Below are 72,089 nucleotides of genomic sequence, written 5' to 3' on the forward strand. Positions count from 1 at the left end.
ATATTCGCCAAGTTTTTAAATGCAATCTATATGCCGAAACCGAATATACGAATGCAATGGAGACAGCCCAAATTTGAAATGTTCTTTGTGAATTTTTTCAAGCATATTTCCAATTCATTCATTTCGCTCGGCTTTGCGTCACATATGTAGCATTTACAAGGAGATGTTTCACTTAAAGCACTACAGACTTTTCCGTCAACCATTGTTAATTGGAAACGATTATAGGTTTGTTATAGGTTTGGAAAGTACTTTACATGTATATGACTCCAGCGCAGTAATTTTGTCTCTGCAGTATTTATCTTCCTCTCATGTTAATTGGATTGTTTCTTTTTGGAATTGGTACCTTATTGGTCTGCAGTAACGTGTTGATGACGGTAGAGGATTTTTCCAAAATTCTTTGAGTTTCTTGGGATTATTATTTCGAGTAATTACAAGCAGTGGTACATACGACAAACACAAACAATCTGAATCATTAATGTTACTATTAACAAAACTACGGATAAGCAAATATTGATGTGAGTCATATTGTATCAAGAAAGAGTTACTTTTAAAAGACTTAATCAACATTAAATTCTGCAAGCGTTGTTTGAGATGAATTGAGCGTAATATAGAAGCAATAGACTCGTCGGTTTTTGATAGCTCAGCAATTTTACGTCGCTTCTTTAAAATCTGCTTTGGGTCGTCCACTGTCAGAATTTTTTGATGTTGATTGGGCGCAACTTATCAAAATTTATTCCTTGCCATTCAATCAAACAGATTGATATTGGAGAAATGTGATTTTTACCAATTTATTACCTTTAGAGCCAGGCGAACACATACATACACCACTTAATTAAACTTAAACTTAAACTTAAAACTTTAGCTAAACATAAAAAAGACGTTCAAAATATAGACAAAAACATTTATTATTTTAAAATTATATAACAAGAACAGTTTAACAAGTATATAACAGTTTAAAAAATATATAATATAATATCTTAAATTTTAAAAATTACATTCAACTTCAAAATTCATTACAAATATTTTAAAATTTGGATAGATAAACTTCAAAGTTCGGTTTTGTTGTGAAATATTCGGGATGCGAGCAAGCTGCGCTGTGTAAATGAACACCTGCTCACAACTTCCACTCTGTTTCTAGAAAGAACCGTTAGATTTCCAGAAAAAACTAGTTTGCCATGAAGAAGCTTGGACATTTTATTTATTTTTTTTTTTCAAATCTTAAACCTAATTACTCTATCTAACTGTCATATGACTGATATTGTGCTATAGGGGGCCCGAAAGTTATTGCTGGCTGTGCAGGTCGTTGCTTTGTAGACGGGATCGGCTAGGAACCATGCTTCTTGCGAGGCGATTGGAGTGCATAGAGAGTTTTTCATTGTAGGACGCTTTTTGTTTGTCTATTTCATCTTTTACGGTAAGAATGCCTAGGTCCCTGTGGATGTTTAGATTTCGAATATACCATGGTGCCCCAGTGATAATTCGGAGGGTTTTTGACTGGACGCGCTGTATAATGTCTATGTTCGTTCTGCTGGCGTTCCCCCATAGTTGGGAGCCATATATCCAGATGGGCTTGAGGGTAGAGTTGTAGAGCAAGACCTCGTATTCCAGACGCTGGGGTGAACGGGCGTTAAGAATCCAGTGGAGGCTGTTGGCTTTCAGTTTTAGGTGTTCTTTTTTGCATTGGATGTGTCTTCTCCAGGTTAGTCGTCTGTCAAGGTGGACGCCGAGGTACGTTACATGGTTAACTTGGGGAATCTGCGTGTTATTCAATGATACTGAAGGGCAAGTTTGCCTGTTGAGGGTAAATGTTATGTGTTTACATTTTTGTTCATTTATTTTAATCCGCCAATAAGATAGCCACCTCTCTACTACGAGGAGGTGATTTGCTAGCTGTGTGGTGGCTCTGCCTGGGCACCCCGAGCGACTTAAAATTGCGGTGTCGTTAGCGAACGTAGATGTTGTTAGCTGCTCATTCGTGGGAATATCCGATGTGTATAGGAGGAACAGAGTAGGCCCTATCGCGCTTCCTTGCTTTCCTTGCTTTGATAATGTAGTCGCCGGATGTTGCTGTGTTGCACCTTACTGCGAAGGTTCTGTTGAATAAATACGACTCAAGAAGCTTATGAGTGTATCCAGGCAAGTGTGTTTTAATTTTGTGCATGAGACCATCTAGCCATACTCGATCAAAGGCTTGACATACGTCGAGGAATATTGCGCTGCAGTATTCCCGATGCTCAAAGTCTGTGCGAATTTCTAATGTTATTCTGTTAACTTGTTCAATTGTTCCATGGTTTTGACGGAAGCCAAATTGATGAGCAGGGATAACATTGTGTGCTTCTAGATATGGTATTATGAGGGTTAGAAGACAATTTTCGAACAACTTAGGCAAACACGATAATAGACTGATTGGTCTGTAGGTTGTCGAAATTGTTCGGTCTTTTTCGGGCTTCGGTATCATAATGACAATAGATTTTTTCCATTTTTTTGGATAGTAGCCGAGTGTCATGATCCCACTGAAGAGCTTACAAATAACATCAACGGCAGAGTTTGGAAGTTCGGTTATCATTTTTGGGGTTATTTGGTCACCGCCAGGGGCCTTTTTCTGTTTCAGTTTCCCAATGACTTTCGCGATCTCCTTCGGCTGAAACAATGGTGGCAAGGAAATAGATTCAGATTCGATTTGTGGTAGTACAAATGAACCAGTGGCAGGGTTCGGCTGGAGGACGTTTCTGAGATGTAAAGCAAAAGTTTCGGCTCTATCCGCGTCGCTGCGTACCCAGCTGCCAGATGAATTTCTTATCGGCGTGACTGTTTCGATAGGGGAACTCAGATTTGGATGAGCCCTCTACAGAGGAAGTTTTGTACTGGTTGGCGAAAGTCTTTTTAATATACCGCAGTTGTGCCTTTTCTGTTTCTTGCTTTAGAGCTCGATTTAGTAAGCGAGTGGCTTTATTAAGACGTTGTTTTGATGACGGCAATCTGTTTGCTTGCTAGGCACGTCGCAGGCTTCCCTTTTCTAGGACTAGCCGTTCATTTTGCAGATTAGTTTTAAGGTGGTTGGTTTCCATCTCCCTGCTTGTGGTATTGCGATAGTGGCTGCCTTCACGAATACTTCATCAAGAGCATCGGTAGAGCCGTCGATGTCAGCTGCGAGGTTAAATTGAGGGTTTAATTTGATGTGTGAGCTTACAAACTTTTTGTATTTTAACCAGTTGATTCTGTGCGACGTCAACCTGTGGGGGTCATCTGTAATTTTTGTGCCTTGAAGGAGAGTTATTTGCACTGGAGAATGGTCTGACGACAGGTCCGAAAGTGCTCTGGCGCTTATTAAATTGCGTGGAATGTTTTTTGTCACCGCAAAGTCTATTAGGGTGGGACTTTTCTGGGGTCTGTTGGCCAGTATGTGGGGCTGCCAGGGGAAACGTAGTCTAATTTGTTGTTCGGTTTAATAATTGCATTGTATAATTGCCTTCCTTTGGGAGTCACAAGGCGTGATCCCCATTATAGTCCATTTGGCATTATAGTCCCCTGCGGCCATGGGTTATAGAAGTCCATGAATTGTCCTTTAGAAATTGTAAAGCGAGGTGGGCAGTAGACAGCGGCTATGATGAGGTGTCCGATGCCTGACTTCACTTGAATAGACGTGGCTTGCAAATAATTAGTTGCAAAACTTCTGTGAAAGTGGTGCCTGAAGCGTTCCCTGATTAGGATGGCGGATCCGCCGCGGGCCTTACCATCTGGATGATCTGTGCGTTAGAGAGTGTATCCTCTTGCTTGGAAGTTGTATTTGTTTGTGAGGTGCGTCTCTGCCAGTAGCATAATATCGATATCATTATCATTCAGAATCTGTGTTACTTCATGGTTGTGACGTGAAACGCCATTGGCGTTCCTCATCGTTATTCGTAGATTTGCCATATGTTATTTTGACTGCTTAGATACAAGTAGCTGTCGCATCATGTTTTGGTTATGAACCAGTGTTTGCATGGTTCTCCGTGTCGGAGAAAACTTCTGGCGTCGTACGCGGGTAATTGTACACATTTAGGGTTTTCTGATGACGCTTAGCTGTCACTTTACGCATTCGGTCCTTTATCTCCTTGTAGATTGGGCAGCCCCTGTAGTTTGCCGTGTGGTTACCTTGGCAGTCGACGCATTTCTTCTTTTTGGGGTCTTCTTTGTTGGAAGTTCATTTTATAAACGAATTATTTACTTTTCTTACATTTTCATATCATTTTCATAACAATTTTATACCCGTTACTCGTAGAGTAAATGGGTATACTAGATTCGTTGAAAAGTATGTAACAGATAGAAGGAATCGTTTCCGACCCTATAAAGTATATATATTCTTGATCAGGATCAATAGCGAAGTCGATTGAGCCATGTCCATCTGTCCGTCCGTCCGTCCGTCCGTATGAACGCTGAGATCTCAGGAACTATATCAGATACAAAGTTGTGACTAAGCATGAAGATTCTTGAGGTCCCGGGACAGCGCCAGTTTATTTCAGCATCCTCCCAAGCCCACTCTAACGCCGACAAATCGCGAAAAACTAAAATCGCTAAAATCTCGGGAACTATTATTGCTAGAACTTTGAAATTCAGTATGTATAAAATTTGGATACCAGCGCATCTTTTAGTGGCACTATTATATGGCCACACCCATACCCACACCCATACGCCCACCAAGCTCAAAAGACGGTTATTGCATTTTCAAGAAAACCTGATATCTCGGTAATTATAAGTGATGGAAAGTTCGGATTAAACATGTACATTTTTATGATTCCCCAAATGCGAATTGTTTTTTTTTTCCATCTATCCACGCCCACCCTAACGCCAACAAAACCCGAAAAAACTAAAAATGCAAAAATCTCGGGAACTAAAAGAGCTAGAAAGTTTTGCTTAGGAATACGTATTTTAGGGATGCCACTGCAACTTTCCACTAGTTTTTATTCGGCCACGCCCACTCTAACGCCTACAAACCGCGGAACACAGTGGCGCCTAAAATAATATTTTGAATGCCTTCGTTTGACATTGTATAACTTATTTCTGTTTATATCTATCGATTTACCAAAGATTTTTCAAATCGGAACATTATTTCGCTACTTATGAAGAAATTTAGGTTATAAGGCCTCACATGGGCAGTTACTCGATATGCTTTCTCCGACAATAGGTAGCGCTTGGGTAATTTCCACTAGCAAAATGAATATTTTCAAATTGTGTAAAACAGTAACGGGTATCTTATAGTCGCGGCACTCGACTATAGCGTTTCCTTTTGTTTTATTTTGAAATATGGGCGCAACCACTGTGTAATGGCACTTTCCTGGAAGACATATATTTGAAGACGTATATTTGGATTTTTAAATCTCTTATTTTTGTAAACTTTACCTTTTCTTTTTTAATTAGAACTTTTCATACAGTAATTGTTTAAAAATCCCTTATTAAAATTATTCATAATATGCTTTTAGCTATTAGCTTTTCATATGATTGGGATATTGCTCTGGCTGTAGGTCATGTTTATTTTTATGAAAGTACGTACATATACATATATGACTACAAGATTATTGGTTGATACAATGTTAAATTTTGATACTACCATTAAATCAGATAATACTAAGGATTGTTTCTCATAACTGGTAATTTCATCTGAACTAAAAAATGTTATGCTAAAACGTTAACTCAGCAAATAAAATTGTGTTTAATAAATTATGCAAATTGAGAGTATTATTTATGTTATGTGGCCTCTTTGTTTAAAACAGATATTTTATTACAATAAATAATTTAAAATTTTTCATAAACTTATTATTATTGACGATCAAATAGTTTCATTTATTTGTTATTTTTATTTGGTCTTATGTTCTTGCTAACCATTTCTAAATAGTTCATATTTCATTAATTCACCTTTTGTGCCTTATCGGTATTAATACGGCCAAGTATAATTTGGTAAAATTTAATTGTAATAAAATGTTTCATTCTAAATCTATTTTAGTTTATTTGATGACTGTCTGACTTTCGGTTTTTATTATATCTTAATACAAACTTCAATTTGTTTTGTAAAATCGTTATGCATAAGATTCGTATGTTGTTAAAAGTATTATATTATCGAATATGTTACAGTTATTCAAATCTCACATGGTAGTGACGTCACTATCAGTTACTCAACAAGCTTTCTCCGACAATAGGTGGAGCTTTGGGAATTGCTTATATTTTATAGTCGCGGCTCTCGACTATATCATTGCCTCTTTGTGTCAGGTTGCACTGGCATCTTTTAAATTCGTATTTTTAAGCACAACTTTCTAGCTCTTATAGTTCTCGAGATTTTCACATTTTTAGTTTTTGGATTTTGTGTGCGTTAGAGTGGGCGTGGCTTGATCGGAAAAATAAATTCGCATAAGGAGCATCATAAAAACCCACATGCTTAATCCGCACTTACTACCACTTATAGTTACCGATAAGATGAATAATCTAAAGATTATACGTACTAAATTTCAACTTTCTATCTCTAAAAGTTTCTGAGATTTCAGCGAATTTAGTTTTCTTGTGATTTCTGGGCACTATAGTGGGCGTGGCTGGATGCTGAAATATGCTTGCGCTGCGTATGGACCTCAAGAATCTTCATGGTTAATTTCAACTTTGTATCTCTTATAGTTCCTTAGATCTCATCGTTCATATGGACAGACGGACAGACATACGGACATTGTTCAATCGTCTTCGCTATTCATCCTAATCAAGAATATATATACTTTATAGGGTCGGAAACGTTTCCTTCTACCTGTTACATACTTTTGAACGAATCTAGTATACCCTTTTACTCTACGAGTAACGGGTATAATAAGAATGCAAAGGTAAATGTTTCTATTAATCTGTGGCTAAAATACTGCTCACAATAAGCCCGATAATAATAAGAAGGATCGAATAAACGTTCCACAATTGCAGAGAAAACGGGCGAAAGTAACGATTGCTCTTCAAGGCTCAGGCTCAAGTAGTGACAGATCAATCTTTTATTCTAGCCCTCATCGACCAGAAACCCAGTGCAGATGTGTTTTTCTCAGCGCTCCTAGAGTGTGTTGGTAAGCGTAATATAATATATATTATATAACATCTAAACCACATAAAAAAAAACATAAGGAAAACTGAACAAATGCCAGCAACCAAGCCAATAATTAGTGCACCCAGTAAACAAACTCCTCAAAGCAGCGAGAGACAACAACAGCAACAAGACGAGCGCCGACTCTCTTTTGCTCGAAACAACGCGTACTTTTCGTATGTCTCTCCGGAACCAACAAGTAGTGCAATGGCCTTGACCGCGACCGAAGAAGTCCGCTCTCTGTCGCCCCGACTCCTAACCCCATGCAGCATTGCCGTTACTCAGTCTTGGAGCTCACAATGCCCTTCCCCCCTCTCCCCGATCGATGCACTGACGGCAGTTTGGGCAATCTCTTCTACGGTGACATCGGTAACTACCGTTTCTGCAAATACAACAACAACTGCGTCTACGATGTCGTCGGCTCTCCAGCCAATTCTCTTATCGCAAGCTGAACCAACAACAACCACAGCTACTGCTATTACTTCAGTTACAAAGGCAACAAAAACTACGTCAACTAACCAAAAGCAAAACAAAACTCAGCAAGCGGTTTCGGCCATACATACCGGACTTGATCGGTACATTCATATCAAGCGTAAGCTTAGCTCGCAGAATAACGCCGTATGTAACAAGTCAAAAATAAACCGTGTCCAAACTGACAATACCCGGGAATTCCAACAGCAATAGATTTGTGCTCCTAGCAGAAAATGAACCAGAACGGGCTCAGGAGAGCCAACCGAAACCTAAGCCCCCACCAATTTACATTAGGGAGAAAATTACAAACGCCCTTGTAAACAAAATTGTTGCGCTGACTGGGGACGGAAACTTTCATGTTGTTCCGGTCACAAAAGGGGATATCCATGAAACCAAGCTTCAGACTAAATCTGAAGAACAGTTCCGAGCTGTTTCCAAGTACCTGGAGGAAGCTAGGAAAAGCAACTACACGTACCAACTTAAAAGCAGCAAGGGCTTGACAGTGGTAATAAAAGGAATAGAGCCCGACGTAACCGCCAAGGAAGTTATCGATGCTCTCAAGGAAAAAGGGTTCACTGCAAAAAACGTTTGTAATATCGTGAACAGAAAAAAAGAGCCGCAACCACTCTTCAGGGTCGACCTCGAGCCAGACAGCAAAGTCCTGAAGATAAATAAAGTGCATCCCATTTATAATCTGCAATACTTATTGCACCGAAGAATTACCGTGGAAGAGCAACATAAAAGAAACGGCCCAGTGCAATGCACAAATTGTCAGGAGTATAGACACACCAGGGCTTACTGTTAGCTTTGAACAGTCTGTGTAGCTTGTGGAGACTTCCACAACTCGGCCAACTGCCCTGCCAGCAAAGAAGACCCCAAAAAGAAAAAATGCGTCAACTGCCAAGGTAGCCACACGGCAAACTACAGAGGCTGCCCGATCTACAAGGAGATAAAGGACCGAATGTGTAAAGTGACAGCAACGCGTCATCAGAATACCCTAAATGTGTACAATTACCCGCGTACGACGCCGGAAGTATTTTCCGACACGGCTGCAAGATCCTCACTGGGTTAGCTACTTGTAGCTAAACAATCCAAATAACAGATGGCAAATCTACGAATGTGGAACGCCAATGGCGTTTCACGGCACAACCATGAAGTAACACAGTTTCTGAATGATAATTATATCGACATTATGCTACTGGCACAAACAAATACAACTTCCAATTAAGAGGATACAATCTCTAACGCACAGATCATCCAGATGGTAAGGCCCACGGCGGAGCCGACATCCTAATCAGGGAACGCATCAGGCACTACTTTCACCGAAGTTTTGCAACTAATTATTTGCAAGCCACGTCTATTCAAGTGAAGTCAGGCATCGGACACCTCATCATAGCCGCTGTCTACTGCCCACCTCGCTTTACAATTTCTAAAGGATAATTCATGGACTTCTATAACCTGCTACTATAATGCCAAACACACGCACTAGGGATCACGCCTTGTGACTCCCAAAGGAAGGCAATTATACAATGCAATTATAAAACCGAACAACAAATTAGACTACGTTTCCCCTGGCAGCCCCACTATACTGGCCAACAGACCCCAGAAAAGTCCCACCCTAATAGACTTTGCGGTGACGAAAAACATTCCACGCAATTTAATAAGCGCCAGAGCACTTTCGGACCTGTCGTCAGACCATTCTCCAGTGCAAATAACTCTCCTTCAAAGCACAAAAATTACAGATGACCCCCACAGGTTGACGTCGCACAGAACCAACTGGTTAAAATACAAAAAGTTTGTAAGCTCACACATCAAATTAAACCATCAATTTAACCTCGCAGAGGACATCGACAGCTCTACCGATGCTCTTGATGAAGTATTCGTGAAGGCAGCCACTATCGCAACACCACAAGGCAGGGAGATGGAAACCAACCACCTTAAAACTAATCTGCAAATTGAACGGCTATTCCTAGAAAAGGGGAGCCTGCGACGTGCCTGGCAAACAAACAGATCGCCGTCATCAAAACAACGTCTTAATAAAGCCACTCGCTTACTAAATCGAGCTTTAAAGCAAGAAGAAGAAAAGGCACAACTGCGGTATATTAAAAAAACTTTCGCCAACCAGTACAAAACTTCCTCTGTAGAGGGCTCATCCAAATCTGAGCTCCCCTATCGAAACAGTCACGCCGATAAGAAATTCATCTGGCAGCTGGGTACGCAGCGAAGTGGATAGAGCCAAAACTTTTGCTTTACATCTCAGAAACGTCTTCAAGCCGAACCCTGCCACTGGTTCATTTGTACTACCACAAATCGAATTTGAATCTATTTCCTTGCCACCATTGTTTCAGCCGAAGGAGATCGCGAAAGTCATTGGGGAACTGAAACAGAAAAAGGCCCCTGGCGGTGACCAAATAACTCCAAAAATGATAACCGAACTTCCAAACTCTGCCGTTGAGGTTATTTGTAAGCTCTTCAATGGGATCATGACACTCGGCTACTATCCAAAAAAATGGAAAAAATCTATTGTCTCATAATGACTGAAGCCCGGAAAAGACCATACAATTTCGACATCCTACAGACCAATCGAACTATTATCGTGTTTGTCTAAGTTGTTTGAAAAATGTTTTCTAACCGGCAGATTACCATATCTAGAAGCACACAATGGCTTCCGTCAAAGCCATGGAACAATTGAACAAGTACACAGAATAACATCAGAAATCCGCACAGCCTTTGAGCATCGGGAATACTGCAGCGCAATATTCCTCGACGTATGTCAAGCCTTTGATCGAGTATGGCTAGATGGTCTTATGCTCAAAATTAAAACACACTTGCCTGGATACACTCATAAGCTTCTTAAGTCGTATCTATACAACAGAACCTTCGCAGTAAGGTGCAACAAAACAACATCCGGTGACTACATTATCAAAGCTGGAGTCCCGCAAGGAAGCGCGATGGGGCCTACTTTGTTCCTCCTATACACATCGGATATTCCCACGAATGAGCAGCTAACAACATCTACGTTCGCTGACGACACCGCAATTCTAAGTCGCTCGGGGTGCCCAGGCCGAGCCACCACACAGCTAGCGAATCACCTCCTTGTAGTAGAGTCACATAACGTTTACTCTCAACAGGTAAACATGCCCTCCTCTATCATTGAATATTACGCAGATTCCCCAAGCTAACGATGTAACGTATCTCGGCGTCCACCTTGACAGACGACTAACCTGGAGAAGACACATCTAAAACTGAAATCCCACAGCCTCCACTGGATTCTAAACGCCCGTTCACCCCTGCGTCTGGAGTACATGGTCTTGCTCTAAAACTCTACCCTCAAGCCCATCTGGACATATGGCTCCCAGCTATGGGGGAACGCCAGCAGAACGAACATAGACATTTTATATCCAATCAAAAACCATCCGAATTATCACTGGGGCACCATGGTATATTCGCAATCTAAACATCCACAGGGACCTAGGCATTCTTACCGTAAAAGATGAAATAGACAAACAAAAAGCGTCCTACAATGAAAAACTCTCTATGCACCCCAATCGCCTGGCAAGAAGCCAGACCTGCAAAGCCAGTATTTCGGGCCTTTCGGGTATCTCGGTGACTATACAAGATAGAAAGTTCGCATTAAACATGTAGGTTTTTATGAAGCTCCAAATGTGAATTGTTTTTTTAGGTTATAGGGCCTCACATGGGTAGTGACATCACTATCAGTTACTCGACATGCTTTCTCCGACAATAGGTGTCGCTTGGGTAATTTCCACTAGCAAAATGAATATTTTAAAATTTTGTAAAACAGAAAGGGGTATCTTATAGTCGCGGCACTCGAAAATAGCGTTTCCTCTTGTTATTTTTGGTTTTCCGAGTTTTGTGGGCGCTAAGGTGGGCGTGTCTAGATGGGAAAAAAATAATTTACCTTTGGGGCCTCCTACACGCTTAGTCCGAACTTTCTATCACTTATAGTTAGCGAGATATCAGATTTTCTAGAAAATGCGAAAACCGTCTTTTGAGCTTAGTGAGGGTATGGATGGGTGTGGCCGGATAATAGTTCCACTATAAGATGCGCTAGCATCTAAAGATTATACATACTGGATTTCAACTTTGTAGCTCTAATAGTTCCTGAGAGCGATTTTAGTTTCAGCGATTTTTGTATTTCGCGATTTGTGGGCGTTAGAGTGGGCTTGGCAGGATGCTGTCCCAAACTTGCGCTGCGTAGGGACCTGCTCCTGATCAAGAATATATATACTTTAAAGGGTCGGATACGCTTCCTTCTACCTGTTACATACTTTTCAACGAATCTAATATTCCTTTTTGCTCCACGAGTACCGGGTATAATAACATTCAAAAACGTTTTATAAGAAATCAAAATATGCAAGTTAATATATGTTGTATTACTTAACAGTTTTATTTATTTGGTTCGTTATCTAACGCGTCAATTTAAGTGATAATTATAAAGTGACAATTGTTACCTTTTCAGGCACTGACTTGCGCGTATTCAGCCCACTGATCAAGTTCTGAAGTGTTCGTACAGCTAAAGTACAGATTTTTTTAGATCATTCAAGTAAGTACAGATTTTTTTAGATCATTCAGGGAAGTTTTATTTGAGGTCTATCCCTAATTACAAGGGAGAAAAAATAAATTTCATGTTAATACCTTCACAAAATACTATAAACAAATTTCATAATTAAACCTAACAAAACACAAAACAAGTTAACAGTTAAAAAAGAATCTTAAAGCACACAATTTAACACATAAGGGACAATTTTAAATTTCATTGGTGCATCTGTATGATTGCGACTTGTGCTACATTCGAAGGTCCAGTGGATGTATTTCTTTTAAATGAACAGCAAATGCGCCAGATCCCTTCTGATCAGAACGGCACCACCACCGTATGGCTTTCTTATGATGGCTATCCTTTTCGTAGGACGCTGGATGTGTCCGGTCAACTGCCACAAGTTGTGGTGGGGGTCTACTGGATTTCCTGTCGTAGGTAGTCGGAGAACAGACGATCGAGTTTGGAAAGCCAATTGTCGGAGAAAGCATGTTGAGTAACTGATTGTGACGTCATTGCCCATGTGAGGCCTTATAACTTAAATTTCTTCATAAACAGCAAAATAATAATCCGATTTGAAAAATCTTTGATAAAGCGATAGATATTGATAAAAATATGCTATACAAGGTCAAACGTTTTAAGCACAACTTTCTAGCTCTTATAGATCCTGAGATTTTCCCATTTTTGGTTCCGAACTTACTATCACGTATAGTTACCGAGATATCATCTTTTCTACAAAATGCGAAAACCGTCTTTTGTGCTTGGTAGGCATAAGAGTGGGTGTGGCCGAATAATGGTACGAGATGCGTTGGCATCTTAAGATTATGCATACTTAATTTTAACTTTATTAACTTTATATCTCTTATAGTTCCTGAGATTTCAGCGAATTTAGTTTTCTGTGATTGGCTTAATCATGGCTCAATCGACTTCGCTCGGAAGCGCTTCCTTCTACGTGTTACATACGTTTCAACAAATCTAGTATACTCTTTTGCTTTACGAATAACGGGTAAAATTAAAGTTAAAAATTAAATCGAAATGACTCTCAGCTCCCTGTGTTTATGGGAGATGTAGGCGAAAGCTATGGTTATGTTTTCCATTGATGTAAAGACAAAGATGAAATCTTCTCTAAGGGTAGCAGACTCCCTGTATTTAATGCCTGATTTGATAATAACTACACCGGGATAGGGTGCTCTGGTTATATTAGGTTGTAAGCTTTGAGTTTGAGGTACGACATTATTGTGAAATGTGTTTCTTAAATTAACAGTATGTCTATGCCAAGGCCTCTTCGCGCCGTTCGCATTCCAGAATATTGATGTTGTCAAGCTCCTTCTTTCGCTATGTCAGCTTAGCTGCTCGTAAAACTGTCCACAGTACGGTATTGCTGAATGGGTGTGTACTTTTGGGCCATGCCAGCCTTGTAGGATGCAGGGTTCATCGTTGCTTTTGGTGCAATCGATAGTGCTGTGCTGCTCTGCGCATTTGACTGGAAGATGCAGCACCGCTGGTTATGACCGAACCCATGGTAACGTTAGCACCGCGCCAGAAAATTAAGCATGACTACACTTATATCGGCACGCAGACGTATGATCCTGATAAAAAATTCTTTATAGAGCTGTGTTAAGTCATCCTGTTTAACCTTTACATCATACATATGTATGTTATTTAATGGGTATGTTTATGTATAAATAACTTAGCAATCCAAGAATTAGCACGAAAAATATTTAGATAATAACATGCAACGAAATATATTCCTTTTCATAAAATAATACTAAAATAAATAAAAAATCATGCAAAGAATAAAATACAAAAACCATTTAAAACGTCATTCCTTGTAAACAAAATTCATGCGATTGAATTGTTAAATTTCTATAGTCTTAGAGTAAAATAAAATTTGAGTAGCACCTTAAAACCATCATAGGTCCAACTTCCTAATTTCAAGATGCACGTCTGCACGTCATACGGAAAATACTCAACATCAATCGAACAAGAGGATTTATAGACGGCAGGAGGTTGCCAAATCACCAATCCATTATTATAGACTATTGCTTTTGTCATAAGTGTCACTTCATAATGACCATCAGCACTGAAAAATATGCATTTTGACACAACTCCTGTTACCATATTAGATAAGCCAATATATTTTATAATCTATATAATTTATGAATATTCATAGAGTATATGTATAAATACGTATATGTTTAATATTATTTACTAAAACCATTATTTGTACTTATTTTGAAGCTTAATTCTATAATAAAGAATGCATATATTATGTCTATTCTAACTCGCAGAAATATTTAACTATTCTAAATTCAATAAAGTTTTAAAAAAGTATAGATAAAGTTTCCGTTTAGCTGTATAGGCAACAATTTGACGCAAAGTCAGATATTCGCGGATATGAATTAATAATATAATTTTAATTCTTATTAAAAAAAGTTTATTAGTAAATCGTGAGTTTCTTTTATTTTAAGGCATGTTATAGCTGCGTGTGTGTTTTTTTTCCGTTGTTTTTGCTTAGACTCTAAGACTCTTAGACTCATTCTATTGAAATGATTTCATAGATTTTTTTGCTCGGTTCCAATTTGTGTTTGCTGATTAGTATGCCGGCCTGCTTTTCAAGCCTTTGGAAAAACTGACCGAAGTCGAGAATTCTATTAGTATATAAATGGCTAACATCATATCTGGCAGTAAGAAAATACATGCAAGGTCACTACGTTTACGTATTTCGTCATTGTTTATGACTTCTTATACGTTGGGCTTAGAAGCTTTAGTCAGGTTATGCCTAAGTAAATCTACTTTAAATTTTTCTTTTCCTGCGCAGGAATTTTCTGTTTACTAATTTCTGGTAGTGACTTCAGATTTTTATTATTCGATTCAATAATTTCCAGTTTGGTTTTTGCATAATAATTGGGTAGAAAATTTAAAAGACTCTTTATTAGATCAAAGTCATTTTTAAAAGAACAATTCCATAGATCAAAGTAATTTTTCGAAAGAAAAATTAAATTAAACCGTCAATAGATCAAGGTAGACTTATTTTTGCAAAAAATAATTCTGAGACAATTTTTATTTTTAACAAAAACACCGAAAAAAATAAAAAAAAAATTTTTTTTCATTCCTAATTATACTGATTGAACTGAAAACTTATTTTTGCTGTTTTCATTTTCAAAATTTTAAATTTATATTTAGTTAGCTATACAGCTAGTCACTTGAGGAATATGCCTACTTCTGAGTTACAGTTATTATTATAAGCAAAATATTATATACATGGAGGTAAAAAGAGGAGAGTTGTCAACTATGACATTTACGACATTAGACGTATTGTCTTTTACTTCTTCCTCTTTTGAGCTCCACATACCCATTTTTACTTTTTGATTTTGATTAAGATTTTTATGAATGTAGATGGGATAAGATATTTAGAGAACCTATAAATGATGTGGTTAATAAGTGGACAACTTTTAGTTTACATATCATCACATTTCAAGTTACAATAGCTTTATTTATATTAAGCTTTCACCTAAAAGTTGTGTGCTTCTTCTTCTCCCGGTGGAGAAGGCATTCGGGAATGGGCAAAGGTCTTGGTCCATCCTTCGGCTGCGCCTCCAGAGCCTCTCGAAGTGAGGGTTTGTCGTTTTGTGGTACAGGTGAACCATCCATAGCCTTCCAACGGTGGTACAGCCAGCGGATATTGCTTGCCGTACTATTACTGCATTTTTGATTCCCAAATCGATGGCATAGTGGGCGGCCCTGCATACTATGCGTTGTAAATGGTTCTTCGTGCTCTTTTTTTGTTAATTTTTTTTGCTTGTTTTTGTTGCTTTCTCTAGCTTTGCAGGCCTTCGACTTTTTTGCACTTTAAGTTCTTCTTTTTTTCTTTATTTTTTGTCTGGCGACCACGACAGAACTATCATGAAACAGAACTGTCATAAAACTTCACTTCTCTTTCAAAACGAACGGTTGTGTTTTTGGCTTTTGCGTCTTCTCGAGCGATTTAATTATTGAATTTATTCCCGAATCACCTCGTTTTTGCTACTTTTTTGAAAAAACGTTTATCTACTTGAAAAAAAAACCGTCTTTTCGATTCCCCGTCGTGCAGTGCATTTATTGTTATCTGTTTGCATAAAGCAATTATTGCAAACAAATATCAACAACTGTGGTCTGTTATCTAACATATTTTTTTACTTTACTTTGTGCTATTAGTAACGGAACTTTCACCGCTTACCTCTCCAGCACAACATCTGTAGATCTCTTTTCTTTCGCTTACTCTATTGCCCCTAACTGTTTCTCTCAAACTCCCTTTCTTCTTCCCTATAATATTTTTCTGGCACAGTGGCTTACATTTTACTAATTATTTGCCAAAATGTCTGATAGTATCTGTTGCATTAAAAAATGCAATAAAATTGTGTCGGTTGACCAAGTAAGCGTCCACTGTTGGCTGTGTGTTAACATTGCGCACTCCAAGTGTGCAGGGTTTAAGTCAGCCACCATTCCGGATGCTATGGGTCGTTGTGACAGATGTTGTGAGGCCCAGAAGGAAATTAGATCTTTTATGCGGCAGACTAAAAATTGGTTCGGTCAGGTATTGGTTGCTTTTCGAAAAGCTAACGACCTGTTTTCTGCGCTGGACACTCCGTTCAACAATTTACACTGTTGAATGAGTCTCCTAAGCGCAAAAAAACGTCCCGTTTGCCGCCGGCGGTTACCACCAGTAATGCAAATAACTCCCTTCTCCCTCCGTCTGATGTTCAACAGTCTCCTTCATTGTCACCGCTGCCGTCTACCACTCCAATCGTGACGACACCGGTAACAGCCCATATTCCGGATCTGGAAAATGTTGCTAAGGTGCGTAGGCATTTGTCCGATGAGCAGTCCGAGGTAGTCGCATTGGACCCTCCCGTGCCAAATGTTCTACAAGCCCAAAATAATTTACCCTTGACTCACCAGAGGAACTTAGGGTCCGGTTTACCGGCACCCACTGGTAGCGTGGGTAAACCACCCGCCCCGCCAAAGCCCTTGATTGGTATTCCTCTAGAGAAACACATTTTTGTTTCCCGGCTTTCCCCTGATACGTCCGAATCGGACATCTTAGTTTACATTCAAGCAAAACTTAAAGTCGATATTTGGGTGGAAAATATCACTAATTATAAATATTCCTACGCTAGGAACGTGGCATCTTTCAAGATCCGTGTTCCTCCGATGGCTTTTGACGATATCTGTTCGACCAATTTCTGGCCGCAACATATTATCGTTCAAGAACATCAGCTTAAAAATAAAAAGAAGAAAAAAGTCACCCTTTAGGAGTAAAGCTCTGTTCTCGGTAAGCTTCTCGTTTGCATCCCAGGTCATTGTGTTTACCGGAACCTAGCTAACTCCAGAAATTCTTAATTCTGAAGCTTTCCCCAGTAGGTTCACCATATATTGGCTTGACCGATCCCGATCCCGATTTTCACCTTTGTTAATAAACGCGCAGACTTACGCTTATGATATCCCCCCGTCTAACTTTATTTCCCGAACCACCTTGATGGAAAGTGGGGTTATAAAGGATCTTCAGAATGTGAAGCCAGTCTTTTTGCCAGGTCCAGACGGGGTACCGGGCTGTGTGCTTAGGTACTGCTCTGCTACCCTGGCCAAACCCCTTTTTAAATTATTTAACCTTTCCCTGGAAACGACCACGTCTCCTGCTATCTGGAAAGAGTCCCTTATCATTCCTTTTCACAAGAAGGGAAAAAAATCGGATGCTGAAAATTACAGAGGTATATCTAAACTATCAGCAATTCCGAAACTTTTCGAAAAAATTCTTGTGCCTCACTTGCAGCACCAGTGTAGATCTGTCATATCTATCATATTATTTTTAAAAATTCAGTGTCTGCTTTAGTCTATGCTTCCTCCGGGGTCCTTCAGGGGAGCCACCTTTGTCCGTTACTTTTTACCTTATTCATTAACGACCTTCCATAGGTTGTTAATGACTCCCTAGTACTTATGTATGCAGATGATGTCAAACTCTGTCTGCAATATACCGATGCCTCCTACCAGGTGAAACTGCAATCTGACCTTATTTCCTCTATGGTTAATAAAGCTAGAGTAGGGCTTGGTTTCATTAAAAGGTGGTCGAAGGAATTTAACGACCCCTATGTTACCAAAACACTTTTTATTTCTTTGGGTCCTCCGATTCTGGAATATGGATCATGTATCTGGGACCCCCAGTATGGGGTTTACCAGTGCCTTATTGAATCCATCCAAAAGAATATTTTAATATTTGCTCTCCACGGTCTCAACTGGGATGCAAATATACACCTTCCCTCTTATAAAAGTAGAATCTTACTAATTAATTTGCCATCCCTCGCTAATCGTAGGACGATTGGGGTCGTCTTTATACATAATCTTCTTAAGGGTGAAATTGATAGTCAGGCCCTTCTAGGCCGCCCGCTTGGGCGGGAGGTGGGTTGCACGTCAAGCAACGGGAGTCGCGCGAAAAAAAAAAAGGAATTATTCCAGTGACAAATTTTATTGAATGTTTTGATATGAATATCTTCTTAAAGCTAAGAGCTCGCGCTGCGCTGTATATAAGAATATTTTATGCTCACACATAAGGCGAAAGTGCGAGAGAGATCCATATGCACTATGAGAAAGTGCTGACGCTTGAACTTCCCAGGTAACGGGCTCTGTAGCGCGTTTGGACCGAACGTATTTCTGTCGTCCAATTTGTGTTAACGCAAAACACAGTAACAAAATGTTGGCATTGGTACAGTGTGTATTCGATACGATAATATGTGCATACTACAAATAAAATAGTGTGATATATCTATGTAAATAAGATCCCGAACTGTGTTTAAACATATAATATATCCTTTGAAACATATTAGGTTGTCAAAAAAGTCTTGCGGTATTAAATATTGAATTTTCAATTGTTCATAAAATTGGTTACAATAATGAGATTCAAGTCAAATATGCGCCGTTTTGTTCGATGACGAGTTCCCAACGAGATGCCAACTTCATAATGCCCCACTCATAGAAGCTCGCTTCCCTATTGGCAAAAAACTCGGAGAGCCAATTTTCACAGGACTCTCTTGTGGCCAACTTCAGACTACCAAGCACGTTCGCCTTGGACAGAAACAGGTGGTAATCACTTGGTGCGAGATCCGGATTATACGGTGGATGCAAAATAACCTCCCATCAGAGCTCCCGGAGCTTCTGGCGCGTCACTAAAGATGTGTGTGGCCTGGCGTTGTCCTGGTGGAAGACAATTCGGCCTCTGTTGATAAAAGATGGCCTCTTCTGCATGAGTGCTGTCTTCAAGCGGTCCAGTTGTTGGCAGTACAGGTCCAAATTAAGCGTTTGGCCATAGGGGATTATTCCCTGCCAATCCCACCAAACACACAGAAGAACCTTCCTGGCCGTCAAGCCAGGCTTGGCCACCATCTGGGCCGCTTCAACGCTTTTCGAACACGACTGTTTGCGTCTTACGTTATCGTATATGATCTACACATCAATATATACCATCTGAAAGGTTTTGATGTGTAGATCATTTATATAGATATATATTGGATCTGGCTTCTACGGATCCAAAGATATATAGATTCAATCTTTATTTTCAATTTTTAAAATAAAAGTTATCGAATAATTCTTATTTTTCAATTTATATAATAAAAGTTATTGCGTAATTTTTATATAAAAATTTATACTTAATAATTATTACTAATTTTTTATTATTAAAATTAATTTTAATTATTAAATATCAATTTTTTTCGTAAAAATTAAGAAATAACTTTTATTTTGTAATTTTTTGCTTTTTTAATTATAACCGTTACAGTCCCTGGTTCCCAACGATATGCCAACTTCATAATGCCTCTCTCATAGAAGCTCGCTTCCCTATTGGCAAAAAACTCGGAGAGCCAATCTTCACAGGACTCTCTTGTGGCTAACTTTGGACTACCAAGCGCGTTCGCCATGGACAGAAACAGGTAGTAATCACTTGGTGCGAGATCCGGACTATACAGTGGATGCAAAAGAACCCCCCATCCGAGCTCCCGTAGCTTCTGGCGCGCCACTAAAGATGTGTGTGGACTGACGTTGTCCTGGTGGAAGACAATTCTGCCTCTGTTGATCAAAGATGGCATCTTCTGCATGAGTGCTGTCTTCAAGCGGTCCAGTTGTTGGCATTACAGGTCCGAATTGAGCCTTTGGCCATAGGGGAGCAGCTCATAGTGGATTCCGTGCCAATCCCACCAAACACACAGAAGAACCTTCCTGGCCGTCAATCCAGGCTTGGCCACCGTCTGGGCCGCTTCACCGCTTTTCGACCACTACCGTTTGCGCCTTACGTTAGCGTAAGTTACCCACTTTTCATCGCCAGTCACCATACTCTTTAAAAACGGGTTGGTTTTGATGCGATTTAGAAGCGATTCGCATGCGTCGATACAGTCAAAGATGTTTTTTGCGTCAATTCGTGTGGCACCCATACATCGAGCTTCTTAGTGACTCCAAGCTTCTTGAAATGGTTTATACCGGTTCTTGACCGATGCTACGGCTGCTACTATGTCGGTCTTTTTCGACCGATTCTGCGATTTTATCGCAATTTTCGACGACAGGCCTTCCGGAGCGTGGCGCCTCTTCGACCACCTCTACATCAGAACGAAAACGATGATACCATCGATGTGCGGTAGAAATGGAAACTGTATCGGGTCTATAAACTGCAAAAATTTTATTGGCGGATGCATTTTTGCCTTTATCGTAGTAGTACTGTAAAATATGCCGTATTTTCTCTTTATTTTGCTCCATGATTGCGACGCTATAACTCATGAACGACTTAAAAGAAAAGACAATCAATCAAACACGTGTTAGCGAGTGAAATGAGCTTTCCAGAAAGGTATGACCTGATGAGACGAATAAAACAAGAACTACGCTCTTTCAGAGCCAACTAGCAAAAATACCGCAAATACCTACTTTATTTAACTTTTGAGTTTGACTTTCGTTCTTTGAAGACAATGGTCCACGTTTATTTCACTAGTTTATTTATATTTATTTTACTAAGCAATAAATACATGAATTTTTTAAACCATTTGCTTTGGTAACTTAAAAAAAAAAGAATGTAAAGGTAAAACTTTCTATTAATCTGTGGTTAAAATGCTTCTCACAATAAACCCGATAATAATAAGGAGGATCGAATAAACGTGGCACAATTGCAGATAAAACAGGCGAAAGTAACGATTGCTCTACAAGGTTTAGGCTCAAGTAAAGGCAGATTAATCTATAATTCTAGCCCTCAACATCCAGAAACTGTTTTAAGCAATCACCTATATTGATTTTATAACAATATATGTTAATATGTCGTTGTTGTTAAATTGTTAGACTGAAAGAAAATATGATTTTTGAAAAGTACAGGACGACTATGAATTCAAAAATTATAAATAGATATACGTTTACGATAACAAGTAAAATAGTTACATTTTGATTGTTAAATTATTTAATTTCCCCTTAGGAATAATGAATTTCAATAGAAATTCTAATCATACAATATTTTGCAGGAATAGTTTAAGCGATTAGGACATTAAAAACTCTGTTTTGATAGGTAAATGTACAATTATATAAGTATTGGGCAGAAAATAGAAAATAATAATAACATTCATAAACGTTTTAAAGGAATTAAAAAAATCCAAGTTAATAGATGTTGTATTACTAAACAGTTTTATTTATTTTGTTCGTTGTCTAACGCGTCCATTTAAGTGACAATTATAAGCGTGGTCATATTATTAACTTTTGAGGCAATGACTGGCGCGTATTCAGTCCACTGATCAAGTTCTGAAGAGTTCGTACAGCACACAATTCAACAAATTAGGAACAATTTTAAATTCCATTGGTGCAGCGGTATTTTTGTGACTTATGCTACATTCGAAGATCCAGTGAATGCATTTTTTCAAATGAATAGCAAATGCGTCAGCTCCCTTCTGATCAGTGGGGCACCAGCCACCGTATGGACAGGGACAGAAGGACAGGGATGAAGACAGAGTTGGCTTGATAAATTTGGGTTACTTATCCGTACACTAAAGTACAGAAGGTTTCGAGCAATTAAAGTACAGGCAAACAGGCGTCTAGTGTAATCGAAGCGAATGGCACTTCTTATCTCGGCTTGTCTTGATATTAAATAGATAATTCAGCATATAGTGATGCTGAACAAATTGTAAGCCACAGTACAGAAGGTTTCGAGCAATTAAAGTACAGGCAAACAGGCGTCTAGTGTAATCGAAGCGAATGGCACTTCTTATCTCGGCTTGTCTTGATATTAAATAGATAATTCAGCATATAGTGATGCTGAACAAATTGTAAGCCATGATTTAGGTATTATCTAAATGTCGACTCTCGACAACGGAAGATTCATTTCACACCACCCAAATGCCTGTCTAAGGGACATAGACTAACTAAGAACTGATATAAGGCCATGGACACACCATAATAAAATTGTCAAGGGGCTTAGGAGTATAATGGAATGGAAAATAATAATAGGAATAAGGAATTTATCGATTCGAAGTTTCGCAGACAAACGTTATAATGGCTCTAAACGAAGAGGACCCCGTGGACAGGAATCTGAGGGAAGTATTACCACCTATTCAACATCAACTAAAACGATTCGACAGGAGGTAAAATCAATGAAATGGGAAGATTTCCCATTTGGAGATGAAATGTATTTTTCGAAAATTAGTTTTTGAATGAGCACTTTCAATATGCTCAAATGCTTAATATAGATGACCCGGAAGACATCGTTTTTCCAGACGACGACAACATCTTTGACAATGTAGAAGCCGATGACTTAGAAAACGACGAGTATTTATTTAATGTTGCCAATCGCTTAGAAATTTAAGTAAACATTGTATACAAATGATGACTTAGAAAACAGCGAGTATTAATTTAATTTTGCCAATCATTGTTACATTGCTTACATTGTATAAAAAATGAAACAAAGTATAAAATATTTAAAATTCGAATATAAAAATATTTCTATTTTTCGCTACCATATTAACTTAAATAAATAATACAAATATTTACTTTAACCAAAAAAGTGTTTATTTCATTATTTCGTTATATCAGTGTTTTTGTTTTTGTGTCTTGCTTTTAGTTTTCATTAAAAGATGAAATCATTTATTATTTGTCTGAAAACACGTATCATTCCTGCCTACCCAATCTATGATAAGGATATTTTTATTTTCTTCTCATTCCTTTTTCTATATTATAATATATTGAACGTAATGTTTGCTGCCTTCCCTTCGAACTTAATTTTTTATGACATCCACAAGTGTCTATTCCTTCCGAAGCTGAATCCTTACTCCATATATATGTTTCTCGGTGTACGCCACGTATAGAAGTTTTCATGTTAACTTCTTCACACGGATAGAAGTTATCATATTAACTTCTTCACACTCAAGTAGTTTTGTATTTAAAAAGAGAAGTCTCAGATAGTGAGAATTTAACAGAACTTCATAAAACTGATTGAGAATCAATTTAATTCGATCCGAATACAAAATGTACATCCAAGACTTTAAGCTTTAAAAGTGATCTTTACCACCTGCTTGCCGAATTTATTCTAATATTCTCAGAGTTTCAAGTTTTTAGTCAAGGGGATGGCAATGTTTCAAATTTCAGAGTTTTTTCTTATGACAAATGAAAAAAATATTAATTTAAATTAATTCCAAGGTCATTTTTAAACTCGGCATCTATTGGTTACTTTTATTAAAAAAAATGGGTATCTTGAAGAAAAATAATTCTTATCTCTTCTAAACTGAAATTCGGTTGGTTTCGATCCATCTATTACTATCTGGGAATTTATCTGAGCTGCTTTCTAAACTTTGTGAACCCACATTAAAATAGTATAAAACAAGAGGAAACGCTATATACAAGTGCCGCGACTATAAGATACCCGTTACTGTTTTACACAATTTTAAAATATTCAGTTTGCTAGTGGAAATTACCCAAGCGCTACCTAATGTCGGAGAAATCATGTCGAGTAACTGATAGTGATGTCACTGCCCATGTGAGGGCTTATAACCTAAATTTCTTCATAAGTAGCGAAATAATGTTCATTTTGAAAAATCTTTGGTAAATCGATAGATATTAACACAAATAAGTTATACAAGGTCAAACGAAGGCATTCATAATATTATTATAGACGCCACAGTCTTCCGCGGTTTGTGGCTGTTAGAGTGGGCGTGGCCGAATAAAAACTCGTGCGGAGTTGCAGTGGCAATCCTAAAATACGTATTCTTAAGCCTAACTTTCTAGCTCTTTTAGTTCTGGAGATTTTGCATTTTTGGTTTTTCGGATTTTGTGGGCGTTAGGATGGCGTTTCCTATAAAAGTTCCACTATAAGATGCATAGCATGATGATGATAGCATCTAAAGATTATACATACTGAATTTCAACTTTGTAGCTCTAATAGTTCCTGAGAGCGATTTTAGTTTCAGTGATTTTGGTTTTTCAGGATTTTTTGGCGTTAGGGTGGGCGTGGCTAGATGGAAAAAAACAATTCGCATTTGGGGAATCATAAAAATGTACAAGTTTAATACGAACTTTCCATCACTTATAATTACCGAGATATCAGGTTTTCTTGAAAATGCGAAAACCGTCTTTTTAGCTTGGTGGGCGTATGGGTGGGTGTGGCCAGATAATAGTACCACTAAAAGATGCGCTGGTATCCAAATTTTATACATACTGAATTTCAACTTTCTACCACTAATAGTTCCCGAGATTTTAGCGATTTTAGTTTTTAGCGATTTGTGGGCGTTAGAGTGGGCTTGGCAGGATGCTGAAATAAACTTGCGCTGTCCCGGGACCTTAAGAATCTTCATGAGTAATCTCAACTTTGTATCTGCTATAGTTCCTGAGATCTTAGCGTTCATACGGACGGACGGACGGCCGGACAGACGGACATGGCTCAATCGACTTCGCTATTGATCCTGATCAAGAATATATATACCTTAAAGGGTCGGAAACGCTTCCTTCCATCTGTTACAGACATTTCAACGAATATAGTATACCCTATTACTCTACGAGTATTGGGTATAAAAAGAGACAAAAAGTAAATGTGCAGTGAAGATGTATTGAATATATAAGTTAACCCGTAGTCGGGTTACACTGGATGCAAGCGTAAGCGGGAACGAACGCGATCACCATTTCGTAGTTTATTCGCAACATATATCTTTATGTGAGTCTTGTAATATTTTTTTATTGGTAATGCTTTACCCCAATTACATTTAAGAAGTTTCGATAGCCCTTGTTAAAAGTTGAATAATCCCCCATTTCGACCAAATCTGCTTGCCACAGGTCGTTTATTCCGATCCGATCGCTCTCTATCAATAAAAAAATGTCCAAAATTGTCAACAGACAAGATGATTATACATAAAAACAAACGCTGAGGAGCAGATCGACGATCAGGTTGAGGACGATAGCGACTCCGAGGCAGAAGGTGCGGCTGATTTAATTGATGATGAGGCTGAGGAAGATGAAGATGAGAATAGTGACGAAGAGGAAGATGATGACGAGAAGGTTGAGCTAGGAGAGGTTTCAAAGACCTCTGACGCAGGGGAAGAAGAAGACTCCGACGAAGATGATGAAACCCCTGAAGAGGAGCCTGTTTCCAAGAAAGGCAAGAAAAGTAAGAAACCCGGGGAATCCAACTCTGAAGGATTAAAAGAAAAGAGCGGAATTCCTAAAGTGTCCGTTGGTAGGATTTCCATAGGAACGCCAAAAAATCAGATCGTCTATGCCGCGAACTTACCAAATGAATACTAACACAAGGATGTGGTCACCTTATTCGCCAAGTTCGGACCGATCTATGCAGTGCACCGTATCACTAATAAGATGGGATCCAATTCAGTCATCGTGGCCTTTGATACGCCGGCTGGAGCAGAAGCCGCTTTGCAAGTGGTTGCCCTGCTTGGACCAAATAGCACAAAAGAGGATATAAGGGCTTTATCGAGAAAGTAGCTCCCGTGGAGGATGTAACTTTAAATGCTAACCGCCTTATCCCCAGAGCATTTGTAGGCTTGGAGTCAGTAGATGATATTCCTAAAGTCCTAAAACTGCACAGCACCGAGCTCTTTTCTTGCACGGTGCGACCTCTTTCGTTCAAGGCGTTGTCAACGTCCAATGAACTTACCCTGGTCGTAGAAAATGTAGGCAGGCACGAGTATAACAGCTGCGATGCCTTGGAGAAGATATCCAAAAAATGTGGTGAATTGGACTATGTTGACGTTGTGTGCAGCAGAGCAGTTTTTGCGTTCGTCACATTCAAGCAACCTGAAGGAGCTACAAAGGCTATTGCAGAACTCCAAGGAAAGACTGTTAACAATCTGGAGCTAAAGCTGCAGCCCTATCATGTCAGTAGATCGGGAAGGGCTATTCTAGTGATAAACTTGACGTCAGATACTACTGAAGCTGACTTAAGGCAATTGTTTACCAAGAGCGGCGAAATCGAGAGCTGTTGGGCATTAAGGCCGTAAAAAAGATCACAACCGATGAAGGCTTGTGTAAATCAGTCTTGGCCAACGAAACTATCGTCAACCGCGAACGTATTTTTATCGAGCCCAACTCTCTGCTGAAGCACAGATTAATGAAAAGACGCACTGCAAAAAGCCACGCTCCCGGAAAGTTCCAGAAGGACACATTTGGCCGCAAACCTTTTAATCAGCTTCCGTCACATGAAAATGGGGGCAATCCGTTTATAAAAAGGAAGTTAGAAACTGAATATGCCGTAGGAGAATTAGTTGCCATAAAAAGAACACAGTATGGAACAAAGAACAAAGAAATAACTGTGCGTTAACACATCGAAAACTGTCGCGACGAAGAATGAAGTGAAGACTGAGAAAAAAAAGAATTAAGAACTGATAAAAGTCGAGGAAAATCTAAAAAAATAAAAAGATCGACTAACGTCGAAGCAGCGAATTGGTGTACACAGACTACTACAGACTATTTTTGCGACAACAAAAAATTCCCTGTGGCGAAAAGAGGAGCTGAAAGATCTTGCAAACGACGCAATCCGCCAAAAAATTTCGAGAGACGAGCAAGAAGTGGCAACGAGACGAGCAAGCGAGTATGAGCTGTAGTAGGAGAGTGGATTGGATTGGCAAAATTCCAGCAGACGTAGAAGGCAGCCAAATCCAATTGGGTGTGGTGAGCGACTGAGACGATTTCATATATTTAATCTGATTTAAATTTTTTTTGAATACACGAAGTTGTTTAACGTCAATTAAATTCTTACTTTCTTGTATCAAAACATTTAAATATTGAATTGTACCACTGTTTGTAAACGGCTTGAACTCATTACTATGGATGCTAGATCGAACCTCGCTATGACCGTGCCTCTACTAAGGGCAAAGTTATCCAAACTAGGTTTGTATACAACTGGCAGAAAAGGAGCTTTGCAGGATCGGTTTTTTGATCATTATGCATTAGATGTGGCTGGCGATGAGGACGGCCAGGCTGATGATTACCAAGAGGCGGTTCAACCTAGTAGCTCGAGATTTACACTATGCGATATTCAGGACAGTGTTTCATCATTTTTAATAATTTGCATAAATTTATTTATGCTAATCAACTTCTGATTGGAGCAGCCAAGCTCTACATTAAAAGTACAAGGGGAGTTAGGGGTTGGATTGAGCTGAAAAACGCGTTGAAGGAAGAACTCGGTAAAAAGCTATGTTCGGCAGAGATACACAAGATTTTGCGCAAAAGGCAAAAACAACCAAAAGAGGTATGCCTCGAGTATCTCTATAGTTTAATTGAGATCAGCAAACCGATAAATCTTGATGAGGAAAGTCTAGTATCGTACTTCATAGATGGCATCCCAGATAGCAAGGTCAACAAGGCAGGGTTGGATCGAGCGAATTCCATTAGGGAACTTAAAGCCGAATTAAGCACTTACAAAAAGAGGGTAAGGGAAATACTAAAGACAATTTGAACAGGGAATCGACAGGTAAGCCGACTCAGAGCAATTTTCAAAAGAAATGCTTCAAATGTAACAGTGAAGGCCATATTGCTAAGGATTGCAAAGGCGAAGTAATATGTTACAAGTGCAACAAGAAAGGACATATCTCTAAAAATTGAGATAAGAATAAAGAAACTATTTCCGTTAAGAAAGAGTTTGCAAACATACTGGAAGTAAAAGCTGCGAAGGGACTCAAAAGATGAAAGCTAAAGGAGTGACATTCATTCCAATGGCGTCGAGTTCAGGGCAAAAAAGAGAGACTTTGCATCGACATTTAATGGAATTTGTGTCACGGAGATAGTCGAGAAAAGTTCCGTCCTAGATAAAAATAATTTATCTCACCAGTCCGACATTGAAAAACTAAAGGTACAGGAAGGAGAAACAGATCGCAGCTACCCAGTCGCCCTCCAAAAGGACCAGGAAGCAACCAGTGAAGAAAGTTCCACTGTCGAGCGAGGAAGAGTCCGACGCTGAGGAGCAGATCGACGATCAGGTTGAGGATGATAGCGACTCCGAGGCAGAAGACGCGGCTGATTTAATTGATGATGAGGCTGAGGAAGATGAAGATGAGAATAATGACGAAGAGGAAGATGATGACGAGAAGGTTGAGCTAGGAGAGGTTTCAAAGACCTCAGACGCAGGGGAAGAAGAAGACTCCGACGAAGATGATGAAACCCCTGTAGAGGAGCCTGTTCCCAAGAAAGGCAAGGAAAGTAAGAAACCCGGGGAATCCAACTCTGAAGGATTAAAAGAAAAGAGCGGAATTCCTAAAGTGTCCGTTGGTAGGATTCCCATAGGAACGCCAAAAAATCGGATCGTCTATGCCGCGAACTTACCAAATGAATACAAACACAAGGATGTGGTCACCTTATTCGCCAAGTTCGAACCGATCTATGCAGTGCACCGTATCACTAATAAGATGGGATCCAATTCAGTCATCGTGGCCTTTGATACGCCGGCTGGAGCAGAAGCCGCTTTGCAAGTGGTTGCCCTGCTTGGACCAAAGAGGATATCAAGAGCTTTATCGAGAAAGTAGTTCCCGTGGAGTATGTAACTTTAACTGCTAACCGCCTTATTCCCAGAGCATTTGTACGTTTGGAATCAGTAGATGATATTCCCAAAGTCCTAAAACTGCACAGCACCGAGCTCTTTTCTCGCTTTATTACGGTGCGACCTGTTTCGTTCAAGGCGCTGTCAAAGTCCAATGAACTTATCCTGGTCTTCGAAAATTTAGGCAAGCACAAGTCATACAGCTGCGACGCCTTGGAGAAGATATTCAAAAAATGTGGCGAATTGAACTATGTTGACGTTGTGTGCAGCAAGACAGTTTTAGCTTTCGTCACATTCAAGAAACCTGAAGGAGCTACAAAGGCTATTGCACAACTCCAAGGAAAGACTGTTAACAATGTGGAGCTTAAGCTGAAGCCCTATCATGCCAGTAGCTCGGGGAGGGCTATTCTAGTGAAAAACTTGACGTCAGATACTACTGAAGCTGACCTTAGGCAATTGTTTACCAAGACCGGCGAAATCGAGAGCATCCAGATGTTGGGAATTAAGGCCGTAATAAAGTTCACAACCGATGAAGGCTTGTGTAAATCATTCTTGGCCAACGAAACTATCGTCAACCGCGTACCTATTTTGATCGAGCCCAACTCTCTGCTGAAGCACAGGTTAATGAAAAGACGCATTGCAAAAAGCCACGCCCCCGGAAAGTTCCAGAAGGACACATTTGGCCACAAACCTTTTAATCAGCGTACGTCACATGAAAATGGGGGCAATCCGTTTATAAAAAGGAAGTTAGAAACTGAATATGCCGTAGGAGAATTAGTTGCCATAAACAGAACACAGTAAGGAACTGGAATGAAACTTTATCCAAAAATTGTTCGGCACTCACAAAGTAACTAAAAAACTTAATCACGGGCGTTATGAAATAAAAAAACAAGGTAATCAGGAGGGATTACTGTCGTTACTACGACAGCAGCCGAATACATGAAAAAATGGGGTTCATTCAGGGGCGAATGAAGATTAAGGATAGCCGATTGTGGAATATGGGTATATAAAGGTATTAAGCAGCCTATTTAATTTCATATGGGGACACACTGTTCCGAATTCCACAACCTCGTAGCTTTTTTTCTACAGCCAAAACGCCATATAGAACTGTCTCTTTTCATCAAAGAATGTCTATACCCATCACCCTCTTCCTAATAGAAATTGCGCCGTACTAATTCAAGTCGAAGTCAGTCGATTGCGAAGAAGGGAGCAAGTTTCGAAAACTGTCGCGACGAAAAATGAAGTGAAGACTAAGCCCCCGCCAATTTACTTACGAGAAAAAAGTTCCAACGTTCTTGTCAACAAAATTATAGAGCTTATTGGCAAGGACAATTTTCACATAATACCACTCATAAAGGGCAACATCCAGAACACAAAAGTTCAAACGAAGTCTGAAGATAATTACAGAGTATTATCAAAACATCTCACCGACAAAAAAAAGAACTTTTATACTTATCAGCTAAAAAGCAGCAAGGGCCTGCAAGTCGTACTTAAGGGCATAGAGTCCGAAGTATCGCCTGCAGAGATAACAAGGGCGCTACAAGAGAAGGGATTTAGCGCTAAGACAGTCTTCAATATCCTTAACAGGGATAGAAAGCCGCAGCCACTCTTTAAGGTTGAGCTCGAACCAGAAATTAAGCCCCTAAAGAAATACGAAGTTCACCCTATATACAATCTTCAGTTCCTGCTGCACCGCAGAATTACGGTTGAGGAGCCGCACAAACGCAATGGCCCGGTACAATGTGCGAACTGCCAAGAATTTGGCCATACAAGGTCTTACTGTAAACTGCGCCCTGTGTGTGTAGTTTGTGGTGAGCTTCATGACTCCGCACACTGCCCAGCGAGCAAAGATGACCACAACTCAAAAAAGTGCGGCAACTGCGGTGGAAATCACACTGCTAACTATAGAGGTTGCCCAGTTTATAAGGAGCTGAAAAGTCAAATCCACCAGAGGGGAATTACTGCCCGCACCCAACATAAACAGTTGCTAGCCTCCAGGTCAAACCCTGAAGTCTTCTTCTCGACTGCAGCCAGATCCTCACTTGGACCCATAAACTCAGCCAAAAATGTTACATACGCAAGTGCTTTAAAATTAGGACTGTCTACCCCAGCCTCAAAAAGCTCATTGCCGCAATCAGCATACCAAGAACCGAACACGGCTCAGCAGCATCAATCGCCAGAGCAGCCAAAAAGTAACTTTGAAGCTATGATATGCAGTCTACAACAAAGCCTTACGGAGTTTATCTGATGCGAAACCAAAATCTATTAATACAAATGCTGGTTTCACAACAATCCAAATAATGACTTCCCTACGAATATCTACGTGGAACGCTAACGGCGTTTCGCAGCATAAGCTCGAGTTAGCGCAATTCCTACTAGACAATGAAATCGACGTAATGCTGCTTTCAGAAACACATCTTACAAACAGATACAATTTTCAACTACGAGGATATTCATTTTATGGAACAAACCATCCAGATGGTAAAGCACACGTCGGGACTGGAATTTTAATCAGGAGCAGTATTAAGCACCATTATCATACAAAATTTGCTAAACACTACCTACAGGCCACATCCATAAATATACACCTAAATACTGACAAGCAATTAATGCTAGCCGCCGTATACTGCCCCCCACGCTTCACAATAGCCGAAGATGAGTTTATGCAATTTTTCAACTCACTCGGAGACCACTTCATAGCAGCAGGAGACTACAATGCCAAGCACACACACTGGGGATCTCGTCTCGTGACTCCAAAAGGAAAGCAGCTCTATAATGCAATTATCAAAGCCAAGAACAAGCTCGACTATGTTTCTTCTGGCACACCAACATACTGGCCGGCAGACCCAAAGAAACTTTCGGATTTAATAGACTTTGCGATTACCAAAAATATTCCTAAAAACATGATAAGCGCCGAATGCCTCTCGGATCTTTCATCTGGTCACTCGCCTGTCCTTTTTACTCTACTCCGACATCCAGGAACATGGGATCAACCATTAAAACTGACCTCACATAAAACCAATTGGGTTAAGTACAAAAAGTATATTAGCTCACACATTGAGCTAAGTCCTCACCTCAGCGATGAAGCCAACGTAGACAGTTTTGTTAATTCACTGGAATCTGTACTCGTCTCTGCAGCTCGAGTTTCAACACCTCATACTATAAACACACAATGGAATCAAAAGAAGTCAAATCTACAAATCGAACAGCTCGTCCTCGAAAAGCGACGCTTACGTCGAGCATGGCAAATTCACAGATCGCCATCTGCAAAGCAATGCTTAAAACATGCCTCACGTCAACTTGCTCAAGCTCTACAGCAAGAAGAAACATATGTCCACCGCCGCTACATTGAGCAATTGTCAACTAATTGTACAAAACACTCACTATGGAGAGCTCACCCAACTCTGAGCTCACCGAAAGAAACCGTGATGCCTATTAGAAATTCCACGGGCGGCTGGGCGCGCAGTGACGCAGACCGAGCCAGCACGTTTGCCAACCACCTTAAAAATGTTTTCCAACCAAATCCTGCCACTAATGCGTTTACTTTGCCGACTCTATCATATGAGCCCCAGCCTCAACATGAGCCGATTGAGTTTCGCCCAAACGAAATCGTAAACATCATCAAAAGACAACTTAATCCGAAAAAATCCCCGGGCTGCGACCTCAACGAAAAACGAGAGTACTGTACTGCCATATTTTTAGATGTCTCTCAAGCATTTGATAGAGTTTGGCTAGAAGGTCTAATGTACAAGATCAAGACAATGCTCTTCTACAGCACCCACAAGATTTTAGAGTCTTACCTTCACGACAGAAAATTTGTTGTGAGGTGCAACACTGCTATATCTGATGATTACACTGTTGGAGCTGGAATTCCTCAAGGTAGCGTGCTAGGGCCAACACTATATGTCCTCTACACAGCAGACATCCCAAAAAGCACACGTTTGACAACATCTACGTTTGCCGATGACATAGCTATTCTTAGCCGTTCTAAATGCCTGATTCAAGCAACTGCGCAGCTAGCTCGTCATATGGTCGATGTTGAAAAATGGCTATCAGAGTGGCGAATTAAAGTGAACGAATTAAAATGCAAACACGTTACGTTCACTCTGAACAGGCAAAACTGCCCGCCGATTACGTTAAACAACACTCTACTCCCACAAGCAAACGAAGTAACTTACCTAGGAGTACATCTCGACAGAAGACTCACATGGCGCCGGCACATTGAAGCCAAAAGAACACACCTAAAGCTAAAAGCCAGCAGCCTTCATTGGCTTATCAACGCCCGGTCACCTCTTAGCCTTGAATATAAAATCATGCTGTGCAACTCGGTACTAAAACCTATATGGATGTACGGCTCCCAGTTATGGGGGAACGCCAGCAATAGCAACATTGACATTGTTCAGAGAGTTCCGCACCGTGGTACGTTCGCAACGAAAACATACACCGCGACTTAATCACGCCTTCGTCGCAATGACCTACCCACCCAGCGACCGACCTGAGGGACGCGCAACCAGAATGCAGTCTTAGTATACTGTTAGTTACATTTTAATGTTAAGATTCGTCAACTTATTGTTAGTATCAAAATTAAGAGTAGATTCAATAAATAAAAGCAAAGAAAAAAAAAAAAACTGAAAGCGTTGGATGTAATTGATAAACAAGAACAGATAAAGACGACGAAAATCTAAAAAGTTAAAAAGATAGACTAACGTTGAAGCAGCGACTTGGTGTACACAGACTACAAAAGTGCCAAAAATTTTGCAAAAACTTTACTAAGCGTACCCAAAAATTGACTCGAAAAAAAAAACTTGCAACGCAAAATCTGCGCAGCGACAACAAAAAATTCCTGTGGGCGAAAAGAGGAGCTGAAAGATCTTGCAAACGACGCAATCCGCCAAAAAATTGCGAGAGACGAGCAAGAAGTGGCAACGAGACGAGCAAGCGTGACGACATCATAGAAGAGTACGAGCTGCAGTAGCAGAGTGGACTGGATTGGCGAAATTCAAGCAGACGTAGAAGACAGCCAAATCCAATTGGGTGTGGTCAGCGACTGAGGCGATTTCATATATTTAATCTGATTTGATTTTTTTTGAATACACGAATTTGTTTAACGTCAATTAAATTCATACTTTGTTTTATCAAAACATTTAAATATTGAATTGTACCACTGTTTGTAAACGGCTTGAACGCATTACTATGGATGCTAGAACGAACCTCGCTATGACCGTGCCTCCACTAAGGGCAAAGTTATCCAAACTAGGTTTGGATACAACTGGCAGAAAAGGAGCATTGCAGGATCGGTTGTTTGATCATTATGCATTAGATGTGGCTGTCGATGAGGACGGCGAGGCTGATGATTACCAAGAGGTGGTCCAACCTAGTAGCTCGAGATTTACACTACGCGATATTCAGGACAGTGTTTCATCATTTTCAGGCTCCGAACAGGAAGACGTCAATCACTGGCTGTCTGAATTCGATGACGTTGCAGTTACCGTGCGTTGGGATAATTTAAAAGTACAACTACATTAAAAGTACAAGGGGAGTTAGGGGTTGGATTGAGCTGAAAAACGCGTTGAAGGAAGAATTCGGTAAAAAGCTATGTTCGGCAGAGATACACAAGATTTTGCGCAAAAGGCAAAAACAACCAAAAGAGGCATGCCTCGAGTATCTCTATAGTTTAATTGAGATCAGCAAACCGATAAATCTTGATGAGGAAAGTCTAGTATCGTACTTCATAGATGGCATCGCAGATAGCAAGGTCAACAAGGCAGGGTTGGATCGAGCGAATTCCATTAGGGAACTTAAAGCCGAATTAAGCAAAAGAAAAGATGAAGGGTAAGGGAAATACTAAAGACAATTTGAACAGGGAAGCGACAGGTAAGCCGACTCAGAGCAATTTTCAAAGGAAATGCTTCAAGTGTAACAGCGAAGGCCATATTGCTAAGGATTGCATTGGCGAAGTAATAAACTATTTCCCTTAAGAAGGAAGTAAAAGCTGCGAAGGGACTCATTTACAAAAAGATGAAAGCTAAAGGAGTGACATTCATAGCCATGATTGATTCGGGATGTGACTTGTGTTTGATGAGAGAGGACATTTTCAGAAGTTTTGACGGCTTGAAGCTAAAGCCAGTAGTTAAGCAGCTCAGAGGTATCGGCAAGGGCGAACTTGTGACCGTCGGATGATTCGACGTCGATCTTGAAGTTGATGGTGTATGCCTCTCGCTAACTTTCCATGTTGCCATACAGAACGAACTCGACTACTCGGTGGTTGTGGGAAACGATGTGCTACAGTCAGTCGACGTAATGTTCAGTTCCAACGGCGTCGAGTTCAGGGCAAAAAAGAGAGACTTTGCATTGACATTTAATGGAATGTGTGTCACGGAGATAGTCGAGAAAAGTTCCGTCCTAGATAAAATTAATTTATCTCACCTGGCCGACAATCAAAAACTAAAGGTACAGGAAGAGGAGAAACAGATCGCAGCTACCCAGTCGTCCTCCAAAAGGACCAGGAAGCAACCAGTGAAGAAAGTTCCACCGTCGAGCGAAGAAGAGTCCGACGCTGAGGAGCAGATCGACGATCAGGTTGAGGTTGATAGCGACTCCGAGGCAGAAGAATCGGCTGATTTAATTGATGATGAGGCTGAGGAAGATGAAGATGAGAATAGTGACGAAGAGGAAGATGATGACGAGAAGGTGGAGCTAGGAGAGGTTTCAAAGACCTCAGACGCGGGGGAGGAAGAAGACTCCGACGAAGATGATGAAGCCCCTGTAGAGGAGCCTGTTTCCAAGAAAGGCGAGAAAAGGGGGGAATCCAACTCTGAAGGATTAAAAGAAAAAAGCGGAATTCCTAAAGTGTCCATTGGTAGGATTCCATTGGATTGGAATGCCAAAAAATCAGATCGTCTATGCCGCGAACTTACCAAATGAATACAAACACAAGGATGTGGTCACCTTATTCGCCAAGTTCGGACCGATTTATGCAGTGCACCGTATTACTAATAAGTTGGGTCCCAATTCAGTCATTGTGGTCTTTGATTCGCCGGCTGGAGCAGAAGGCGCTTTGCAAGCCAAGCATAAGGCGCTGACTCTTGGAGAAAATGTTTTAACTGAATCTCAGGCGAAGGACAAGGAAGCTTTAAATGAACGCACAGTTGTGGTTGCCCTGTTTGGGCCAGATGTCACCAAAGAGGATATCAAGAGCTTTATCGAGAAAGTAGCTCCCGTGGAGGATGTAACTTTAACTGCTAACCGCCTTATCCCCAGAGCATTTGTAGGTTTGGAGTCAGTAGAGGATATTTCCAAAGTCCTAAAACTGCACAGCACGGATTACGGTGCGACCTGTTTCGTTCAAGGCGTTGTCAAAGTCCAATGAACTTACCCTGGTCGTCGAAAATGTAGGCAGGCACGAGTATAACAGCTGCGATGCCTTGGAGAAGATATCCAAAAAATGTGGTGAATTGGACTATGTTGACGTTGTGTGCAGCAGAGCAGTTTTTGCATTCGTCACATTCAAGCAACCTGAAGGAGCTACAAAGGCTATTGCAGAACTCCAAGGAAAGACTGTTAACAATGTGGAGCTAAAGCTGAAGCCCTATCATGTCAGTAGCTCAGGGATAGCCATTCCAGTGATAAACTTGACGTCAGCTACTTCTGAAGCTGACTTAAGGCAATTGTTTACCAAGAGCGGCGAAATCGAGAGATGTTGGGCAATAAGGCCGTAATAAAGATCACAACCGATGAAGGCTTGTGTAAATCAGTCTTGGCCAACGAAACTATCGTCAACCGCGAACGTATTTTTATCGAGCCCAACTCTCTGCTGAAGCACAGATTAATGAAAAGACGCACTGCAAAAAGCCACGCCCCCGGAAAGTTCCAGAAGGACACATTTGGCCGCAAGCCTTTTAATCAGCGTCCGTCACATGAAAATGGGGGCAATCCGTTTATAAAAAGGAAGTTAGAAACTGAATATGCCGTAGGAGAATTAGTTGCCATAAAAAGAACACAGTATGGAACAAAGAACAAAGAAATAACTGTGCGTTAACACATCGAAAACTGTCGCGACGAAGAATGAAGTGAAGACTGAGAAAAAAAAGAATTAAGAACTGATAAAAGTCGAGGAAAATCTAAAAAAATAAAAAGATCGACTAACGTCGAAGCAGCAAATTGGTGTACACAGACTACTACAGACTATTTTTGCGACAACAAAAAATTCCCTGTGGCGAAAAGAGGAGCTGAAAGATCTTGCAAACGACGCAATCCGCCAAAAAATTGCGAGAGACGAGCAAGAAGTGGCAACGAGACGAGCAAGCGAGTATGAGCTGTAGTAGGAGAGTGGATTGGATTGGCAAAATTCCAGCAGACGTAGAAGGCAGCCAAATCCAATTGGGTGTGGTGAGCGACTGAGGCGATTTCATATATTTAATCTGATTTAAATTTTTTTTGAATACACGAAGTTGTTTAACGTCAATTAAATTCTTACTTTCTTGTATCAAAACATTTAAATATTGAATTGTACCACTGTTTGTAAACGGCTTGAACTCATTACTATGGATGCTAGATCGAACCTCGCTATGACCGTGCCTCTACTAAGGGCAAAGTTATCCAAACTAGGTTTGGATACAACTGGCAGAAAAGGAGCATTGCAGGATCGGTTGTTTGATCATTATGCATTAGATGTGGCTGGCGATGAGGACGGCCAGGCTGATGATTACCAAGAGGCGGTTCAACCTAGTAGCTCGAGATTTACACTATGCGATATTCAGGACAGTGTTTCATCATTTTTAATAATTTGCATAAATTTATTTATGCTAATCAACTTCTGATTGGAGCAGCCAAGCTCTACATTAAAAGTACAAGGGGAGTTAGGGGTTGGATTGAGCTGAAAAACGCGTTGAAGGAAGAACTCGGTAAAAAGCTATGTTCGGCAGAGATACACAAGATTTTGCGCAAAAGGCAAAAACAACCAAAAGAGGTATGCCTCGAGTATCTCTATAGTTTAATTGAGATCAGCAAACCGATAAATCTTGATGAGGAAAGTCTAGTATCGTACTTCATAGATGGCATCCCAGATAGCAAGGTCAACAAGGCAGGGTTGGATCGAGCGAATTCCATTAGGGAACTTAAAGCCGAATTAAGCACTTACAAAAAGAGGGTAAGGGAAATACTAAAGACAATTTGAACAGGGAATCGACAGGTAAGCCGACTCAGAGCAATTTTCAAAAGAAATGCTTCAAATGTAACAGTGAAGGCCATATTGCTAAGGATTGCAAAGGCGAAGTAATATGTTACAAGTGCAACAAGAAAGGACATATCTCTAAAAATTGAGATAAGAATAAAGAAACTATTTCCGTTAAGAAAGAGTTTGCAAACATACTGGAAGTAAAAGCTGCGAAGGGACTCAAAAGATAAAAGCTAAAGGAGTGACATTCATTCCAATGGCGTCGAGTTCAGGGCAAAAAAGAGAGACTTTGCATCGACATTTAATGGAATTTGTGTCACGGAGATAGTCGAGAAAAGTTCCGTCCTAGATAAAAATAATTTATCTCACCAGTCCGACATTGAAAAACTAAAGGTACAGGAAGAGGAGAAACAGATCGCAGCTACCCAGTCGCCCTCCAAAAGGACCAGGAAGCAACCAGTGAAGAAAGTTCCACTGTCGAGCGAGGAAGAGTCCGACGCTGAGGAGCAGATCGACGATCAGGTTGAGGATGATAGCGACTCCGAGGCAGAAGACGCGGCTGATTTAATTGATGATGAGGCTGAGGAAGATGAAGATGAGAATAATGACGAAGAGGAAGATGATGACGAGAAGGTTGAGCTAGGAGAGGTTTCAAAGACCTCAGACGCAGGGGAAGAAGAAGACTCCGACGAAGATGATGAAACCCCTGTAGAGGAGCCTGTTCCCAAGAAAGGCAAGGAAAGTAAGAAACCCGGGGAATCCAACTCTGAAGGATTAAAAGAAAAGAGCGGAATTCCTAAAGTGTCCGTTGGTAGGATTCCCATAGGAACGCCAAAAAATCGGATCGTCTATGCCGCGAACTTACCAAATGAATACAAACACAAGGATGTGGTCACCTTATTCGCCAAGTTCGAACCGAGCTATGCAGTGCACCGTATCACTAATAAGATGGGATCCAATTCAGTCATCGTGGCCTTTGATACGCCGGCTGGAGCAGAAGCCGCTTTGCAAGTGGTTGCCCTGCTTGGGCCAAATGTCACCAAAGAGGATATCAAGAGCTTTATCGAGAAAGTAGTTCCCGTGGAGTATGTAACTTTAACTGCTAACCGCCTTATTCCCAGAGCATTTGTACGTTTGGAATCAGTAGATGATATTCCCAAAGTCCTAAAACTGCACAGCACCGAGCTCTTTTCTCGCTTTATTACGGTGCGACCTGTTTCGTTCAAGGCGCTGTCAAAGTCCAATGAACTTATCCTGGTCTTCGAAAATTTAGGCAAGCACAAGTCATACAGCTGCGACGCCTTGGAGAAGATATTCAAAAAATGTGGCGAATTGAACTATGTTGACGTTGTGTGCAGCAAGACAGTTTTAGCTTTCGTCACATTCAAGAAACCTGAAGGAGCTACAAAGGCTATTGCACAACTCCAAGGAAAGACTGTTAACAATGTGGAGCTTAAGCTGAAGCCCTATCATGCCAGTAGCTCGGGGAGGGCTATTCTAGTGAAAAACTTGACGTCAGATACTACTGAATCTGACCTTAGGCAATTGTTTACCAAGACCGGCGAAATCGAGAGCATCCAGATGTTGGGAATTAAGGCCGTAATAAAGTTCACAACCGATGAAGGCTTGTGTAAATCATTCTTGGCCAACGAAACTATCGTCAACCGCGAACCTATTTTTATCGAGCCCAACTCTCTGCTGAAGCACAGATTAATGAAAAGACGCATTGCAAAAAGCCACGCCCCCGGAAAGTTCCAGAAGGACACAATTGGCCACAAATCTTTTAATCCGCGTCCGTCACATGAAAATGAGGGCAATCCGTTTATAAAAAGGGCAAAGTTTTAGAGCTGAAAACCTTAAAAGATTTAGTCTTAAGTTTTGCAGTACAATAAAAAGAACACAGTATGGAACTGGAATGAAACTTTGTCCAAAATTTTTCGGCCCTTACAAAGTAACTAAAAAACTTAATCTCGGGCGTTATGAAATAAAGAAAGAAGGTAATCAGGAGGGACCAAACATTACTACGACAGCAGCCGAATACATGAAATAATGGGGTTCATTCAGGGGCGAATGAAGATTAAGAATAGCCGATTGTGAAATATGGGTATATTAAGGTATTAAGCAACCTATTTAATTTCATATGGGGACGCACTGTTCCGAATTCCACAACATCATAGCTTTTTTTATCAGCCAAAACGCCATATAGAACTGTCTCTTTTCATCAAAGAATGTCTATACCCATCACCCTCTTCCTAATAGAATTATCTGAACTTTTTTGGTCCGTAAACTGATCAAATGACTGATATTAAAATCATAATTTGTATTATCTATCTTGTCTTCTCTCATTTCATTTTCTTTTGAGTGTATTGATATAGCATCCGACTCCCTCTCATTGTCCACATAGTCATGCGTTTCGTCTTTCTTTCTGTTTTCTAAAACATTTGTATGTGAAAAGACATTATTATACGAATCAATGTCATTTGTAGATTGGTACTGAGATTAGTTTCAGTTTGTCTGATGTTCTTGTATAGAACAAGTCATCGACATCTGGCATATCATTGTCATACTTTTCATTTTGGTATAACTCACGTTTAACATTTGCTCCCTCGTTTGATTTTAAGAATGGCTGCTTTTCATTTTCGTTAACAAGTTCATGTAAGGTTCTGTAATAGGTTTTTTTCATCCAACTCTAAAACGCTTGATTTTTATCACGTTTGAGGTCATCAAACATTCTCTTCAAGGCAGATCTCGCTTTTGTTAACTGAGCTAACACATTCATTATTGTAAGCTGTATAAAATTAGATAAAGTATATTTTTTAAAATATATTGTCTTTATGTAATCACTCTTCAGTTACTCAGTCTATACTGTTTACTGAAAACTACAGCTTCTAATATTTATATCCACCGCACCCATTCCATGAAATAAAAAATGTATTGTTAATATAGATTTTAAAATTATTTTTTATCGTCCGTAGAATCGAATTCGACTTCTGTAGACTCCTTGTTCTTATAGTTGTTTTTCTCCATGTTCATTTTATTGTATATTGTTTTTGTTGTTAATCAGTGTTTTTGTTGTTTATCAGTTGTTTTATGTTGTTAATCAGTTGTTTTTGTAGTTAATCAATTGTTTAGCAGTGGTTTTTTATTGGTTTTCAGTTGTTTTTTGTTGTCAATCAGTTGTTTTTTTTGTTGTTTTGCAGTTTTTTTTGTTGTTCCTTCTATGGTTTTATAATTATTTGTTGTTTATCTGTTTTTTTTTATACTATTTCAACATCTGCTGAACGCGAAGTCGAAACTTACACTGTGAAGTTAAGGTAAGCAGTCCCGATTTTAATACCATCCTTAAGCTCAATTGAAAACACTAAAGAATCGATTTTTAAATCGTTTCTCCATTATATTGATGTTTAATCATCAAAGCTTTCCCATCGGATAAGATACATTAGCTATAGGACTGCTTTTAATAAGTCAAAAATAAATAATATGAGTACTTGGAAAAATTAATAAAACCTATAAAAGGAATGGGATATCATACATTCTCTCATAACGATAGTAAATTATACTCCAGTGAAGCAAAAAATAATTCTATTATGATCTCGATGATGTAGCTTATGAAAAACAAGATCAGATCAGATCTTATCTTTGTATGGTTTGTGATTCGTGACAATGAAAACTTTATTATAATGTTTAAACAAGATTAGTTAAATAAATACATATATATATTGATCATATTAATACAGATATGGGATACGGTATATTCGCGGAAATTTGTAAAAAATGCTATACGAGGTCAAACGAAGACATCCACTATAATATTGTGGACGCCACAGTTTTCCACGGTTCGAGGACCTTAGAATGGGCGTGGAAAGATAAGAACTCCTGCCGAGAAAACAGTAACGGGTATCTTATAGTCGAGGCAGTCGACTTTAGCGTTTCTTCTTGTTTTTTATTATTTGTCTTCTCTTTTAGAGTTTATGTTTTCAATTGAAATCACAACACTTGTTGTTGCACGTAACCTTTTGTTGAGACAAAGCTTACAAAGTTTATCAAAACAAACAATAGCCAATGGCTATCATTACTGTTTCTCCGAACATACTCCCCCTGCTAGATGGGAACCGCTTCCAAACAGCACAGATTCGATCGGAAGAGCAGCTAGTTTGGCAACGACCCTCTTGAACAGGCCAGTTGAGCTCCGAACCATAACTACCATAATGATTTCATCCTCTCCTGGTGTGACCTCTTAAACGCGTCCAATGTGCCAATGAAGGGGCGGCAACTTTTCATCCTTCATCAACACTAAGACATCGACCGGTATTTTGTTCTGTCCAGATTTCCACTTGCCCCTCTCTTGCAACAAGGACAGACAGATAATCTGCGCTCCGTAAAATTTGCTGAATCTGGACCGATAATTGCCATGGATTTAGTCAAGATTCTTGAATGAAAGGTGAATTGAACCTTGAACCTGTTAGAAAATGCGCCGGTATCAGCACTTCCAAATTATTCGATTTTCTGATCTACTTCGGTCTTCTGAAGTTGGATAGTAGGTTGTTAAAGCAGGTTCTGGTTAGTGAATAAAACATGGTTCCCTCCACCCTGAAACCCATTATCTGTCGTCTCCTGTGATTAGGATTTCCCATCACCACCCCGCATGTCCTTTTAGTCAGTACGGATTCTGGCACAGCAATCATAAGTTTTAATATGATTGCACGTGCTCAAAGAACTAATAAAATGTGACGATTGTGTCATGTTTAGTTTTTCGACCCCCCTATCCGTTACTTGAGAATATTGAAATGTATTCCTGACCCTAATTAGGAAGTTTGGGAACGTCTTAAGGGGTTGAATTTTCTGAAAACACACTGTCAATTTCTATATGTGTAAGTTGCTGTGTACGTGTGTGCCTTTGTATGGCTGAGTGGGAACCCCAGATGTGTGTGGAAACATGACATGGATAACCGATAAGGAAAATCCATGCTCGCACCTTAAAAAAAATGTGTTTTTAGTATATCTCTCCATTCCAACACATTGATAAAATGTATTCTTTTTATCCATGTGTTGATGGTTTTTATGTTTTTTATAAATTTTGAAGTTTCAAGCCGAAAGACTTTAAACATAATTTATTTTTCAAAGTAAGTGAGCTTCGTTTTAGACTAGATCTTTCTATAGCTTTACAATTAGTAAGGTTTGGTTGAGTGTATGAACCAGGTCTTTTATTATAAATAATCATTCTATAATGCAAATATGCATCTGAATCAAAAAATTTTCACCACGTAATGAAGAGAGTGCTTATTTCATCGAAATTGTTTAGAAAGAAAATAAGATTATGTGTTGTCATAGTCATTTTATAGCCAGGAGGAACATTAATACCGAATTCATTTAACGTATGATTATGTGTATTGTCCACATATGAACCACTAATTATGTTACATTCCAAACGAATATAATTTTTAAAATATTGACAGTCTGATCCGATAGATATGTTTTTGTTGGGTGTGGCTCTAAAACTCTTTTATCAAAACCCAAAAAGTTGACCAATTGATATTTCCTTATTAAAGTAAACCGGCTCCCGAGGGCTGGTTATTTCCACTTGAACAGTATTGTTATTGCTTTCAATTTTAAAAAAAATTTCAATACTCTCTCAGTTTTTTATAAATATAATCAGTTATATTATTTAGTTCATAGGATCAAGTGGGAATTGTGATCACATTAGTTCCGATATGAAAAAGGTTGATTTTTTCGTCTATATATGGAATTGAATTCTACATGTTAAAATCAATAAATGCACACTCAAAACGTCCATCCAATTCGATTGGTGGAAAATAGTTTGTATTTATAACAGAACTATTTCCATTCAAGGACAAGGTCACTAATTATGTCTAATTATGAAATCTAATATTAAGCAGTGGAAATGTTTGTTTTTAGTCTATTGTTTAACACAAATCTCTTGTTTAAATATTATAATAAAGTTTGCATTATCACGAATCAAGTGTTTAGGTATATTTTTTTTACGCGACTCCCGTTGCTTGACGTGCAACCCACCTCCCGCCCAACCGACCGAGGGGCGCTGCCGGCTCGGAACACGGGGATAGATCCGAGTGGACTAGTAAAGATACGATGAAAGTTAGTTTTATGCTAAATGGATTAGTATCGAAACTTTCAAAGTATAAGGAGAAGAGTTAGAAGTAATGTTATAAAGATCATTGTAGTTCGAACTTAGTACCCGAAAGGTTTCATGTTGGGCAAAGTTCGAACTACAATGCCCTAAGGATAGATGAATATAGTTTCTAGTAATCCTAAGGGGTACACGGATTTTCAAGCTGCCTAGAAGGGCCTGGCTATCAATTTTACCCTTAAGAAGATTATGGATAAAGACGACACCAAGCATCGTTCTACGATTAGCGAGGGATGGCAAATTTATAAGTAAGAGTCTACTTTTATAAAAGGGAAGAGCAGATATTAAAAAGTTATTTTGGATGGATTCAATAAGGCACTGGTGAAACCCATACTGGGGTTCCCAGATACATGATCCATATTCCAGAATCGGAAGAACTAAAGAAATAAACATTGTTTTGGTAACATAGGGGTTGTCAAATTCATTCGACCACCTTTTAATGAAACCAAGCACTCCTCTAGCTTTATTAACCATAGAGGAAATATGGTCGAAAAACTTAAGTTTTGCATCGAGTAAGGTGCCAAGAAATTCAACTGCATTTTTATGGAGCTACACCCTGCAGAGTATAAGTGGCAACTTTAGGTCTAGGGCGAGAGAAGGTTATTGCTGTGCACTTAGAGCTATTAAGATTTACAAAGTTTCTAGAGCAGCAGTTTTGAAAATGATTAAGGTCGGATTGCAGTTTCACCTGGTAGGAAGTATCGGTATATTGCAGACAGAGTTTGACTTCGTTTGCATACATAAGTACTAGGGAGTCATTAACAACCAAGGGAAGGTCATTAATGAATAAAGTAAAAAGTAACGGACCAAGATGGCTCCCCTGAGGGACCCCGGAAGAAGCGTTGACTAAAGCAGACAATGAATTTTTAAAAAGAACACGTTGCGTTCTACCTGTGAGGTAACTGCTAATCCAACCCAGGAGATCAGTAGGAAAACCGATAAGATCGAGTTTTTCTAAAAGAAGGCCGTGATTCACGGAGTCAAATGCTTGCTGAAGTCAGTGTAAATGACATCCGTCTGAAGTTTATTTTGGAAACCAGTGATCACGAAGGATGTTAGTTCCAGAAGATTGGTAGCGGTAGACCGTTGTTTCATAAAGCCATGCTGGCATGAAGATATGACAGATCTACAATGGTGCTGCAAGTGAGGCACAATAACTTTTTCGAAATGTGCCTATATATTGTGTACCTACTGGGGAAAACTTCAGAATTAAGAATTTCTGGAGTTAGCCAGGTTTCGGTAAACACAATGACCTGGGATGCAAACGAGAAGCTTACCGAAAACAAATTAGAAAGCTTAGAGCGTAAGCCTCTGGTTCTGTTGCGAAATAATAATGGATGATGTCAGTTTTTTAGGTTGGCAGGAGCGTTTACTTGTGGAAGCTTTACTCCTAAAGGGCGACTTCTTTCTTCTTTTTATTTTTAAGCTGATGTTCTTGAACGAAAATATGTTGCGGCCAGAAATTGGTCGAACAGATATCGTCAAAAGCCATCGGAGGAACACGAATCTTGAAAGATGTCACGTTCCTAGCGTAGGAATATTTATACTTAGTGATATTTTCCACCCAAATATCGACTTTAAGTTTTGCTTGAATGTAAACTAAGATGTCCGATTCGGACGTATCAGGGAAAAGCCGGGAAACAAAAATGTGTTTCTCTAGAAGAATACTAATCAAGGGCTTTGGCGGGGCGGGTGGTTTACCCACGCTACCAGTGGGTGCCGGTTAACCGGACCCTAAGTTTCTCTGGTGAGTCAAGGGTAAATTATTTTGGGCTTGTAGAACATTTGGCTCGGGAGGGTCCAATGCGACTACCTACTTCTACGACTACTGCTCATCGGACAAATGCCTACGCACCTTAGCAACATTTTCGGGATCCGAAATATAGGCTGTTACCGGTGTCGTCACGATTGGAGTGGTGGACGGCAGCGGTGACAATGGAGCAGACTGTTGAACATCAGATGGAGGGAGAAGGGAGTTATTTGCATTACTGGTGGTAACCGCCGGCGGCAAACGGGACGTTTTTTTGCGCTTAGGAGACTCATTCAACAGTGTAAATTGTTGAACGGAGTGTCCAGCGCAGAAAACAGGTCGTTAGCTTTTCGAAAAGCAACCAATACCTGACCGAACCCATTTTTAGTCTGCCGCATAAAAGATCTAATTTCCTTCTGGGCCTCACAACATCTGTCACAACGACCCAAAGCATCCGGAATGGTGGCTGACTTAAACCCTGCACACTTGGAGTGCGCAATGTTAACACACAGCCAACAGTGGACGCTTACTTGGTCAACCGACCAAGATTCACGGAGTCAAATGCTTTACTGAAGTCAGTGTATATGACATCCGTCTGAAGTTTATTTTGGAAACCAGTGATCACGAAGGATGTTAGTTCCAGAAGATTGGTAGTGGTAGACCGTTGTTTCATAAAGCCATGCTGGCATGGAGATATGACAGATCTACACTGGTGCTGCAAGTGAGGCACGAGAATTTTTTCGAAGAGTTTCGGAATTGCTGATAGTTTGGATATACCTCTGTAATTTTCAGCATCCGATTTTTTTCCCTTCTTGTGAAGGGGAATGATAAGGGGCTCTTTCCAGATAGCGGGAAACGTGGACGTTTCCAGGGAAAGGTTAAATAATTTTAAAAGGGGTTTGGCCAAGGTAGCAGAGCAGTACCTAAGCACACAGCCCGGTACCCCGTCTGGACCTGGTGAAAAGATTGGCTTCACATTCTGAAGATCCTTTATAACCCCACATTCCGACAAGGTGGGTCGGGAAATAAAGGGGGTCTGCGCGTTTATTAACAAAGGTGAATAAGTAGTTTGAAAAAACTGTGCAAAAAGATCGGCAATTTCCTGATCCGTGCTTGCAGTAGTTTTTCGAAACGATAGCAAAGACGGAAAGGTTTTAGATTTACGCTTAGTGTTAACAAAACTATAAAACTGTTTCGGATCCAGAGCAAACTGGTTCTTACATCGAGCTAAATAGTTCTTATAACATTGAGTGTTTTGCACGGTAAAGTTAGACCGAGCCATCATATAATGCACATAACAGTCATTGCTATTGGTTCTTAAGTATTTTTTAAAGAATCTTAATTTGATATTTTTTAGGTTAGAAAGGTGCCTTGTATACCAAGGGGGTTTATCCGCCATAGCCGGATACCGCAACGGAACAAAGCGATCAAAAACTAGATTTAATGTACTATAAAATATATCTAGAGCAGTCGACATATCGGTACATGCGTACAAATCGGACCAGTCAAATTCTGAGATAAAATTATTAATTTTTTAAAGTCGGCTTTACGAAAACATCGAATTTTTTTATCAGCGTAATTGTTCTTAGGCTTAGTGCATAGCCCCGTATCGATCGTAAGATCTAATGTTGGATGATAAGGATCTTCGGGGAGTGTGAGAGGTGGAGCTCTGTATATGGATACGGCGTCCGTATCAGAGAGAAAGCACAGATCGAGCAAACGACCTAAAGAATTCCCTATATGATTAATTTGAGCCAGTGACATGTCTAACATGCCCGCAGTAAAGTCGTGATGCGACGAAGGTGTTAAAGCTAAGGTGTTATCGTTCATGGTCCAAGCCACCTGGGGTAGGTTAAAATCACCCAACACCACCAGCTGATCCATGTCCGATAACATTGAGAAGACAGACTGAATGGGTGCTAGGTGCCGCTCATATATCAAGGAATCGGACTTAGGCGGAATATAAGAGCAAGTGATGTATAACTTTAACCTAGACAATGCGATTTTAACTGTAATAAATTCTAAGTCTCCAGTTTGAAGATTTATCACCTCGGAAACGAGATTAGAGTCCACTGAAATTAAGACTCCACCACCATTTCCGAGGGATCGGTCAAGCCTATATATTGTGTACCTACTGGGGAAAACTTCAGAATTAAGAATTTCTGGAGTTAGCCAGGTTTCGGTAAACACAATGACCTGGGATGCAAACGAGAAGCTTACCGAGAACAAATTAGAAAGTTTAGAACGTAAGCCTCTTGTGTTCTGGTACGTAAGAATAAAGGATGATGTTAGTTTTTTAGGTTGGCAGGAGCGTTTACTTGTGGAAGCTTTACTCCTAAAGGGCGACTTCTTTCTTCTTTTTATTTTTAAGCTGATGTTCTTGAACGATAATATGTTGCGGCCAGAAATTGGTCGAACAGATATCGTCAAAAGTCATCGGAGGAACACGGATCTTGAAAGATGCCACGTTCCTAGCGTAGGAATATTTATACTTAGTGATATTTTCCACCCAAGTATCGACTTTAAGTTTTGCTTGAATGTAAGCTAAGATGTCCGATTCGGACGTATCAGGGCAAAGCCGGGAAACAAAAATGTGTTTCTCTTTGGCGGAGCGGGTGATTTACCCACGCTACCAGTGGGTGCCGGTAAACCGGACCCTAAGTTCCGCTGGTGAGTCAAGGGTAACTTCTTTTGAGCTTGTAGAACATTTGGCACAGGAGGGTCCAATGCGACTACCTCAGACTGCTCATCGGACAAATGCCTTCGCACCCTAGCAACATTTTCGGGATCCGAAATATGGCTGCAACTAGATAACAATAAATGCACTGCACGACGCGGAATCGAAAACAGATTTTTGAAGTAGATAAACGTTTGCTTATCTTATGTTGTCTTTTTTCCACAAGCTACATCATCAAATATTCCTTTAATATGTTTTATTAATTTTTCCGAGTACTCATATTTAAGTTGATATAAGCTCTTAGATAACACGTAAATATTTCCGAATTTCAATCCGTTTGGGCTCTCTATCGAACTGAGCATAATGTTGGTTTTACCACAATTTGAAGGTCCAACAATAAGAGCTCTTATTGTAATAGGTAAGAGAGAACTATGTTCGAACCGACAAAATCATAAACACCGTGTGTATGCTTCGGAACTTTATTTGAGACTAAATATGAAGTTGAGGAAAGAACAAAAAAGTTGATATACATATTTTCTTATTCTCTATTTCTTTAGAGCGAGACAATTATATTTACTTCAAGATCACTTCCTCCTTCCAATAACTATACAAGCGTGCATTGAAACGTACTAAAATATGCAGAGTACTTTATTTTCTACAAAAACAACTGATTAACAACAAAAGCAATATACAATAAAATGAACATGGAGAAAAACAACTTTAAGAACGAGGAGAATACAGAAGTCGAATTCGATTCTACTGACGCGGAGCTGGAGGACTACTTTCTATACACCCCGGAAAGGTATACACATCTTGGGGAGGAATTAATTGAGAAAACGGATGATGGGAAATTTATTATTCATAAAAGGAAATATAATTTATATTTAGAAATAAGTAAAAAAAATTAAAAACTTTAATAAAATATATAACAAAGAATTTTAAATTCTATATAAACAATACATTTTTTATTTCATGGGATGGATGGGGTAGATACAAATATTAGAAACTGCAGTATTCAGTTTACAATATAGATTAAGTAACTGAAGAGTGATTCATAAATGTTATATATTTTTAAAATATACTTTATCTAAATTTATACAGATTACAATAATGAATGTGTTGGCTCAGTTAACAAAAGCCAGATCTGCCTTGATTAGAAAGTTTGAGTTGGATGAAACATTTAAACCTACTACAGAACCTTTACATGAACTTGTTAGCATAAATAAAAAGCAGACATTTTTTTAAACAAACGTGGGAGCCAAGGTTAAACGTTAATTATACTAAAATGAAAAGTATGAGAATGATATGACAGATCTCGTTAACCTGTACTATACAATCTATGGGAGACAAAATCAGACAAAACGAAACTTATCTCAGTACCGATCTATGAATGAAAGTGATTCGTATAATGATTTATTTTCACAAACAAATGTTTTTGAAAAAGGAAAGAAAGACGATGATGTGGAAAAAGGGAGTGAGCCGGAAACTATATCAATGCTTACAAAAAAAAATGAAATGACGGAAGATATAAATATAGAAGACAAGATAGATAATACAAATTATAATTTTAATATCAGTCATTTCAGTCGGAAAAATATATTGGATAACGTTTACGGACCTAAAAAAAGTTCAGATAATGTATTAACATTAGGAAATAGTGTTCTAAAAATAATTGATAATCTGATTCATTTGTCTATTGAAATGTGTTGCGAGCTAACTCCTGATCTGTACTCTCGTATATTTCATAAACACCCCTAGAATTATAATTATCATGATTTAAAAACATATAAAAATATTGTTTTAGAAACAAATGTTCAATGTATACTAAAATTATTAAAAACTAATAAACGATAAAAAAAATCCTATAACATTCACTTCACTTCGTACGAAAACTGGTTTCGGTTATATGACTCTGGAGGAATCAGAACAAAATTATATATATTGGAATGATGTGAATAAACTAGTCGAACGGTTACAAATTTTAGTGACGTCAAAAACAGCGGGTAACAAATATCTCAATAATGAGATTTTCTCAATAGTAGAGGAGGGAATTATTGTTTAATTAGAGTATATATAGTAAACACAAAAAAGATTTTTATTTATAATCATCATGTCTGTTGACAAGTTTTGACAATTTTCTAATTTTTTTTTCTAGTTTATTTTAGTTGTACTATTAAAAATGAATTTTGAAATTAAATTTTTAGCACAATGTTATTTTCGACCGACTTTATGAACATCTGTAGACTCTCATGTAGTTACCAATTTAACCTCTACACGTTTTTCAGGATTTTGCATAGTTTTCCCATAGACCGAGTTGTTCATTAATTTAAAAAAATCTTTTTCAAATTTATTCTTGGCATTCTGTCTATGTAAAGTGTTTAAGTCAATATAAGTCTTTAGCCAAGGTTTTTGTAAAAAGCGAACCCCTCCATGAATGGTTTTTAATATTATTTTGTATGCATTGTTGCAAATTTCTATAATGGATTACGTAATTTTTTTTGTTCCCGAGGTAAGCTATTATTTTTTAACAATATCCTCTTTAGATGCAAAACTATTTGACGGACAAAACGGAAGATCATTAAGTGTATCATGAAGGCGATAAGGGTAAATTAAGTCTAATTCCAAAAAATATACCTACTCTCTATCAATAGATATATTATGTATATCAAACTTTTTTAAGTCATTAGGGGACAACCATTCAAACCCTTCATATGGAAGAGGTTGTGACATTGCCTATATGGTTGTTTGCATCCAAATACATTAAAAATTATGATTCCTTTGTTGGATCAAAATCTATTAAGTATTTGTTATTTGCCTTTGTATAACTATGGCAACATTGTACTAATCCCCCTCGAATGCTATTTTGAATAAATATATACATATCGATATCTACTAATAACTCTAGTTGAATATTTGCGGTCTTTAACATGGCTGCCCAAGATAGACCTGGTGTAGTAAAAAACTGAGCAACTGAGGGTGTAATGAATAAATTTGTAAACATATTTTTTCTAAAATTTTCAAATATATAGCAGTCAATAGGAAAACATCAGTTTTTAAATACAACTCTAGATAATCCTTTAGACTTGAACAAGAAAATTGTGACCAGACATTATGTGCGTGTTCATAATCATCTTGAGAGCATTCCTTTCTGTCAAGTAACTATAGAATGCTGCTCTTAATGGTAGGGAAGTTTCATCAAGTCATCTTTTTTTTTTTTAAAATATGTTTTTATGTTTTGGACACCGGTTTATGGTTTTGGGCACCGAAATATATTAATCGTTATTTTACTGGGATTGCATTAATACTATCAGGAATTTTAGCCAACTCTTCAATAAATAAATAACAATCATATTTAGAAAAATTTTGGAAAAACATTGGTATAATTTACATAGTCTGTACTCGATGATGGAGTGGGGCGGATTAAATTTTCCACGGCAGATATATCGCAATTTTATCAATTTTTATTTACGGGAGTCAACCGTCTTCGTACAGTGTTAAATTAGCATAGTACTTAAATCTACGGGGGGAAAATGTAAGTGCCGCTCGGAGAGCGGAGTGCAGACCCTTAACAGTGCGAGAGAGCGAGATGAGAGCGATCTGGAAACACTTTTCTCACGACCGTTAAGGCCCCCAGGGCCGGTTGGGAGGCGAACTTGAATTGGGCCGCTTTGGCGTGAACACTCCAAGTTACATTTAGAATGACCTGCACCCCCAAAAAGGCCTGTTAAATGGCAATGATCCTTAACACTATCATTTAATAATATTTTTTTACAAATATGGCAATTTAATGAATCCTGAAATTCAAACTCGTCTTCAGGAGTCATTATGATTGGATTAATTTTATTTTTGATAAATCTTTTACAAGAGAGTCTACAAAATTTGATCCTGCGTTACTACCTATTTTTAATACAAATTTATCTAGATTAGAATCAAAGGCAAACTTAATATTATATAATAATCATAAGCTATAGGTATATGAGAGTTTAAATTGAATAATTTTGGGCTTACTAAAATATTTCTGGGCTCCAGTACAAATTCAAAGTCGGCGCACACGACAAACGGAACCTCAAGCTGCTGGCGGTGTTGGGTAAACTCCAGAGTTCGCTTGTGAATTTCCGGTAGCTTGGAGACTTTTCCGATACAAACAATCTTTTGTCTTAGAGCAGCATCCGCAGATCCAGAGAATTCAGTCAAAATGCTTTCCAATTCCTATATTTCGGGTATAGGTCATACGAGTCCAAGATCATTACATTACGTTCGTAATTCTTTCTGTTTTCCCCAAGTGCTCACTACTACCCTAAAAAGGTAAAAATTTCTTTAATTGGGGGTCCCAATATAGACCCTCCATAAATAAAAAGTTTGTTTGGTGTCATTGGAAAGCATTTTTCAAGCCCTTTTCAATAGTTTGCATTATACGATTGTAAGTTAAAAACTGCAACTTTTCATTAAAACGCTTAAAAATAAATGTCTACACCTACACGCACAAGCAGATATCAGCACACACTTGGGGATTGGGGTGAGTTCGCAGCTCCACAGACAAGCAGACCCGAGCGCACACTTGAGGGTAGGGGTGAGTTCCCAGGAGAACTCACCAAAGAGATAGCAAAGGGTCATGTCTTTCAGAAAACCAATGGAGGGATACATACCGATATCACTCCATTTTTTTTTTCGCGACTCCCGTTGCTTGACGTGCAACCCACCTCCCACGTCGGAATGTCAGACTTGGATGAAAGAGACTGTTCCCATAAAGAGAGGGTCACTTTTGGTAATCTACTGGTGCACAGGAATACCAGGAGACAGTCCCAATTCTCAGTGGAAATGTCGGAATAAGCCAGAGCGATCAAACACCCTTGGATTGTGCTCTGAAGATCTTTCAGAGCCTGGTCTGATTCGGAATTGACGGACCCCAAGTTAAAAAGGTTGAGTTGGCTGTTTACTAGCAGTCTCTTATTTTCGAAACGGTCTCGAAGCGCTGCCTATGCTGAAGCGAAACCCTCATTTGTTAGAGGGGACTTGGCTACGATTGCCTTATCCTCGCCGCTAGTTTTAGCGTTGAGATGGAAAAGTTTTTCAACCGGTGTCAGCCGAGTATTGTTGACATAAATTGCTGGGAAAAAATCTCTAAATGTTGGCCATTTTGGATGATCTCCCTCGAATACTTCAGTGTCGCATGGCGGTAACCGGAACCCAGACGGAACGTAGTTGGACTGATTGGGTGGAAGGGCGGAGGTTGAATGCTGCGGAGTGGCTTGATCCATGGGCTCGTTGAGCTGAACCGATAGGTCTTCGTACACCGAATAGCAATATTCATATTTTCGATACAGAGTCGCCAGAATCTCCTCCTCTCCTTCAGTCGTAATGCTGCAAACCGTGTCTTGACACGATTCAAATTCTCTCTCGGCTTTTTCCCAGAGTGAGCGGACTTGTTCTTTACGGACCTTGCAGGTGTGGATGGACTGAGCTGATTGTCCTGGAGTTTCTATGGTCGTTCTGAAATGACTCATCCGGTCGGACACCGTGATGAACCGCGCGAGGGCTGCAAATGCAATGTCGTCGCTCATTTTTGCCTGAGAACGAGTTTTTAGCGACTTTTCTGACTTGGTCTGGATTTGTGACCTAACCTTAGGCGTTAGCGGGCTTAGACCCAATCGTTTTTGATGGCTCGTAGGAACAGACCACTTCTTGTCGCCTTCTTGGGTGGCTAATGAAGTTTCGCTCCTTGCCTTCGTTGTTGGCTTTGAAGCTACTGGGCTTGAGGTGCGGGCGCGAGGAGATGCGGATAGCATTTTGTCTCCGGGCATTCCGGGAATCAGATTAACTGAGCAACCCTGAGTGGCTTCGTAGGAATCAGACCACTTCTTAAAAATTTGTCCTGGGATACGGTATCGCTCTTGCGGATCACCGGGGTGGATTTAAAAGGAACCGGAACGACGAACGATGAGAGCTCCGGTCTTCATTTGAAATTTGGAACGAACCGCTTTAATGTGCACGTAAATAACAAGAAAAAATGTATTTATTTATTTATTTAATAGATGTGAGCCGACGGCGTGTTGGACAGGCTTGCAGTGTTGAAGGGTACGTGAAATCAGATTATTTTGATAATAAATAATATAATATATTATATATATTTAATATATAATATAATAGATTGCTGTTGAAATTTTTGTTGGGTGTGCCGTTTGAACGAATGTGTGTTGCTTCCTTATGTATAATATAATATAATAGATTGCTGTTGAAATCTTTGTCGGGTGTGCCGTATGAACGAATGTGTTGCTTCCTTATGTACATATGTTGAGATGGTCGGGCATATGTACGTACATCAAAGAGTGTGCATCTGGATTATCTGTGTTTATGTATGGATGTGTGTGTTTGCGGGAAATTGTAATTATAAATGATGTGGACTGTATTGTAAATGTCGCTTTCGAAATGTTTGTAGGGTGTGCCGTGTGAACGAATGTGTGCTTTTCTTCTATATGTACATATGTTGAGATGGTCGGACATATGTACATACATCAAAGAGTATGCATAAAAGAAAGTAGCAGTACGATAAAAAAGCCGGAATATGGCGATCGTATGCACAAATGGAAATAGCCGATCAGACAGATTTAAGAAAGTTGGGTTCGTGGGAAATATCTGACTGGTCGGCAATGGAAATATGGAAAATTCGTACTTATCTTTATTGAGGTAAGAAATCCGCCTGTTGAACGCTGGTATGGTATTTGATCGTCTCCTGGAAAATCCGGTTTGAAGGACCAAATGATGGCACACGGCAGATATATTGAAATTTTATAAATTTTTATTTACTGGAGTCAACCGTCTTCGTACAGTGTTAAATTAGAATAGCACTTAAATCTACGGGGGGAAAATCCAATTGCCGCTCGGAGAGCGGAGGGAGACCCTTAACAGTGCGAGAGAGCGAGATGAGAGCGATCTGGAAGAACTGGGCCGCTTTGGCGTAAACATTCTCCCCCCCTGGGGGCGGCTGACGCCGTGGCTGAATGGGCTGTCGACGAGAAATCCCGGCCCTTTCGTGCAGATGGAGCAGCGTGTGACGGTTCTGCCCGCACTTTTTGCACGTGTCGCCACTGCGACATTGCTCCCCGGAGTGTTGATGAGCCAGGCTATTCGCACAATATTTATTGATGAGAACGGCGCGGAGCCGCTTGTCCCTTCTGAGCCTGAGGAACCGGGTACACTTCCGTAGAAGATGGATGCCTCGACAGACTCGGCAGCGGTAGGTCTGAGTACCTCGAGAACGCCTGTCGTCCAAAGTTTGCGAGGACGTGGAGCCATGGTTTTGATGCTTTAATAATACAGAAACAAAGGGAAATTATAAGTGAAATTAGTCTGTATTATAAACGGATTTTGAAGCATAAGGAAGGAAGGCGTTATTGCGGAGTTTTAGAGTGAACTACTCTTGGATTAAAGAACGGAGCGGAGTTTGGAGGCAGACTTGAAGGAGCAAAGCTGCAGGGTTACCAGGTAAGTTTGGAGCCAATGGGGATTCAGTTGACGTAGGAGTTACTGTTCCTTGAGGAAATTGTGGGACAACAGGTGGAACTCCTGCTGGAGTAAAACACGATGGCGGCAGTCCTGGTGCAATTGGTGTCGGTGCAGGACCAAAGACACCTCCTACAGGTGGCTTGAATATTCCTTCAGCTACGGTTCTTGATGATGTTCCAGGCAAAGGAGCAGGTGGCGCAAAGAAACTTCCCACTGCAGGGGGAGCTACTACTTCAGTTGAGGGTACAGACTGAGCCGTACCGGGTACGAAGCAGTTACCTCCCGACGGTACGGGAGGATTTAAGCCCCCAAACATGTTCGACGATGGAGCGTGGGCTCCTGTCGAACTTTCCGAGTAGCCTCCTGGTTGCTGAGGATTGTTGTAACCTGGCTCACTGCTTCGGCCAGTGGCGGATTGGACGAGTCCTCTGATATTTTGCAAAACTCCCGTAGGGACGAAGCTGGACAAAGAGAAGAGTCCTCCGCCGGATTTTCGTTCTTCTGTGGCAGATGGTGCTGATTGGGTTGTTGGTAAGGGGGAAAATAATGTAGATGTTGTAGGTGGAGAAAATAAGGATGCAGCAGAATCTTCTCCAGCATAAGAAAAGAACGATGAAACTGATGAAGGTGCTGGTTCAGCAACGAACTGTGCAGCACTTGAAGTCGGTGATGGTGCAGCTGTTGGTGGTGGTGGATACAATGGTATGCCCGGACTTTGCCCCGATATAGCTGGCACTGGCACGAATAATGGAATCTCTTGCTCCACTGGCGCTGATGGAGCCGAATAAATATTTCAGTCCTGATCTACTCTACTTGTGGACACAACTTGTGAAGCATTTACTTCCGAACTGGCTGGTGGATTTTCTTTCAAAACAGGTTCGATAACACGAGGCGCAAATAATGCGGCTTCGATGGGTGTAGTCATCGATTCTTCTTGAATATTGGACTTCTTGGGTTCCTCTTTTGTGGGTATGTTCTCCACCTCCCAGTACTTAGTGACAAGTTTTCCTAAGACCCTGTCACTCGTGTCGGTTATCCGGGTCGTAAAAACTGATACCCGCTCTTGGCTCGAAGTACTAGAAACTGGGCCGGTAAGCACCCAGCCAAAAATAGTTTCCCGACCTAGGAGAGAGCCACAAATGTTTGTTCGGGTGCCGCTCAGCAAAACGGGATGAAAGAATTTCAGCTCCGATAAGAACGTCTATCTGGGATTTCTGGAGTCATGTGGGATCTGCCCATTGAAGGTTTGGCCAATCTCTCAGGACATCTTGTGGAATGGAATGTGAGGGTAATCTGCCTGCTAATTCTAGCAGAACATACGCTGCGGTGTATAACTGCATACCCGGCTTAGTAGGAGAACGAATGGCGAAATGGCAAAGCCGAGTTGACTGGGCAGAAACGGTCATATTTAAACCCGAAACTTGGGCCTGGATGAGACGGAATGGCAGCTCAGAACTTGGCCGTGCCTAGCAAAACAGCTCTAGGACCGGTTGCGAAATAATTCTGCACGCCGGGCAGATTTTCTGAACCGTTGGCGGCCCCCTGTACAGCTGGATTTGGTAGACTTACCGAAGAACTATTCCCGTCAGTTGGCCCACGGGAATCGAAGTTGCCTTTATGCAGCAACGTATGATGCTAGTACATTCACGTAGCTGGTGGCCTCTCGCGAAACAATTTAAGCAAAGCCGTTTCTGTTTGATGTAGTTGGTTCGCGCATCGACAGACATCTGGAGAAAACGCTGGATTAAGCGTACGGGATGATTCTCTCTTGCGCACAGATCGCAATTCTTTGGTTTTGTGACCACCTTAGCTTCGAAAGAGTTGAGCTTCCGGGAGAAGGGTGGACTCTTAGTGCTAGAGTGATTGCTGAGGCTTGATTTCATATCCTCAATCGCCTCTAGCGTTCGGTATCGGTCACCAAGAAACGTGTTCATCTCATCCCACGTCGGAATGTCAGACTTGGATGAAAGAGACTGTTCCCATAAAGAGAGGGTCACTTTTGGTAATCTACTGGTGCACAGGAATACCAGGAGACAGTCCCAATTCTCAGTGGAAATATCGGAATAAGCCAGAGCGATCAAACACCCTTGGATTGTGCTCTGAAGATCTTTCAGAGCCTGGTCTGATTCGGAATTGACGGACCCCAAGTTAAAAAGGTTGAGTTGGCTGTTTACTAGCAGTCTCTTATTTTCGAAACGGTCTCGAAGCGCTGCCTATGCTGAAGCGAAACCCTCATTTGTTAGAGGGGACTTGGCTACGATTGCCTTATCCTCGCCGCTAGTTTTAGCGTTGAGATGGAAAAGTTTTTCAACCGGTGTCAGCCGAGTATTGTTGACATAAATTGCTGGGAAAAAATCTCTAAATGTTGGCCATTTTGGATGATCTCCCTCGAATACTTCAGTGTCACATGGCGGTAACCGGAACCCAGACGGAACGTAGTTGGACTGATTGGGTGGAAGGGCGGAGGTTGAATGCTGCGGAGTGGCTTGATCCATGGGCTCGTTGAGCTGAACCGATAGGTCTTCGTACACCGAATAGCAATATTCATATTTTCGATACAGAGTCGCCAGAATCTCCTCCTCTCCTTCAGTCGTAATGCTGCAAACCGTGTCTTGACACGATTCAAATTCTCTCTCGGCTTTTTCCCAGAGTGAGCGGACTTGTTCTTTACGGACCTTGCAGGTGTGGATGGACTGAGCTGATTGTCCTGGAGTTTCTATGGTCGTTCTGAAATGACTCATCCGGTCGGACACCGTGATGAACCGCGCGAGGGCTGCAAATGCAATGTCGTCGCTCATTTTTGCCTGAGAACGAGTTTTTAGCGACTTTTCTGATTTGGTCTGGATTTGTGACCTAACCTTAGTCGTTAGCGGGCTTAGAGCCAATAGTTTTTGATGGCTCGTAGGAACAGACCACTTCTTGTCGCCTTCTTGGGTGGCTAATGAAGTTTCGCTACTTGCCTTCGTTGTTGGCTTTGAAGCTACTGGGCTTGAGGTGCGGGCGCGAGGAGATGCGGATAGCATTTTGTCTCCGGGCATTCCGGGAATCAGATTAACTGAGCAACCCTGAGTGGCTTCGTAGGAATCAGACTACTTCTTAAAAATTTGTCCTGGGATACGGTATCGCTCTTGCGGATCACCGGGGTGGATTTAAAAGGAACCGGAACGACGAACGATGAGAGCTCCGGTCTTCATTTGAAATTTGGAACGAACCGCTTTAATGTGCACGTAAATAACAAGAAAAAATGTATTTATTTATTTATTTAATAGATGTGAGCCGACGGCGTGTTGGACAGGCTTGCAGTGTCGAAGGGTACGTGAAATCAGATTATTTTGATAATAAATAATATAATATATTATATATATTTAATATATAATATAATAGATTGCTGTTGAAATTTTTGTTGGGTGTGCCGTTTGAACGAATGTGTGTTGCTTCCTTATGTATAATATAATATAATAGATTGCTGTTGAAATCTTTGTCGGGTGTGCCGTATGAACGAATGTGTTGCTTCCTTATGTACATATGTTGAGATGGTCGGGCATATGTACGTACATCAAAGAGTGTGCATCTGGATTATCTGTGTTTATGTATGGATGTGTGTGTTTGCGGGAAATTGTAATTATAAATGATGTGGACTGTATTGTAAATGTCGCTTTCGAAATGTTTGTAGGGTGTGCCGTGTGAACGAATGTGTGCTTTTCTTCTATATGTACATATGTTGAGATGGTCGGACATATGTACATACATCAAAGAGTATGCATAAAAGAAAGTAGCAGTACGATAAAAAAGCCGGAATATGGCGATCGTATGCACAAATGGAAAAAGCAATACGAAAAAAAGAAGCCGGAATACGGCGATCGTATGCACAAATGGAAATAGCCGATCAGACAGATTTAAGAAAGTTGGGTTCGTGGGAAATATCTGACTGGTCGGCAATGGAAATATGGAAAATTCGTACTTATCTTTATTGAGGTAAGAAATCCGCCTGTTGAACGCTGGTATGGTATTTGATCGTCTCCTGGAAAATCCGGTTTGAAGGACCAAATGATGGAGTGGGGCGGATTAAATTTTCACACGGCAGATATATTGAAATTTTATAAATTTGTATTTACTGGAGTCAACCGTCTTCGTACAGTGTTAAATTAGAATAGCACTTAAATCTACGGGGGGAAAATGTAAGTGCCGCTCGGAGAGCGGAGTGGAGACCCTTAACAGTGCGAGAGAGCGAGATGAGAGCGATCTGGAAAAACTTTCTCACGACCGTTAAGGCCCCCAGGGCCGGTCGGGAGGCGAACTTGAATTGGGCCGCTTTGGCGTGAACACTCCAAGTTACATTTAGAATGACCTGCACCCCCAAAAAGGCCTGTTAAATGGCAATAATCCCTAACACTATCATTTAATAATAATTTTTTACAAATATGGCAATTTAATGAATCCTGAAATTCAAACTCGTCTTCAGGAGTCATTATGATTGGATTAATTTTATTTTTGATAAATCTTTTACAAGAGAGTCTACAAAATTTGATCCTGCGTTACTACCTATTTTTAATACAAATTTACCTAGATTAGAATCAAAGGCAAACTTAATATTATATAATAATCATAAGCTATAGGTATATGAGAGTTTAAATTGAATAATTTTGGGCTTACTAAAATATTTCTGGGCTCCAGCACAAATTCAAAGTCGGCGCACACGACAAACGGAACCTCAAGCTGCTGGCGGTGTTGGGTAAACTCCAGAGTTCGCTTGTGAATTTCCGGTAGCTTGGAGACTTTTCCGATACAAACAGTCTTTTGTCTTAGAGCAGCATCCGCAGATCCAGAGAATTCAGTCAAAATGCTTTCCAATTCCTATATTTCGGGTATAGGTCATACGAGTCCAAGATCATTACATTACGTTCGTAATTCATTCCGTTTTCCCCAAGTGCTCACTACTACCCTAAAAAGGTAAAAATTTCTTTAATTGGGGGTCCCAATATAGACCCTCCATAAATAAAAAGTTTGTTTGGTGTCATTGGAAAGCATTTTTCAAGCCCTTTTCAATAGTTTGCATTATACGATTTTAAGTTAAAAACTGCAACTTTTCATTAAAACGCTTAAAAATAAATGTCTACACCTACACGCACAAGCAGATATCAGCACACACTTGAGGATTGGGGTGAGTTCGCAGCTCCACACACAAGCAGACCCGAGCGCACACTTGAGGGTAGGGGTGAGTTCCCAGGAGAACTCACCAAAGGAGATAGCATAGGTCATGTCTTTCAGAAAACCAATGGAGGGAGGATCTTATAGAATACCTGACTCAGGCGCACACATACATACCGAGTATCCGTGCATATAAGTATTTAAAATTTTAAAATCAATTCAGCAAAACGTAAAACTGATGTATTATAATCAGTCTGTATCCTATGTTCTAGCTACTAGAAATATCTTCGAAACATGTTTTCAGAAAACAATTACTGCAACGTTACACTCCTTGTATCCATTTTCTCCTTACTTACTGAAATCTAAAAAATCTGAAATTTGAATAAACAACTTGAAACATTGACTTATACTTGACTATGCCCTTGACAATTTTATTATGGTGCGTCCATTAACGTATATCGGTTCTCCATATCGTCACATTTTATTTCTTCTTTGAACACGTGCACTGAATTTAAAAACTATAATTTATGGGTTTATGATTTCTGTGCCAGAATCCATACTGACTAAAAGGGTGGTGAGGGGCAATCTTTATCACAGGAGAGGACGGATAATAGGTTTCGATTTGGGGGAAACCATGTTTTTATCACTAATGTGACAGCTTAATAGCCCATAAATCTGTGCCAGAACCAGCTTTATTTACCTACTACCTATAAATTAACTCATCGGTTTTCCATTCAATTCATCTTTAAAATATCCTAACCTCTTTTTATTAACTTTTGTAAAATTATATAAATCGATCCTTCTTTCTGAATAGTCGGATGTATAAAAATGTTGATTCAATCTCTTTTTATTAACTTTTTTAAAATTATATAAATCGATTCTTCTACCTGAATAATCGGATGTATCAAATTTTGATTCAATATCACCACGAATATCCTTATAAAAATCATCAGTTTTTATAGTATAGATGATAGAGATAAAACTAAATTTTCTTGAAATTCGGGTTTCATGTATTGGTAATGAAAATCTCACATAATCCACTTTGATATGTCCAATACAGCAAAACCCAAATACATTGGCTTTTCAAATACCACAGAAAGTTTTTTCATTTGGATGGCATAGAACTCGTCATTTATTTTAGTTGCACTATGAAAATTGCATTTTAAAATTAAACTTTTTGCACAGTGTTTTTTTGACGGACTTAATGAACATCTGTAGACTCACATGTAGTAACCAATTTAAGTTGTTGTATTCTGTCTATGTAAAGTATTTAAATCAATATAAGTTTGTAGCCAAGGTTTTTGTAAAAAGCGAGCCCCTCCATGAATCTATTTTTATATAAACCCATGTTTTATACATTGCTGCAAATTTCTATTATGAATGACATAATTTATTTTGTTCCCTAGGTCAGCTTTTAATTTTCTAACTTCAACCTCTTTAGATCAAAAACTATTTGACGGACAAAACGGAAGATCATTATGTGTATTTTGAAGGCGATAGGGGTAAATCAGGTCTACTTCCGAAAAATATACATACTCTCTATCAATAGATATATTATGTATATCAAAATTTTTTAAAGTATTAGGGGACAACCATTCACATCCTTTGTATGGGAGCGGTTGTGATATTGCCAAACCATATAAAGTGATCTAAGTACATTAAAAAGGATGAGTCCTTTCTTGAATCATAATCTGTTAAGTACTTGTTATTTGCTTTTGTATAACTTAACAAATAATAAACTTAACAAGATAATAAATCGGACCGTCGCCGTATGCAGACGTGTATTTTCATTGTCCTCCGGGGGAAAAAAAATAAAGTATTCAATAATATCCAAAAAAGTGCAGTGACTGGTTTCGTAAACCAAAACAACGCGAAAAGACGCTTTCAGCGATGAAAATCGCTAATGTTTATATTGATTAAATAATTTATTAATATTAAACAAAACACTAATTCTAACAAACTCAACCTCGACTGCAATGAGCAAGACGAGAGACGGCTATCAGTACAAAGAAACAACGCTTACTTCTCTTTCAAAGCAACCGAAAGTATTGCAAGCTCTTCCCAAACACGGTCAATTACCCCAAACTTGACCGAATTCTTAAACGTAGAGAGCGAGAGAGCGCGTTCTTGCTCCCCCTCGCTACCATCGATGTCTCTGCAGCCAAGGAGCGCAGCAACTAGCACCGCAATTTCTTTGACAACGTCAACCATAACAACAACAACAACCGCAACTGTAACGACAGCGCGATTAACGCCGTCATCAGCTAGCAGCACAAACATTAATATTTCTGCCCCTGCGCTGCCCGAAAAAGAGAACAAAAACAAAGAAAATATTAAGCCGGCTGTGCAGACTGGTATCGATCGCTACATCCAAATCAAAAGGAAGTTAAGCCCCCTAAACTCGCAACGCTAAATAACCCGTGGCATAGCTGCAATAGAAACACCCACTAACTCAAACCGTTTTATAATCTTGGCAGACTATGAGGATGATGCCGAATCTACTGAAGTCGAAAGGAAGACCAAGCCCCCGCCAATTTACATACAAGAAAAAAAGTTCCAACGTTCTTGTAAACAAAATTATAGAGCTTATTGGCAAGGACAATTTTCACATAATACCACTCGTAAAGGGCAATATCCAGGAAACAAAAGTTCAAACGAAGTCTGAAGATAATTACAGAGTATTATCGAAATATCTCACCGACAAAAAAAGAACTTTTATACTTATCAGCTAAAAAGCAGCAAGGGCCTGCAAGTCGTACTTAATGGCATAGAGTCCGAAGTATCGCCTGCAGAGATAACAAAGGCGCTACAAGAGAAGGGATTTAGCGCTAAGACAGTCTTCAATATCCTTAACAGGGATAGAAAGCCGCAGCCACTCTTTAAGGTTGAGCTTGAACCAGAAATTAAGCCCCTACAGAAATACGAAGTGCACCCTATATAGAATCTTTAGTTCCTGGTGCACCACAGAATTACGGTTGAATGGCCGCACAAACGCAATGGCCCGGTACAATGTGCGAACTGCCAAGAATTTGCCCATACAAGGTCTTACTTACACACGCACACACATAGACAGAAGCTTACATATATAGAAATTGACAGTGTGTTTTGAGAAAAGTCAACCCCTTAAGACGTTCCCAATCCTTCTAATTAGGATCAGGAATACATTTCAATATTCCCAAATTACGGATAGGGGGTCGGAAAACTAATCATGACACAATCGTCACATTTTATTACTTCTTTGAACACGTATACTGATTTAAAAATACTATAATTTATGGGTTTATGATTTCTGTGCCAGAATCCATACTGAATAACAGGGTGGTGAGGGGGAATCCTAATCACAGGAGACGACCGATAATAGGTTTCGATTTGGGGGAAACCATGTTTTTATCACTAATGTGACAGCTTAATAGCCCATAAATCTGTGCCAGAACCAGCTTTATTTACCTACTACCTATAAATTAACTCATCGGTTTTCCATTCAATTCATCTTTAAAATATCCTAACCTCTTTTTATTAACTTCTGTAAAATTATATAAATCGATCCTTCTTTCTGAATAGTCGGATGTATAAAAATGTTGATTCAATCTATTTTTATTAACTTTTTTAAAATTATATAAATCGATTCTTCTACCTGAATAATCGGATGTATCAAATTTTGATTCAATATCACCACGAATATCCTTATAAAAATCATCAGTTTTTATAGTATAGATGATAGAGATAAAACTAAATTTTCTTGAAATTCGGGTTTCATGTATTGGTAATGAAAATCTCACATAATCCACTTTGATATGTCCAATACAGCAAACCCCAAATACATTGGCTTTTCAAATACCACAGAAAGTTTTTTCATTTGGATGGCATAGAACTCGTCATTTATTTTAGTTGCACTATGAAAATTGCATTTTAAAATTAAGCTTTTTGCACAGTGTTTTTTTGACGGACTTAATGAACATCTGTAGACTCACATGTAGTAACCAATTTAAGTTGTTGTATTCTGTCTATGTAAAGTATTTAAATCAATATAAGTTTGTAGCCAAGGTTTTTGTAAAAAGCGAGCCCCTCCATGAATCTATTTTTATATAAACCCATGTTTTATACATTGCTGCAAATTTCTATTATGAATGACATAATTTATTTTGTTCCCTAGGTCAGCTTTTAATTTTCTAACTTCAACCTCTTTAGATCAAAAACTATTTGACGGACAAAACGGAAGATCATTATGTGTATTTTGAAGGCGATAGGGGTAAATCAGGTCTACTTCCGAAAAATATACATACTCTCTATCAATAGATATATTATGTATATCAAAATTTTTTAAAGTATTAGGGGACAACCATTCAGATCCTTTGTATGGGAGCGGTTGTGATATTGCCAAACCATATAAAGTGATCTAAGTACATTAAAAAGGATGAGTCCTTTCTTGAATCATAATCTGTTAAGTACTTGTTATTTGCTTTTGTATAACTTAACAAATAATAAACTTAACAAGATAATAAATCGGACCGTCGCCGTATGCAGACGTGTATTTTCATTGTCCTCCGGGGGAAAAAAAATAAAGTATTCAATAATATCCAAAAAAGTGCAGTGACTGGTTTCGTAAACCAAAACAACGCGAAAAGACGCTTTCAGCGATGAAAATCGCTAATGTTTATATTGATTAAATAATTTATTAATATTAAACAAAACACTAATTCTAACAAACTCAACCTCGACTGCAATGAGCAAGACGAGAGACGGCTCTCAGTACAAAGAAACAACGCTTACTTCTCTTTCAAAGCAACCGAAAGTATTGCAAGCTCTTCCCAAACACGGTCAATTACCCCAAACTTGACCGAATTCTTAAACGTAGAGAGCGAGAGAGCGCGTTCTTGCTCCCCCTCGCTACCATCGATGTCTCTGCAGCCAAGGAGCGCAGCAACTAGCACCGCAATTTCTTTGACAACGTCAACCATAACAACAACAACAACCGCAACTGTAACGACAGCGCGATTAACGCCGTCATCAGCTAGCAGCACAAACATTAATATTTCTGCCCCTGCGCTGCCCGAAAAAGAGAACAAAAACAAAGAAAATATTAAGCCGGCTGTGCAGACTGGTATCGATCGCTACATCCAAATCAAAAGGAAGTTAAGCCCCCTAAACTCGCAACGCTAAATAACCCGTGGCATAGCTGCAATAGAAACACCCACTAACTCAAACCGTTTTATAATCTTGGCAGACTATGAGGATGATGCCGAATCTACTGAAGTCGAAAGGAAGACCAAGCCCCCGCCAATTTACATACAAGAAAAAAGTTCCAACGTTCTTGTAAACAAAATTATAGAGCTTATTGGCAAGGACAATTTTCACATAATACCACTCGTAAAGGGCAATATCCAGGAAACAAAAGTTCAAACGAAGTCTGAAGATAATTACAGAGTATTATCGAAATATCTCACCGACAAAAAAAAGAACTTTTATACTTATCAGCTAAAAAGCAGCAAGGGCCTGCAAGTCGTACTTAATGGCATAGAGTCCGAAGTATCGCCTGCAGAGATAACAAAGGCGCTACAAGAGAAGGGATTTAGCGCTAAGACAGTCTTCAATATCCTTAACAGGGATAGAAAGCCGCAGCCACTCTTTAAGGTTGAGCTTGAACCAGAAATTAAGCCCCTACAGAAATACGAAGTGCACCCTATATAGAATCTTTAGTTCCTGGTGCACCACAGAATTACGGTTGAATGGCCGCACAAACGCAATGGCCCGGTACAATGTGCGAACTGCCAAGAATTTGCCCATACAAGGTCTTACTTACACACGCACACACATAGACAGAAGCTTACATATATAGAAATTGACAGTGTGTTTTGAGAAAAGTCAACCCCTTAAGACGTTCCCAATCCTTCTAATTAGGATCAGGAATACATTTCAATATTCCCAAATTACGGATAGGGGGTCGGAAAACTAATCATGACACAATCGTCACATTTTATTACTTCTTTGAACACGTGTACTGATTTAAAAATACTATAATTTATGGGTTTATGATTTCTGTGCCAGAATCCATACTGAATAACAGGGTGGTGAGGGGGAATCCTAATCACAGGAGACGACCGATAATAGGTTTCGATTTGGGGGAAACCATGTTTTTATCACTAATGTGACAGCTTAATAGCCCATAAATCTGTGCCAGAACCAGCTTTATTTACCTACTACCTATAAATTAGCTCATCGGTTTTCCATTCAATTCATCTTTAAAATATCCTAACCTCTTTTTATTAACTTTTGTAAAATTATATAAATCGATCCTTCTTTCTGAATAGTCGGATGTATAAAAATGTTGATTCAATCTCTTTTTATTAACTTTTTTAAAATTATATAAATCGATTCTTCTACCTGAGTAATCGGATGTATCAAATTTTGATTCAATATCACCACGAATATCCTTATAAAAATCATCAGTTTTTATAGTATAGATGATAGAGATAAAACTAAATTTTCTTGAAATTCGGGTTTCATGTATTGGTAATGAAAATCTCACATAATCCACTTTGATATGTCCAATACAGCAAAACCCAAATACATTGACTTTTCAAATACCACAGAAAGTTTTTTCATTTGGATGGCATAGAACTCCTCATTTATTTTAGTTGCACTATGAAAATTGCATTTTAAAATTAAACTTTTTGCACAGTGTTTTTTTGACGGACTTAATGAACATCTGTAGGCTCACATGTAGTAACCAATTTAAGTTGTTGTATTCTGTCTATGTAAAGTATTTAAATCAATATAAGTTTGTAGCCAAGGTGTTTGTAAAAAGCGAGCCCCTCCTTGAATCTATTTTTATATAAACCCATGTTTTATACATTGCTGCAAATTTCTATTATGAATGACATAATTTATTTTGTTCCCTAGGTCAGCTTTTAATTTTCTAACTTCAACATCTTTAGATCAAAAACATTATGTGTATTTTGAAGGCGATAGGGGTAAATCAGGTCTACTTCCGAAACATACATACTCTCTATCAATAGATATATTATGTATATAAAAATTTTTTAAAGTATTAGGGGACAACCATTCAGATCCTTTGTATGGGAGCGGTTGTGATATTGCCAAACCATATAAAGTGATCTAAGTACATTAAAAAGGATGAGTCCTTTCTTGAATCATAATCTGTTAAGTACTTGTTATTTGCTTTTGTATAACTTAACAAATAATAAACTTAACAAGATAATAAATCGGACCGTCGCCGTATGCAGACGTGTATTTTCATTGTGCTCCGGGAAAAAAAAAATAAAGTATTCAATAATATCCAAAAAAGTGCAGTGACTGGTTTCGTAAACCAAAACAACGCGAAAAGACGATTTCAGCGATGAAAATTGCTAATGTTTATATTGATTAATTAATTTATTAATATAAAACAAAACACTAATTCTAACAAACTCAACCTCGACTGCAATGAGCAAGACGAGACACGGCTCTCAGTACAAAGAAACAACGCTTACTTCTCTTTCAAAGCAACCGAAAGTAATGCAAGCTCTTCCCAAACACGGTCAATTACCCCAAACTTGACCGAATTCTTAAACGTAGAGAGCGAGAGAGCGCGTTCTTGCTCCCCCTCGCTATCATCGATGTCTCTGCAGCCAAAGAGCGCAGCAACTAGCACCGCAATTTCTTTGACAACGTCAACCATAACAACAACAACAACCGCAACTGTAACGACAGCGCGATTAACGCCGTCATCAGCTAGCAGCGCAAACATTAATATTTCTGCCCCTGCGCTGCCCGAAAAAGAGAACAAAAACAAAGAAAATATTAAGCCGGCTGTGCAGACTGGTATCGATCGCTACATCCAAATCAAAAGGAAGTTAAGCCCCCTAAACTCGCAACGCAAAATAACCCGTGGCATAGCTGCAATAGAAACACCCACTAACTCAAACCGTTTTATAATCTTGGCAGACTATGAGGATGATGCCGAATCTACTGAAGTCGAAAGGAAGACCAAGCCCCCGCCAATTTACATACAAGAAAAAAGTTCCAACGTTCTTGTAAACAAAATTATAGAGCTTATTGGCAAGGACAATTTTCACATAATACCACTCGTAAAGGGCAACATCCAGGAAACAAAAGTTCAAACGAAGTCTGAAGATACTCGTAATTACAGAGTATTATTAAAATATCTCACCGACAAAAAAAAGAACTTTTATACTTATCAGCTAAAAAGCAGCAAGGGCCTGCAAGTCGTACTTAAGGGCATAGAGTCCGAAGTATCGCCTGCAGAGATAACAAGGGCGCTACAAGAGAAGGAATTTAGCGCTAAGACAGTCTTCAATATCCTTAACAGGGATAGAAAGCCGCAGCCACTCTTTAAGGTTGAGCTCGAACCAGAAATTAAGCCCCTAAAGAAATACGAAGTTCACCCTATATACAATCTTCAGTTCCTGCTGCACCGCAGAATTACGGTTGAGGAGCCTCACAAACGCAATGGCCCGGTACAATGTGCGAACTGCCAAGAATTTGGCCATACAAGGTCTTACTGTAAACTGCGCCCAGTGTGTGTAGTTTGTGGTGAGCTTCATGACTCCGCACACGGCCCAGCGAGCAAAGATGACCACAACTCAAAAAAGTGCGGCAACTGCGGTGGAAATCACACTGCTAACTATAGAGGTTGCCCAGTTTATAAGGAGCTGAAAAGTCGAATCCACCCGATGGGAATTACTGCCCGCACCCAAAATAAACAGTTGGTAGCCTCCAGGTCAAACCCTGAAGTCTTCTTCTCGCCTGCAGCCAGATCCTCACTAGTACCCATAACCTCTGCCAAAAATGTAACATACGCAAGTGCTTTAAAATAAGGACTGTCTACCCCAGCCTCAAAAAGCTCATCAGGAGCCGTATTAAGCACCATTATCATACGCAATTTGGTGAAAACTACCTACAGGCCACATCCATAAATATACACCTAAATACTGGCAAGCAATTAATGCTAGCCGCCGTATACTGCCCCCCACGCTTCACAATAGCCGAAGATGAGTTTATGCAATTTTTCAACTCACTCGGAGACCACTTCAGATACTACAATGCCAAGCACACACACTGGGGATCTCGTCTCGTGACTCCAAAAGGAAAGCAGCTCTATAATGCAATTATCAAAGCCAAGAACAAGCTCGACTATGTTTCTTCTGGCACACCAACATACTGGCCCGCAGACCCAAAGAAACTTCCGGATTTAATAGACTTTGCGATTACCAAAAACATTCCTAAAATCATGATAAGCGCCGAATGCCTTTCGGATCTTTCATCTGATCACTCGCCTGTTCTTTTTACTTTACTCCGACAAGGGTTAAGTACAGGAAGTATATTAGCTCACACATTGAGCTAAGTCCTCACCTCAGCGATGAAGCCAACGTAGACAGTTTTGTTAATTCACTGGAATCTGTACTCGTCTCTGCAGCTCGAGTTTCAACACCTCATACTATAAACACACAATGGAATCAAAAGAAGTCAAATCTACAAATCGAACAGCTCGTCCTCGAAAAGCGACGCTTACGTCGAGCATGGCAAATTCACAGATCGCCATCTGCAAAGCAATGCTTAAAACATGCCTCACGTAAACTTGCTCAAGCTCTACAGCAAGAAGAAACATATGTCCACCGCCTCTACATTGAGCAATTGTCAACTAATAGTACAAAACACTCACTATGGAGAGCTCACCCAACTCCGAGCTCACCGAAAGAAACCGGTGGCAACTTGGTCGCCTCTGAAGAATATATTGATTCAGTCTTAAAAGGCAACTCAAAGGCGTACGTTTACTTATTCCAACTCTTATTAAAATTCATAAATTGGAATACACCGACTACCACTTGGAGAAGACCGGACTGTAGCAGAACCCTTAGCCACCCAGGACTCCTAAGAGGATAACCATAATTGGCGCAGCCGAACTACGGACCGTGATGGACCTAATTTTCTTCGTATTCTTGTAAGAACACACACACTAAATAGGTGAAGTATTCTTGTGACAGTGCAAATAAAAATTCGAAGTTGTTTAGAAATGAAAATTAATATCGTGATATATATGCAAAACAAGCAAAGAAATTTTCGTGTGTTCCGAAAATAATAAATAAAACCAAAAATTAATTAAAATGAATAATAATAAAGACGGACAAGCTTAGAGTGCAAAAGTTATGACATATGATCGAAAAATAGAATAGCTGAGTGCCGTCGGCAAATACAGATGTTTACGAGTCCGTCACACGCCAAATTTGGGTTTCGTGAAAAGCATGGAACAATTGAGCAGGTCAACCGGATAACATCAGAAATTCGAAACGCTTTCGAAAAACGAGAGTTCTTTACTGCCATATATTTAGATGTCTCTCAAGCATTTGATAGAGTCTGGCTAGAAGGTCTAATGTACAAGATCAAGACAATGCTCCCCTACAGCACCCACAAGATTTTAGAGTCTTACCTTTCACGACAGAAAATTTGTTGTGAGGGTGCAACACTGCTATATCTGATGATTACACTGTTGGTGCTGGAGTTCCCTCAAGTAGCGTTCTAGGGC

The 72,089-nt window shown here is 39.6% G+C and overlaps 3 protein-coding genes and 1 pseudogene across 3 annotated transcripts; 3 read left to right on the forward strand and 1 right to left on the reverse strand.

Annotated features, from left to right (window-relative positions):
* The first annotated feature begins 25,499 nt into the window (after positions 1-25,499).
* On the forward strand, positions 25,500-26,913 carry LOC108104165 (annotated as a pseudogene).
* A 529-nt stretch (positions 26,914-27,442) lies between these two features.
* On the forward strand, positions 27,443-29,928 carry LOC108112985 (DNA-binding protein modulo-like). The gene is given in 4 exon segments (XM_041817656.1): positions 27,443-27,638; positions 27,704-27,962; positions 28,444-29,078; positions 29,081-29,928. Coding segments are annotated over 4 exon segments (1,938 nt in total).
* A 4,416-nt stretch (positions 29,929-34,344) lies between these two features.
* On the forward strand, positions 34,345-40,147 carry LOC108115341 (DNA-binding protein modulo-like). The gene is made up of 5 exons (XM_017226764.2): positions 34,345-34,617; positions 35,371-35,892; positions 36,023-36,355; positions 36,477-36,722; positions 38,675-40,147. Exons 1-5 carry the CDS (start codon positions 34,345-34,347, stop codon positions 40,145-40,147), a joined length of 2,847 nt encoding a protein of 948 aa, XP_017082253.2.
* A 15,577-nt stretch (positions 40,148-55,724) lies between these two features.
* On the reverse strand, positions 55,725-59,436 carry LOC121529729 (mucin-5AC-like). The gene is made up of 5 exons (XM_041817657.1): positions 58,806-59,436; positions 57,968-58,520; positions 57,212-57,414; positions 56,421-57,169; positions 55,725-56,198 (listed from the first exon to the last, which is right to left on the reverse strand). The coding sequence occupies exons 1-5, from the start codon at positions 59,434-59,436 to the stop codon at positions 55,725-55,727; spliced, it is 2,610 nt and encodes an 869-aa protein (XP_041673591.1).
* Positions 59,437-72,089: the final 12,653 nt, after the last annotated feature.

The sequence above is a fragment of the Drosophila eugracilis genome, unplaced genomic scaffold, assembly GCF_018153835.1.
Source record: "Drosophila eugracilis isolate 14026-0451.02 unplaced genomic scaffold, ASM1815383v1 contig_1807, whole genome shotgun sequence".
In the NCBI taxonomy this organism is placed as follows: domain Eukaryota; kingdom Metazoa; phylum Arthropoda; class Insecta; order Diptera; family Drosophilidae; genus Drosophila; species Drosophila eugracilis.

Excerpts from the sequence above, each read along its gene's own strand:
- LOC108115341 (XM_017226764.2), top strand. The coding sequence starts at position 34,345 with ATGACCGTGCCTCCACTAAGGGCAAAGTTATCCAAACTAGGTTTGGAT. Across the intron at positions 34,618-35,370 it reads TCGATGACGTTGCAGTTACC|AACGAACTCGACTACTCGGT; the intron begins GTGCGTTGGGAT and ends GTTGCCATACAG. Across the intron at positions 36,723-38,674 it reads TAAAGCTGAAGCCCTATCAT|TCCGACATTGAAAAACTAAA; the intron begins GTCAGTAGCTCA and ends TTATCTCACCAG.
- LOC121529729 (XM_041817657.1), bottom strand. The coding sequence starts at position 59,436 with ATGCCCGGAGACAAAATGCTATCCGCATCTCCTCGCGCCCGCACCTCA. Across the intron at positions 58,521-58,805 it reads TGGGTTCCGGTTACCGCCAT|ACCAGGCTCTGAAAGATCTT; the intron begins GTGACACTGAAG and ends ATTCCGAATCAG. Across the intron at positions 57,170-57,211 it reads TTCACAAGTTGTGTCCACAA|CGCCAGTGGAGCAAGAGATT; the intron begins GTAGAGTAGATC and ends CGGCTCCATCAG.